Below are 69,279 nucleotides of genomic sequence, written 5' to 3'. Positions count from 1 at the left end.
TACCAACTATTACTAAATTTAAACTGATTAGTTCTTTTTAAAAAATCAGATGTTCCACTGAATTCTAACCCTCCCCCCCACCCCCACCAAGAGCTTCTGTGTATAGTCAGAGGCTGCAAGAACACAAGAGAGCTGAGACAGCTGGGGTGAGATGCAGATCTTTTTAACCCCCAAATCAGTTTTGCCTCAGTGATCTGGCTATTTTAGGCTGGGGTTGGGGGCACTGAATGATGTTGACTGGTGCTTCATCCCCCCTCTGAGTGAGTCCAGCACTAAAATTAACCTGAGAGTGGGGTTATTTCTTGTCAAGACTCACATTCCCAGGATAGGGATAGGAATGGGCCAACTTGGAGTGCCACAATTTCTCATTCCCCTTTCCTATCTTTCTCCCTTTCTTTTGTTATTGAAGACAACTAATAAACATTGTGTTTGTTTTCCTCTTTTTTTTTTTTTTCTTGTCCTACACAGCTTCTTTGGGAAAGATTAATCATCAGTACAAAATTAAACTTTGTAAGAATTAAAAATATAGCTGCAGGAGAAATTATTTTCTTTAATCACATCTTTATTTGTATTGTTTTATGCCACCTATTTATTATCTTTGGGATTTTTTTGTTGTTTTGTTTTGTTTGTTCTCCTCTTCCTCTCCCTCCTTCCTCTTCATTTTTCCTGGAGAAATGTTTTGGTCTAGTTACAGGATTCAATTCTCTGAATCCAGAAACCCTGAAACTTGACTCCATTTTAAAGATGGAATTCTGATCCATTTTCCTTCAAGGTGAACATACAAATTGAGAGAGGAAAAAAAAAAAAAAAAACAAATAAAAGAAAACAACTTTTCTAACAAAATGGAAATATGAAGTGAGAAAATCAGCAATTCCCTTGTCATACAATATGAGTTTTATTTTTAAATGTTTCTTCCCAATATTTGTTCATGGGTAATAGTTTTAGATTTTGTTATCTTATTTGTATATTTTCATTTTTCACTTGCTGTTCAACCAGAAGTAGTCCCCATGTTGCCTGAAAATTTTCATAACTATCATCTTTCACCAACATACAACAGTCTGTCCAGTAGATTTAAGTTAATCATTAATCGTTATTTTTAGATACATGTTACATCAAAAAAAAAAATTTTTTTTTACTTTTGTAAGTAGTGCTGAATAGGTATTTGGGGGCATACAACTTTTTCCTCTCTTAAAATAGCTCATTTGAATAAATCCCCAGAATATATATACTTCTTTTCTAATCTTACATTTATCCATGACTTTCTATTTTAAAAGTTCAGCATATTTTACAAAAGAGAGGACACAAAAAATTGGGAAACAGTTAGGAAGGAAATATATTAAAATAGAACTTTTTTGTATTTTGTTTTCTAGTAAATCCTAATCAGTTTTGAAACAGAATCACAGTTTCTATGAAATATAGAAAAAGAAAAAAATTCACATTTACTGACACAGGGCTACTTAGACTTCACAGTTCTTGGAGGAATTTGTTTTTTGTTTGCTTGGGTTTTATTTATTTTGCTGTTGTTTGCTTGTTTTTTCCTTCTTACTGCCTTGGGATATTTTGTTTCTTCCTGCAACTTGAAGTCTTGGTGTGTTCTTTTAAATGCCTATAAACTTTGAAAAAGTGTAAATTAGTCCCAATTTAAAAGCACATGAAGCATTTTCTCCTGTCAAATAAATAAGGATAATTATGTGTTTAAGATAACTCATAAAATGTAAAGGAATTGTGAGCAGAAAAAGGAAAATTTCTTCCTTCAAATTATTATTGAAAAGTGTTCCATGTTTAAGACCTTAAGAAGAAATGTGTTTATTCCAGAGATAGAAAAGACTCAAGGAGAAAAAAGAACTTTAAGAACAATCATCTGTTTTTCTATGGGTCACACAGCCTGTGTGACAAAACCGCTCAGTGTTTTGTTTTGGCTCGGGTTTGCAATGTAGAAACCTTTAGGTAAGGAAGGGAATCGTTTATTTTGTTAACTTTTTAAAAATGGATGTTTCCAAATTCAGTTTATGAGTAAATTAAACTACACCACACTAGCCCTATTGACACATGTACAAGAAATGGTCAATAACATTCCTCACCCTACATGACTATTGCCTTTTGCATTTTTTTCACTCTAAAGTCATTTGGTTAAAAGATAATGAACAATTTTGTTTAGTCCCTATTTGACACAAAATGCAAAATAAGTCCCAGGTTTATTTGGGGGAGGATTGTATAATTCAAGAAAAGACAAGGAAATGTTGTTTTCCAAAATAAAACAAATGGTAAAAAGCAACTAAAGAAAGAGAATCCATACCTCAATATTATTTAAAGTGAACATAGTAATAATAAGATAATTTTGGTACTTGACATCCACAAAGTTTCTAAGTATGTAAATAATTTTAATTCAAAATGCATCAGTTACAACATCAAACTGCATGGAGTTAATTCAGTTTTAGCTACATCTATGCTTTTTAAAACTAAAAGATATTTCTGTTTAGGAAGCAAATTATTTTTGTTTGCTTGTTTAAAATTTTATTCCTGATGAGATTAATTACTTTTACTCTTGTTTCTAGTTAGGATTTTTTTTTTTTTTTTCAGGAGCTATCTGAAATATTTCATAGTGCTTACAGGGGGATGCTGCTATAATTTTTTTTATATTAAAGTTTAAAAATCATATGCACATACTATTTCACTAGTATCTGATCACCAAAATGCTCATTAAAAACATTTCATCTGTCTTTGTAAAACAAACCAGTTCTACAAAGAGAAGGGACCCAGACTAATGGAATATTATTTTGGTTGTTTGACTAAGATATAATTCTAAAAATGATTTCTGATTTTCATGGGTTAATAATCGAGAAAGAGTTTCGGTCCACTTACCTCTCCCAAAAACACTCTCACATTTTTTTCAAGAATTATTATTTACACAACTTAACTTCCATTCTTAAACATAACCTGAAAGCATTTGGTAAGCATTTATATGCAAAATTATTGAATCCATTTTTATTATTTTCTTTTCATTCCTAAAATATGTTTACAAAGTATGTAGGAAACAAATACTAGAGTTATTTCTAAATTGCTTTGAAATGAGGTTCATGATGTCCTTTCCTATCTTCCTCTTCCTCCCTGCCCCTCCCACCGCCCCTCCCCTTTCTCCCCCCCTTTTGTTCCTCCATTTTTCTTCCTACTCCCGACACTGTCAATTCCTTTCCTCCTCCCCCTTTACCTTTACCCTCTTTTTAATTTTTCTTTTTTCTTTGTTACTTCTCTTCCCCTTTTTATTATTCTCTGGGTCCTCTGACCCTCAACTCATTTCTTTCCTCTTTTTAATCAATATACCTATACCAACTTTCTATACTTTTCTTCACTCCTTTCCTTTTCCTTTTTCCTGTCCCTCTATCACTAACTTGCTATCATTCAAACTGTTACTTCTGGTGAAGTGGAAGGCTACAGAGATGTGAGAGTTATTTTATACACCAAAATGAAAAGCTTGTTGCATTTATTAAGGTGAATGTCTATGTGATTCAGACCACAGAGCTCTCTGTTCTCCCAGCATTTATTGTCCTAACATTCACTAGAAACTTTTACTTCTTTGTATCATTTTTCCGCATCTTATGTTGCTTATAACCGATTTTGTTATTAGCATTTTGTGTATCGAATCCTTGAGGGCAAAGCCTATATATCACCCAAGGAGTCCAACACAGTGCTGACAGGTGTCCAAAAATACATAGTAAGTATCTTTTGATACTATCTAGAAAGACATGGTCAGTGTAATCAAATAAAATGCTGTGTTCAGCCCGTAGTGCTTTTTCTTTTTCTCCTTTCTCTCTCCCTCCCTCCCTCCCTCTCTCTCTCTCTCTCTCTCTCTCTCTCATTTTCCTTTCCCCTTTTTATTTTTGTAAATACTATACTCCACAATCATCAGGTTAAATACAGGTAAATTCAGTCATTCAAAAGGCTGATTGGTCTACATCAAGAAGAGCAACCAAGGGGTATCTTTTGGCTTGTAGCTCTCTAGTCTCATACCCGTGACTGTCCTGTGCCTGATGTCCATTCACAACCATCCTCTTTCCCTTCTGTCTGGTTATGTAGCCTTGGAGTTCTTCTCCCCTAAGGCTTCAGGCAGTCAATATCAACCATCAAAGTTAGTTGGCACAAACCTTTACTATCCTTATCTCTCTTGATGCCATCCAATCAGGATGACAATCTCAAGGGATAGTCCACATGCACTTCCTGCCAACAGCTCGCTTAGGGTCTTATTTCTGGGAATATAGCTAGCACCCCATTAACCATGTAAAGATTTATTATTTTGTATGTCATCCAAAGCAAGTGTCACCCCCAGACAACCTTCCATCTCACTGATTCCCAGGATGACTGGTATAGCTGTTCCCCATAATAGATGCTTATTGAATACCTACCTATCAATACAGCTATGAACACTAAGGAGAAGGCAAACCAATTTTTATAACAGGCTAAATTAAAGTCAAATTTAAGCAGGTCATGAAAATAGCAAAGTGCTTTTTTTTTTGCTTTTGATTTATAATACTCATTACTAGCAAGAATATAGTGAAATAAAACACTCCATACGCTCCATACGGCTGTGTGGGAGAACAAACTTACGACAACAAAAACCTTTAAAAGTTCATATTGTTTGACTTAGAAGTTGCACTTTTGAGCAATTTTCCTAACAAAAATCCAATATATAAAACATTTTATTGAGCCTTAAAAAAAGAAGGAAATTCTGATACCAGCTGCAACGTAGATGAAACTTGAAAACATTACGCTAAGTAAAATAAGCTAGACACAAAGGATAAATATGTAGGAGATACCTTAGAATAGTCAGATTCATAGAGGTAGAAAGTAAAATAGTGGTTACCAGGGACTGGGAAGAAAGGGTGAGGTGGGAAGTTTATGGAGCTTCAACTTGAGGAGAAAGTTCTGGAGATGGATACTGGGATGGTTGCACAACAATGTAAATGTACTTAATGCCAATGAATCTTAACACACTTAAAAATGGTTAAAATTGGGATGCCTGGGTGGCTCTGCATTTGGGCAGCTGCCTTCAGCTCAGGTTGAGATCCCAGGATAGGGGATCAAGTCCTGCATTGGACTCCTATAAGGAGCATGCTCCTCCCTCTGCCTGTGTCTCTGCCTCTCTTTCTCTGTGTGTGTCTCTCATGAAAAAATAAATAAATATTTTTTTAAATGGTTAAAATTTAAAAATTTTTATGTATACTTTTGTACAGATTTATTCATTTATTTGAGAGAGAGAAAGAGAAAAGCAGGAAGGGCAGAGGGAGAGGGAGAAAGAGAATCCCAAGCAGACTCCCCTCTGTGCACAGAGCCCCTGTTCAGTCTTTTATTGTAGATATTTTGGAAGGCCAAAAAATTTTTTTGTTTTTAAAAATCATAGTAAAGGGGTGCCTGGATGGCTCAGTAGGTTAAGCAGCTGCCTTCAGCTCAAGTCATAATTTCAGGGTCCTGGGATCCAGCTCCACTTCTGGCTCCCTGCTTAGCAGGGAGTCTACTTCTCTCTCTCCTTCTGCCCCTTCCCCTCCCCCTCCTGCATTCGTGTACACTCTTACTCACTATATCTCAAATAAATAAATATTTAAAACAAAAACAAAAAAGGAAAAACTTAGGAGAAGTTAAAAAAAAAGTACATCACAAAATTTAGTATTGGTACTCATAAAATCTGTGCAGTTGGAACCATCTTAAACACAATGACCAAAGCTATATGTACATTAAGGACTAGAAATTACCTTACAGAAACTCTTGCACATGGATACCTAGAAATGTGTACAAGAATATTCATAGCAGCATTGCTTACATTACTTTTTTTTTTAAGATTTTATCGATTTATTCATGAGAGACAGAGAAAGAGGCAGAGACACAGGCAGAGGGAGAAGCAGGCTCCATGCAGAATGCCCAATGTGGGACTCAATCCCGGGTCTCCAGGATCAGGCCCTGGGCTGAAGGCAGAGCTAAACCACTGAGCCACCCGGCCTGCCCTATTGCTTACATTACAATAACAAACCTTAGAAACCCTATAAATGCCCACCTCCAAGAAGAGTGGATTAAGCAAAGCTGGGTATAGTCATACAATGAAATTTGGTGGCAATCACAATGAAGGAACTTCTGCTCTGTGTATCAAGGTGAGTGAATTTCACAATTCTGACCAACCAACAAACAAAAACAAAAACCTAGAGACTAAAGAATATGTGCATTATGGTTCCATTTATAAAAGTTCAAGAATATGCAAAACTAACATTGTGTTGTTTAGGGATGCATCCAGAAGAGGTTGAAGTTTAAAGAGAAGGAAGAGCCCTGCAGCTGCTTGGCAGCTTGTTAACCACAATGGAGCCCTCTCCCAAGCTGTGGACCAAATGGAAACAATAAAGCTTTTCCCAGAAAAAAAAGAAAAAAGAAAGAATGAATGAAAGAATGAGAGAGGAAGAAAGAAAAAAGAAAAGAAAGAAAAGAAAAAAAGAAAAGAAGAAAAGAAAATAAAAGAAAAGAAAAAAGAAAAGATTCCAAAATGTATGGGACCCCTGGGTGGCTCAGCGCAGTTGAACGCACCTGTCTTCTGCCCAGGGCATGATCCCAGAGTCCTGGGATCGAGTCCCACGTCGGGCTCCCTGCATGGAGCCTGCTTCTCCATCTGCCTGTGTCTCTGCCTCTCTCTCTCTCTCTGTGTGTCTCTCATGAATAAATAAATAAATTATTTTTTAAAATTTCCAGATCATGGTTAATTCTGGGAAGTAGCATAAGGATGATTGTGAGGGGTTCACAGGGCACTTCAAAGATATTGGAGATGAAAAAAAAAAAAAAAAAAAAAAAAAAAAAAAAAAAAAAAAAAACAAAGATATTGGAGATGGATGTTCTAGTTCTCAGTCTGAGTGGTGGCCACACAAGTGTTGGTTTTCTTATTCTTTTAAACTATACATGAACAGTTTACATTCTCTTTGTTAAATATAAATAGTTCATAACAAAAATTAATGGAAATAATAAAAAGTCTGAAAAACACTGTTAATACTAACTCTTTGGTTTTGAGATTAGTGGATTTCTGTCTATTCCTGTCTTTGTTTCTCCCTCCCTCTCTCTCTTTCTCTTTTCCTGTTTCTCTCTCTCTCTTGACTTGGCTATATTTTTCAAGATTTCTAGATTATTATGTTTTTATAACAAACTTAAGAAAAATGTCGAATGGATATTCAAATGAATCACCCCAGAATACCTTTACAAACTAAATAGGGAAGAGTTTTAGGCCATCTTCTGTTCCAAGATTTTGTTGCAGCCAGAAATCTCCTTCCATTAGGAACCAGTGTTGAGGGTTAACTGCAACTCGCCCTTGATCAATCACGGATGTGGCTTGACTTTAGCTAAAGGTCTGATTAATTATACATGTATTCATAATAAACTGAGATGGTATGTACTGAAACTCAGGACCAGCATGGTAAACAGGAAGCAGGTCCCAGATGCCCACCTGCCCCTCCTGTCCTGGATCTTGCAGATATATTGCTCCTTTCAACTCCCATGCATGAGCATCTTTGTTTTCGGGTGCATTCACTGGAAACCTCTAAGAGTGAAGCCCATTTCTGCCTCATCAGTCCGGGAGGTTCTTGTGAGATCACGCCTTTCAACACACTGGAAACCTAAGGGAACGATCCATGTTGTTTCCCTTCTCTAAGCGAGGTGTTTCCATTATGTTCACCAACTAAGATCTCCTTTATTATTTTTCCATGAGCCCAATGTTTTGAAAACTGTTGCCCATCAAAAAATTCCATTGACCAAGTTGTAAATTCTTCTCATTTTGAGTGGCAAAGCAGAGCTTCTACACAAGAGGGAAGACTTTGTATTATTCCCACCAAAAGTAAAAGGACTTGGAATTGGAATTTGTCCATTCAGTCTTGCCTGGAGCAAATGTCTGATTTGCATTAGATATCCTAACTGACTGGAACTAGTTTACGGACACCACTGTAACCAGTACACCTTCTTTCCCTCCTACTGAGATCCTGGATCTGGGGAGCCTAAGGTTTGAGAAACATTCCTTAGGACCAGCTTTCCTAGTTCCGGCACTTTGCCTGGGAGGAGAGCTGAAGAGAAAAGAAAAGAGAGAGGATATTGTAAAATGTGGTAAACATCCGAGCTGGGTGGCTTCGTGGTTTCTATTTTATAGGTCAACTAAGCCATAGACAGGCAACAAAACCAGAATTCCAATCTGACTGTCCTGGACCTCAGGTCCTTGCTCTTGCCCTTATATCAGCATTTAAAAATCCTAGTGTATGCAGGGACGTCTGGGTGGCTCAGCAGTTGAGCATCTGTCTTTGGCTCAGGGTGTAATCCCGGGGTTGCAGGATTGAGTCCCACATCTGGCTCCCTGCATGGAGCCTGCTTCTCCCTCTGCCTGTGTTTCTGCCTCTCTCTTTCTGTGTCCTTCATGAATAAATAAATAAAATCTTTTTTTTTTAATCTTAAAAAAAATAAAATAAAAACCATAGTGTATGCAGCACCTGGCTGAATGGGTCCATGGAGCATGCAACTCCTGATCTTGGGGTTGTAAGCTGGAACCCCATGTAAGGTGTAACCCCATGTTAGGTTTATTTAAAAATAAAATATTTTAGGGGCACCTGGGTGGCGTGGTCAATTGCGCATCAGACTTGGTTTCGGTTCAGGTCATGAACTCAGGGTCTGGGATTGAGCCCTGCCTCAGATTCCACATTCATCAGGGAGTGTGTTTCTCCCTCTCCCTATGTGCCTCCCCCTGCTCCTGCATTCTCTCTCTCTCCCTCTCTTTCTCAAATAAAGAATTAAACAAATAATAAAATAAAACATTTCAGGGGCACCTGGCTGACTCAGTCAGTGGAGAATGGTGACTCTTGATCTCAGAGTTGTAATTTCAAGCCCCACGTTAGGTGTAGAGACTACTTAAAAGTAAAAATATTTTAAAAAATAATAAAATAAAATATTTTAAATTTTTTATTAAAAAATTAAGTAAATAAAAATCCTAGTGCAGCCCACACATATATTACAATTTTTTTTTTTAAGATTCATTTATTTTTATTTTAGAGAGAGTGTGGGGAAAGACAGAGGTAAAGGGAGAGAATCCTCAGGAAGACTCCTTGCTGAGTACAGAGCCTACACAGGGCTCTATCCCAGGACTCTGAGATCATGACCTGAGCCGAAATCAAGAGTAAGACACTCAACCAACTTAGCCATCCAGGCACCCCATTACAATTTATCTTATGCAGAGGTGTAAAGACAACTCAACAGAGAAAGGATAATCTTTTCAACAAATAGTATTGCAACAATTAGGTATATATGCAAATATAAATAGATTTCCTTCCACATCCCATCCCAGAAACAAAAATTAACTCAATATACTTAGATGTAATCATTTAGGTCATATATCTAACTGTAAAACCAAAAGCTATAAGGTTTCTAGGAAAAAACCTTTGTGACCTTGAGTTAGGCAAAGATATCTTAGATATGCTACCAAAAGCAAAATTCAGAAAGCCAAACTGATAAATTGGGTTTTATCAAAATTTCCAAAAGGAAAAAAAAAACCCTCTTGCCTCTAGAAGATAATTGTTTAGAGAAAGAAAAGATGAGCCACAGACTGGGAGAAAAATATTTGTGAATCATGCATCTCATAAAGGACTTGTATCCAAAATATATAAAGAACTTTCAAAACTCAATATCAAGAACACAAACAACCTCCTCCCCACAAAATGGGCAAAAAATTTGAACAGACACTTCATATGTCAAATGTTATAAGAACTTCAGAAAACGGTTTCGCAGTGCTCACTTTGGCCACGCATCTATTAAAATTGGAATGATACAGAAAAGATTAGCATGGCCCCTGCATTATGATGACACACAAATTCATGAAGTGTTCCATATTTTTTTTGTGTGTGTGTTCCATATTTTTTTTTGTGTGTTCCATATTTTCGATGCAGTTGACATTTGATAAAGTGGACTCTTGTGAACATTATCAGCGGCCATTCACTGTTGCACTGTATGAAGTCTCTGAGGTATAATTAAAAGTTTTTATTGAGCCCCTGGAAAAGAAAGAGAAAACAAAAAAGAAAATAATTTGACAGTTTCTTGAAAAGTTAAACATAAGGAATCCCTGGGTGCCTCAGTGGTTTAGCTCCTACCTTCAGCTCAGGGCATGATCCTGGAGACCCAGGATCCAGTCCCACGTCAGGCTCTCTGCAGGGAGCCTGCTTCTCCCTCTGCCTGTGTCTGCCTCTCTCTCTGTCTCTCATGAATAAATAAATAAAAGATTAAAAAAAGCAAAAGAAAAAAAAGTTAAACATAATCTCAATTGTAGGTATTTCTGCAAGAAAAAGGAAAGCATATGTCCATAAAACATCTTGTCCGCAAATGTTCACAGCAGCTTTATTTGTTATAGCCAAAAATTTGAAACAACCTAAATGTCTGCCAACAGGTAAATGGATAAACAAATTATAATATATCCATATGATGGAAGCATATTACTCAGCATAAAAAGAATAGACTATTGATCATGCTACAAATGAATCTTAAAATCAGTATGCTGAATGAAAGAAGCCAGACAAAAAAAAAATACATATGATTCCATTTGCATACAATTTTAGAAACTACAAACTAATCTCTAGTGACAGAAAGCAGGTCAGTGGTTAGAAGATGTGAGCCCGAGAGAGGGCTCCATGAAATTTGGGGAGATAGGGCAGCCCCAGTAGGTGGCTCAGAGATTTAGCGCCGCCTTCAGCCCAGGGTGTGATCCTGGAGACCTGAGATCAAGTCCCACATTGGGCTCTCTGCATGGAGTCTGCTTCTCCTTCTGCCTCTCTCTCTCTCTCTCTCTCTAATAAATAAATAAAATCTTTAAAAAAAGAATTGGGGGAGATTGTAAATATGCTCACTACTTTATTTTTTTCACTATTTTATTTTTTTAATTTTTTTTAAGTAGGTGCAGAACTTGAACTCGACCCTGAGATCAAGACCTGAGTGGAGATCAAGAATCGGTTGCTCAGGATGACTGTCTACCATTTGCTTCGATGTGGATGGAACTGGAGGGTATTAGGCTGAGTGAAATACGTCAATCAGAGAAAGACAATCATCATATGGTTTCACTCATATGTGGAATATAAGAAATAGTGAAAGGAACCATAAAAGAAAGAAGGGAAACTGAGTGAGGAAAAATTAAAGAGAAAGTCAAACCATGAGAGACTCCTAACTCTGAGAAACAAAGGGTTGCAGAAGGAGAGGAGGGTGGGGGGATGGGGTAACTGGGTGACAGGCATTAAGGAGGGCACGTGACGAAATGAGCACTGGGTGTTACACTACACGTTGGCAAATTGAATTTAAATAAAATATTTAATTTTTTTTTCTAAATTTAAAAAAGAATCAGTCGTTCAACCAACTGAGCCACACAGGTGCCCCAATTTTTTTAAGTAAACTCTATGCTGAACATGGGGCTCAAACTCACTAGAAGATCAAGAGCTGCATGCTCTACTGACTGAGCCAGTCAGGTGCCCCAACGTTCACTACTTTGACTTGTAGTGATGGTTTCATGGGAGAAGACATATGTTAAGACATCAAACTGTACACTTCAAATATGTGCAGTTAATTATGTGTCAGTTATACACTGATAATGCTGCTTTAAAAAATTCCAATACCGTGGAGGGAGTGGTGAATTGAAAAAATGACCATTTTCCATCATCATCATGAAGATGGATTCAAGCAAGAATCAATGGTTGAGGGACGCCTGGGTGGTCAGTCAGTTAAGTGTCTGCCTTCAGCTCAGGTCATGATCTCTGGGTCCTGAGATGGAACCGCACATGGGGCTCCCTGAGTAGCTGAGAGTCTGCTTCTCCCTCTCCTTCTATCCCTTCCCCCAGTCCCCTGCTCAGTCAGGCTTCCTCACTCTCCTATCTCTCAAATAAATAAATAAAGTCTTAAAAAATAATAGTTGTTAAATAAATCCAAGGGTGGGGGAAATCTGATGAAGACGGGGGTATCTACATGGTCTTAAAGTGTCTCTTGGGCAGCCTGGGTGGCTCAGAGGTTGAGCGTCTGCTTTTGGCACAGGTCATGATCCTGGAGTCCTGAGATGGAGTCCCACATCGGGCTCCCTGCAGGGAGCCTGCTTCTCCCTCTGCCTCTGTCTCTGCCTCTGTCTCTGTGTCTCTCATGAATAAATAAATAAAATCTTAAAAAAAAAATAAATAAAATAAGGGACGCCTGGGTGGCTCAGTGGTTGAGCATCTGCCTTTGGCTTAGGTCGTGATCCTGGGGTCCTGGGATCAAGTCCTATATTGGGCTCCCTGCAGGGAGGCTGCTTCTCCCTCTGCCTATGTCTCTGCCTCTCTCTCTCTCTGTCTCTCATGAATAAAGAAATAAATATACCTTAAAAAAAGAGTTGAAAAAATAAAAATTCTCTGTAGATTGCTTATTAATTATAATGAGAAAAGTAGTAACTATACAGTGGGAAAAATGCAACAAAACTTTAGGTGATCAAAAAAAAAAAAAACTTTAGGTGATCAAAATTATCATTAATCATGGGCAGGCAGGGACACCTGGGTGGCTCAGCGGTTGGGCGTTTGCTTTTGGCTCAGGGCATGGTCCCATGGTCTGGGGATCAAGTCCCGTATTGGGCTTCGTGCCAGGAGCCTGCTTCTCCCACTGTCTCTGTCTCTGCCTCTCTCTGTGTGTCTCTCATGAATAAATAAATAAAATATTTTTAAAAAACCATGGGCAGGTAGACTTCTCGTTCCTCTAAGTGCGATACTTGGTAAGGACACACTTTAATTTTTTTAAAGATTTTATTTATTTATTCATGAGAGACAGAGAGAGAGAGAGAGAGAGAGAGAGAGAGAGAGAGAGAGAGGCAGAGACACAAGCAGAGGGAGAAGCAGGCTCCACGCAGGGAGCCTGACGTGGGACTCGATCCAGGGTCTCCAGGATCACACCCTGGGCTGAAGGCAGCACTAAACTGCTGAGCCACCAGGGCTGCCCCACACTTTAATTTTTACAGTCTTCTGGCCACCGTGTATAATTTGAATTTAATATGGAAGAAAAAGTAGACAAAGCCAAATTAAGAAACATTCAATAGCATAACTGCCTGTACCCTTAAAAATGTTAGCATAGGGCACCTGGGTGGCTCCGTCTATTAAATGTCTGCCTTCAGCTCAGGTCATGATCTCGGGGTCCTAGGATTGAGCCCCAGGTCAGGCTCCCTGCTCAGCGGGGAGTCTGCTTCTCCCTTTCCCTCCCTCTGCCTCTTCCCCTGACTTGTGCACTCTCTCTCTCAAATAAATAAATAAAATATTTTTAAATGTCAGTATTGGGGCACCTGGGAGGCTCAGTGGTTGAGCATCTGCCTTGGCTCAGGGCATGATCCCAGGATTCTGGGATGGAGTCTTGCATCGGGCTCCCCATGGAGAGCCTGCTTCTCCCTCTGCCTATGTCTCTACCTTTCTCTATATTTCTCATCCATAAATAAAGTTAAAATGTTTTCTTTTTTTTTAAAGATTTTATTTATTTATTCATGGGACACAGAGAGAAAGAGAGGCAGAGACACAGGCAGAGGGAGAAACAGGCTCCAAGCAGGAAGCCTAATGTGGAACTTGATCTTGGGTCTCCAGGGTCACACCCTGGGCCAAAGGCAGTGCTAAACCACTGAGCCACCCAGGGATCCCTAAAAATTTTTCTTTTAAATGTCAGTATCATGAAAGACAAAGGCTGAGAGAAAAACTGTTAAAGGAAAATAAGACACATGACAAATGCAATATGTGATCCTGGACTGAATCTGATAAACAGGGGGGGAATAGGGACACCTGGGTGCCTCAGCAGTTGAGTGTCTGCCTTCAGCTCAGGGCATGATCCCCGGCGTCCTGGGATCAGGCTCCCTGCACGGAGCCTGCTTCTCCCTCTGCCTATGTCTCTGCCTCTCTCTCTCTCTGTGTCTCTCATGAATAAATAAATAAAATCTAAAAAAAAAAAAAAGGGTTGATTGACTTGAGAGAGAACATAAATAGGGAGGAGGGCCGGAGGGAGTGGGAGAAGTAGACCACCTTCTAAACTGGGAGCCCAATATGGGGCTCGATCCCAGGACCCTGAAATCATGACCTGAACTGAATGCAAAGGCTTAACTGACTGAGCCACCCAGGCACCCTCCCTATGTTTTAAATTACTTTAAAATGAAAGCTTTAAAAAAAGCCTCAGGCTAATGACATCAGAGTCTCTGGGAATGGCTCTGAGGCACTAGGATTTTATTTTATTTTTAAGTAGGCACCACACCCAACATGAGGCTCAAACTCACAACCCTGAGATCCAGAGTCACATGCTCTACTCACTGAACCACCCAGGTGCCCCAAGCCATGGGGATTTTAAAAAGCTTTCCAGGCCAGGGTGCCAGATTTGGCAAATAACAGTACAAGATGTGCAGTTAAATTTGAATTTCAGATAAACAACAAGTAACATTTTTTATTTTTTTTTAATTTTTATTTATTTATGACAGTCACACACACACAGAGAGAGAGAGAGAGAGAGAGAGGCAGAGACACAGGCAGAGGGAGAAGCAGGCTCCATGCACCAGGAGCCTGACGTGGGATTCGATCCCGGGTCTCCAGGATCACGCCCTGGGCCAAAGGCAGGAGCCAAACCGCTGCTCCACCCAGGGATCCCAGCATTTTTTATAAAAAGACTTATTTATTCATGTATTTGTTTGAGAGAGAGAGAGAGAGAGAGAGAGAATGAGTCGGGGGAGGGGCAGAGGGAGCAGGAGAAGCAGAGTTCCTGCTGAGCACTGAGCCTGATATCAAAACTCAGTCCCAGGACCCAAAGATCATGACTTGAGCTGAAGTCAGACACTTAACCAAATAAGCCACCCAGGCACCCCTAAAAGCACTTTTTAGTATAAGTATATCCCATGCAGTATTTTCTGCCTAAGTAGCAAGTACCCTCTGGGAATACAATTCATTTTGTTATCTGTACTCTGCTGGTCTTGGTGGAATATCAAAGTTCTTGCTTTATCTGTCTTCAGCATACAAAATCATCTCAGTTCTCACTCTTGCAGAGAGAAGCAGACTGAGATAAATATAAGTAGATATTAAATGGCCAGAGTTCATGGTGATGAGCAGAAATGTTTCATAAGTCTAGCACCTTCTAGGATGCCTGGGTGGCTCAGCAGCTGAGCATCTGCCTTTGGCTCAGGGTGTGATCCTGGAGTCCTGGGATTGAGTCCCATGTTGGGCTCCCTGCATGGAGCCTGCTTCTCTATGTCTCTACCTCTCTGTGTGTGTCTCTCATGAATAAATAAATAAAATCTTTTAAAAAATTTTAAAGATTTTTTTAAATCTAAAAAAATAAATCGAATACCTTCTGTAATAATAATAATGGACAGTATTTTTTTAGGGCAGATTATGGATTTGGTAGCCAACCTCTAAGGTGGCCCTTAATGAGCCCCCCACCTCCCTCCGTTCACAGCCTTGTGCAGTTCCTCCCATATGGTGCCAGTGTTGGTCTATGTGGCCAACAGCATAAAGCTGAAGGGATGGTATGTCATTTCTAAATTTCACTTAGACTTTCAATTTAGGTGGATGACTTTGCTCTGAGGGAAGAAGGGTGGAGAGGTCTGAAGTCTTCAGCCTACAAGGCGATCTACAGCCCCAGGTTTCTGAGATTGCAACTCGGCTATCAGCTCACTTCAACTTCATGAAGACCTGAGCTAGAAGCACCAGCTGAACCACCGCCAGGTTCCCGATTCTCAGAAACTGTGAGTTAGGGAATGTTCTGTTGCTTTATACTGGTAAAGTTTGGAGCAATTAGTTACCCAGCAAAGGATCACTAATGTGTCAAGATATGATGTAACACAATGTATCTGCTCAGTATGCTTGTTTCCCCAAACAATTTTTTTTCTTAAAGATTTTATTTGAGAGAGAGAGAGAGCAAGAGTTGGGGTAGGGGAGAGAGGGAAAAGAAGCAGACTCTCTACTGGGTAGGGAGCCCAGGGGCCCAGGGACCCTGGGATCATGATCTGAGCTGAAGGCAGACACTTAACCAACTGAGCCACCCAGGCACCCCAACCTGGCTTTGATATTTCATCTTACTGAATGCTCACCATAGAGTGAAGTAGAGGAGACCATGCCAGAGAACACCACACTGGCAAGTTAACAAAACAATGTCACACTTACCTATGAGGTAGGGGGGACTAATTCTGGTTTGTTTGTTTGTTTGTTTGTTTTTTTCCTGGGGTGAAGGTGGTTATTTATTTATTTATTTTTTTCCTTTTAAGTAGTCTCCCTGCCTAACATGGGGCTTGAACTCACCACCCTGAGACCAAGCATCACCAGACATCGCCAGATTCGGTTTTCTTATCTCCGATTCAGAGATGTGCAAACTAAAAGCTCAGAGTGGATAAGGGCTTTGTCCAAATCCAAAGCTTACCTGGGAGTGGTGGGCAGGTGGAGCTGGGGCTGGAATCCTCCTCCTACACCCTCTCCACCCCACAGGCTACTCCCTAATCTATCTATCTATCTATCTATCATCTATTTTTATTAAGATTTTATTTATTTATTCATAGAAACACACACACAGAGAGAGAGAGAGAGAGAGAGAGAGGCAGAGAGAGAAACAGGCTCCATGCAGAGAGCCCGACGTGGGACTCCATCCAGGGTCTCCAGGATCACACCCTGGGCTGCAGGCAGTGCTAAACCTCTGCGCCACCCGGGCTGCCCTATCTATTTTTAAAGATTTTATTTATTTATTCATAGAGACACACAGAGAGACAGAGAGAAAGAGGCAGAAACACAGGCAGAGGAAGAAGCAGGCTCCATGCAGGGAGTCTGATGTGGGACTCGATCCAGGGACTCCGGGATCACGCCCTGAGCCAAAGGCAGAGGCTAAACTCAGAGCCACCCAGGCGTCCCCTCCCTAATCTATTTTAAAAAGGGTGTGGCTGTGGAGGTTGCAGAAGGACGTCCCCATACCTATCACAGGAATGGGCTAGGCTTCACTGGGGACCTGGAAGCTGTCTGCATGCAGAGAAAAGGGGAAGCTTTCTCTTCTCACCCCTCACCTCCTTCTCCTGGGAGGTGCTCCCACCTGGGACAGAGAAGGAGTTAGGAATGCTGCTTTCCCTGGGAGGCCTGGCCCTTTGGCCTTTCACCCTAAATATACCACCAGTTCTTTCCCTCTCTGGAAGTGAGAGCCTTGTGGTCACCTCTCCCAGTTCTAACACTGTCCCACAGTTCTTCTCCCATGGATTAGGTCGCAATTACTAAGGGCTGAGCTCTTTTCTTGACAAAAGCCGACCAAAAACAGCCTGTGAAAACAGCAAGAGGGATTGGAGTTAGACCTGAGAGGGGACTTCCAAACTGATTCCTTATAACAGATGGCCAAGAGAGGTTTTAGGTAGTATCTTCCGTGTTGTGAGTGGAGAGTTTTATTTTATTTTAAAATGTTAGTTGACATATCATATTCCTTGGGGGTATATAGCATGGTGATTTGACAATTCTATACTTACAAAATGCTCACCACCATAAATGCAGCGACCATCTGTCACCGTACAAAGTTACTGCAATCTTATTGACTAAGTCTTTCTCTGAAGATCCCCCTGAAAAGTATCTATCTTGGCCTGGGTGGTACAGGGGCTGACTTGGGCAAAAATGTTTGGGACCACCACTGGGTTTGTGATGTGACTGGGGAGGAAAGCTGGAAGTGGCCCTTCTAGGAATCAGGACAGACCTGATGACTCAGCAGAGTTTGTCCCTTTGTATCCTCCGCAGGAGGAGAAGCATAAACCTGCCACCTGGCGTAGGAGAGCTCGGAGAGGGGATGTCTGCCTTCTGAGTCAGCCGGGGAGCTTGAAGGCCAAGCGAACTTCTGGAGCAGAGTCGTTGGCAGGGAGGCTGCAGCCAGCCCTCTGAGTCACCCTGGCCTGGCGGTGGAGCTGGGTCTGGAATGTCTGCGGTGGCCCTCCGGCTGTGGCGGGAACAGTGAGTCACCACCGGGAGCTGGAAGAGCCAGCAAGCCCCCAAGGCTCCTCTGCCATTCCAGTTCTCCTCCTGGTGTCTGGATCCAGAGGTTGGGAGGGTCTGGGAAGCAGGACCCTGGGTTCTCTCACAATATCACCATCGTCCCTTCCTGTGCTGATTCCCTGGCTTCCAGGAGTCCTAGGCACCTCTCGCACCCCCACTCTCTCCACCTGTCTGCCCCTCGCCCCCAGCCTTGGTATCTGGGCTTCCTCTTGCTTTCCCGGCCCCTGTGACCCCTCACATCCTGGAACAGCTCCCCAGTGGACTGAGGGTCAGAGCCCCCCACTCCCAGACCCCACCCCTGCACCGTGCTGCAGGCGGCATACTAGGGCCACTTCTCCCCATGTGTGGTGGCCGGGCTGGTAGAGTTGCCAGTGGATTTAGCTATCTTTACTTATGTTAATTTTTATTTTATTATTTTTAAATATTTTTATTTATTTATTTATTCATGAGAGACACAGCAAGAGAGAGAGACACACACAGGCAGAGGGAGAAGCAGGCTCCACGCAGAAAGCCTGATGTGGGACTCGATCCTGGGACTCCAGGATCACGCCCTGGGCTGAAGGCAGGCGCTCAAACACTGAGCCACCCAGGGATCCCAAATGTTCCTTTCTTTTTCTTTTCTTTTCTTTTTTTTTTTTTTTTTTTAAGATTTTATCTATCTATTCATGAGAGACACATCAGAGAGAGAGGCGGAGACACAGGCAGAGGGAGAAGCAGGCTCCATGCAGGAAGCCCAATGTGGGACTTGATCTCAGGTCCCAGGATCGGACGGACCCTGGGCTGAAGGTGGCGCTAAACTGCTGAGCCACCCCGGCTGCCCCCAAAGGTTCCTTTTAAAAAAAAAAAAAAAAAAAAAAATTTTAAGTAGCCTCCACACCCAAGTGAATCTTGAACTCACAACCCCAAGATCCAGAGTCACATACTCTCCTAACTGAGCTACCCAGGGAGCCCTCATTGAACTCTCTTGATCAAATCCAGCAGCCCCTTCCGAAGAAAGCCCCTTCCCAGAAACTTCAGAAGGCCATCTTTTGGGGGCACTTGGGTATCTCAGTTGGTTAAATATCTGTCTACAGCTTGGGTTGTGGTCCCAAGGTCCCAAGACTGAGCCCCATGTTGGGTTCCCTGCTCAGTGGAGAGTCTGCTTCTCTCTCTGCTCTTCCATCCACTTATGCATGGTCTTCCTGTCTCTCAAATAAATAAAAAAATCTTTTTAAAAAGTAAAAAAAATAGGGCAGCCCGGGTGGCTCAGCAGTTTAGAGCCACCTTTGGCCCGGGGCGTGATCCTGGGGATCCGGGATGGAGTCCCACATCGGGCTCCCTGCATGGAGCCTGTTTCTCCCTCTGCCTGTATCTCTGTGTCTCTCATGAGTAAATAAATAAAATCTAAAAAAAATAAATAAATAGGGGCACCTGGGTGGCTCAGTGGTTGAGCATCTGCCTTCGGCCCAGGGCATGATCCTGGGGACCCAGAATCAAGTCCCACATCGGGCTCCCAGCATGGTGCCTGCTTCTCCCTTTGCCTGTGTCTCTGCCTCTCTCTCTCTCATGAAAAATAAAATTTAAAACAAATTTTTTTTCAAAAATTTTTGAAAAAGAAGGCTACCTTTTCCCCAGCCTCCCAACATGCTCTAGGGGGTGAGGGCTGTGAGCTCCTCTGGGCATCTGGCATCTTCTCTGATCTCCTCCCCTGACCCTCCCCACATTCCTTCCTCCACCAGGGCTCAGGCTACATTCTCCTTAGTCTGTCCACTGCACAGCATGAGAGCCAAAGATCAAAGGGAAACAGGTTGGGGGGTGGGCTGCAGAGAGGTTCCCTCCAAGAGGGGGTGGGGTGAGAATTTGAAGCACAAGTGGCCTTCAGAGCAGCCCACCCCCAAAACAAATCCCCAGAGCACCAGGCAGACACTCAGAGCTGCAGTGCAGGGACCCATCCCAGAATCCTCTTTGACTCTGTTTTGGCATCAGACTTACGAGGTCCCAGGGAATGATGTCCACCCTCCTTGGATACCTTGTGCCTCCAGGTGGAGGTGCCCAGGTTTTGACATACAGACTCTTCTGAGCCCATTAACTGTTGCTCAACAGGAAGCAGGAGCACAAGCAACCCCACATCCCATTTGGAGGCCAAATCTGAATCGATGTCTAATCACTGCCCATTGATAGCTGGGAGATGGAATTTGGAGAGCTTGCCCGGAGAGAAGTTTTTCTAGATAGTGAAAAATGGGTGGGCAAGGTTTCTAGGAAGCAGAGTTGAATTGTCCTCCACCCCGCCCCAGTCCAGTTAACTCTCATCCCACACAAGCACTTAATTTCATGCTGGAGCTGCTTCCTGGCCACAGTTTACCTGGAAAGGAAAGTGGCCTTTATTAGACCCTGGAGCTAATAAGCAGAGCATAAGCTGGGTTGTTGATGGTTCAAAGTGCTATGGTGAGTGGAGTAGGAATAGCCTGGGATGGTGAGTGGAGTAGGAATAGCCTGGGAAGGAGGACCTGGGGGGTCTGCCAAAAATGCAGTGTCTGCCCTGCCCCTTCTAGACTGAGCCATGAGGGCAGAGGCATATACTCAGTCCTTGGAGAAAGGCAGAGGCAGCACCTCGAGGGGTCTCCAGTCTGAGGGGCAGGCATGGCCCTTAGCCTCAGGAACCTTCTGTAGGATGGGGAAGAGATGGCTCCTGGTTCACACTCCTGGTACAGACTCCCCAGTCTGATCAGGGAAACGAAGCCCCTGCGCCGGAGAGCCCTCCAGTCGAACAGGCACAGCATGACCTCAGGGCCCCCCAGTCTGATAGCAGAGACAGGTCCCACTGGGTCTCATAAACCTTTACAGATAGAATTGTAGCTGCCCACTTTCCTTCAAGTTCCCAAGGGGTAAGTGGACCACTTTCCCCACTCCATTCTTCTTTTCTTTTTAAGATTTTATTTATTTATTTATTCATGAAAGACAGAGAGAGAAGCAGGCCCCTTGCAGAAAGCCTGATGTGGGACTTGATCCCTGACGGGGATCAGGCCCTGAGCCAAAGGCAGACACCCAACTGCTGAGCCACCCTGGGGTCCCTCCCCAACTCTATCCTGCCCTAACACAGGAGGGCAGCTTGACTGCAAGTCCTCAGTTCCCAGCTCCCCCAGGAAACTTCCATCCTTCGCGGTCCCTCAACCCTCTTACTCTCCAACCTTTTCCCTGGCCAGCTGGGATACCCCCCTAGATTTCACAATAGGGACATGGCCTCACTGACAAAGCTGTGTGCCACTATCCAGAGCTGGGGTTCAAACAACTGTGCCCCACTCTCTCGGACCCCAGGGTAGCCTGTTGCCTATGGGAGGGGTCCTTCCCCAGCTAGTGCCACCCGACCCAAGTCTGCCCTCACCCAGGGCCCCCTTTCCAACTGGGGACACCTGGAAAGGAAGTGAGGCTAGAAGAATACAGGGCCCTGTGCCCAGAAGGGAGGAGGGGGGAGAAGAAAGAGGACACTTAAGGCGTCCTACCCCCGTAGGGAACTGGAGATACCCAAATGTTAATCATCGATTAGCACAGTTCAAGTGGAAAGGGCAACTTTATTACGCGTAAAATGGACTTAATGTGGCGGGAGCTGTGGACTTAATTTCTTGAGATAAGACGCTTTTAGGCTAATCAGCAGGTGTGTGATGCCTGGATATAAAGGAGTTACAGCAGACTTTCTTGAGACAGGCTCCAAAGGACCAGAAGGTAGGAGGAAGAAACCCCTGCCCTGTCCTTCTGGAAGAGCTGGAAAGGAAGCCAGGTGAGAGAGCGGCTGGGACAGGGGATGGGTGGAGAGGATACTGGAGAGGCAGTGGGTCTTGGCACCCAGAGATGCTTGGCATCCTTGCATCTCACATTCTAAGAAATAAGAAGGCGGCTCTCAGGATTCCTGTAACACCTAGTGACAAAGGCAGGAGGATGAATGAGGCCTGGTCCCATTTCATCCAGGGGGTCTTCTGTAGGGGTGAAGAGCAGTAAGTAAGGAACCTTCCTCCCAGCTCTGAAGACCAAAGTTAGACCTAGAGCTATTTGGGCCACCAGACCTCATCTTCCTGCAGCAGGACCCCAAGAAGAGCTTCCCTGCACAGAGATAGTGAACCCCAGGGAGGAGAGGATGGAATGGTCCTACCTGTGCCTTTCACTTGGGGTGAGAGAGCTGTGATGGTTTAGGTGACAGCCAATCCCACAGCTGGAAGCAGGGCTGGTATGGACTTTGGGGGGCTGTATGGGGAGTCTCGCCAGGCCACATGCCTTTGACGTCCAGCCACTGGAGCCAGGAAGGAGGCTGTCAGGGGTCTTAGCTGCTCTCTTCTGCCTGGACCTCTACCCCCTGCCCTCCCCAACTCAGACTTCACAACAAAAAGCAGGTCCTCCTCCTGGCCAGGCTCCGTGACCCTTCTAGTATCTGACTCCAACACCCAGCCCCCCCGGCAGCCCCCCAAGTGTTGTTCTAGCCTCTCAGAAAAGCCCTGACCCCCGGAGCTCAGTGCCCCCCGCCGGCAGAAGCCACAGAGGCTCTGAGGCATCAGCAGTACCTGGGCGGCCTGAAGGCTGTGCCTGGACACAGTGCTTCCCTCATCCTCATCCCTTTTCTCTCCTGGCTCAGGAAATCACCCTTGGAAGATGGTGGCCATGAAGATCTTCAGTCTCCTGCTGGCGACCCTGCTCCTGGTGGTGGTGATGGGAGAGAAGGCAGCCGGTCACTCTAGGTAGGGGTGCAGGGGAGGGGTTGGGCACAGGGAAGGAGGCTGGGGAGGATGAGCTGCTTCTGGCGTTCAGGGGGGAGGTGGGAAGGGGAGGAACCCCAAGCCAAGAGGAAAGAAGCGGGAGGGAGAACCCCGCCGGCAGTCTGTGTGTGGAGTAAGGACAGAATCCAGAGGGTTTATTTTGAGCTACTGTTGCCACAGGACAAACTGTGGTTAGATCTCTGGAAGGACTTCTCCGGGGTTAAGTGTCTGAAGTGTACAACAGGGTCTCCCTTCCTGATGAAAGCCTTAGCCATTCATCATTCACGTGTGCAGAATGCCTCAGGGAACACACAGGCTCCCAAGGAAAGCAAAGAGCCACCCAGGCCAGTGGCAGACTCTCAGGGACACTTGGGTGGGGGGCGGTGGGGAGCAGAATGTCATGAGCAAATGGGGGAGGGGGCTCTGTTTGTTCTCTGGAGGACCAAGAGATACTTGTCTGGGTAAACAGCTGGGCCTTGTCAGATGCAAGGACTAGTCCTATGCCCTCTAAATCCAGTCATGTAGATGTGAGGCATGGCTGTCAGGTACAAGTCAACATCACATAGAATTTGCAAACTTGGGATCCCTGGGTGGCGCAGCGGTTTGGCGCCTGCCTTTGGCCCAGGGCCCGATCCTGGAGACCCGGGATCGAATCCCACATCGGGCTCCCGGAGCATGGAGCCTGCTTCTCCCTCTGCCTGTGTCTCTGCCTCTCTCTCTCTCTCTCTCTCTGTGACTATCATAAATAAAAAAAAATAAAAAATAAAAAAAAAAAAAAAAGAATTTGCAAACTTAGGGGCGCCTGGATGGCTCAGTCGGTTAAGCATCTGCCTTAGGCTCAGGTCATGATCCCAGGGTCCTGGGATCCAGTCCCACATCATCGGCTCCGTGTTCTGCAGGGAGCCTGCTTCTCTCTCCTGCTCCTCCCCTGCTTGTGCTCACTCCCCTTCTCTTAAAATCTTTATTTTTTTTAATTTTTTTTAAATTTTTTAAAGATTTTATTTATTTATTCATGAGACACACACACACACACACACACACACAGAGAGGCAGAGAACAGAGGGAGAAGCAGGCTCCATGCAGGGAGCCTGATGTGGGACTTGATCCCAGGACTCCAGGATCACACCCTGGGCCAAGGGCAGGTACTAAACCACTGAGCCACCCAGGGATTCCCCTCTTTATTTTTTTTTAAAAGATTTTATTTATTCATAAGAGACACAGAGGCAGAGACACAGGCAGAGGGAGAAGTATGGAACCTGCTTCTTTTATATATATATATATATATATATATATTGCAAACTTAGATCTGGGCCCAGACCCCCACCTTCATGGAGTGCTAGATTAATCTCTCTGTACCTTGGTTTCCTCATTCACAAAAAGGGCATAGAAATAGTGTTGACCTCATAGGGGTGTTTCGAAGATCAAATGAGTCTATGCAGTAAAGGGCTGAGAGAGGACCTGGCATACAGTGAGTGCCCTTATGGAAGAGCTCCTATTGTTCATACTGACTGGGAATAAAGACTTGAATCGGGGTGAGCCAAGGCAGGAGGAGTAAAGGAGGAAAGTGAGATCCTTTGGGATGAAGGGAACCCATCCTTTGGGATGAAGGGAACCCCTGATCCCTGTTTGTCCAGAACCCAGAGTCACACAAACTGAGGATGCAGAAAGTGGGCTCTTGAGCTGAGGATAAAGCCCGAGGGGCTTGATGCATAGACAAGGGGCTGCCTCCATAAAACTGACTCCCAAGGGGCACCTGGGTGGCTCGGCAGTTGAGCATCTGTCTTTGGCTCAGGTTGTGATCCTGGGGCTCTGGGATCAGAGTCTGGTATCAGGTTGCCCACAGGGAGTCTGCTTCTCCCTCTGTCTATGTCTCTGCCTCTCTCTGTGTGTCTCTCATGAATAAATAAAAATCTTAAAAAAAAAAAACAAACCCATAAGACAGGCAGCCCGAGTGGCTCAGTGGTTTAGTGCCACCTTCGGCCCAGGGCGTGGTCCTGGAGACCTGGGATCGAGTCCCACATCCGGCTCCCTGCATGGAGCCTGCTTCTCCCTCTGCTTATGTCTCTGCCTCTCTCTCTCTGTGTGTGTGTGTCTCTCATGAATAAATAAGTAAAATCTTTAAAAACAAAACAAAACCCATAAAACAAAAAATCCCACAAAAATCTGACTCCCAAGAAATGGGGGTGGTGGGAGGTGGCTGTTTTCAAACACCTGCCTCTGGTCAATAACAATCACCTGCCCCCGCATTGTGGTTCCCTTCGTGTAGAGCCTGGTTTCTCCCTCTCTCTCCTCCCTGCTCCTCAGATTCCACACTAAGGTCAGTGGCTCCCGACCTCGAGGCCCCAGGTACGCCGAGGGGACTTTCATCAGTGACTACAGTATCGCCATGGACAAGATCCGCCAACAAGACTTTGTGAACTGGCTGCTGGCCCAGAAGGGGAAGAAGAATGAGTGAGTTAATGCCCACACTCCCTCCTCTGCACCGGCTGGCCATACCTTCCTTCGTTTAGACTAGACGCCAAGCGGGCCTGTGATTCTGGGTGGTAACTTTGGCTTAGGTACTGATGGGGAGCTGGGCAACACCATGGTCCTGACTGGGGCTCGGGCACTGGCCCAGTCTGGGGTGGGACTAAGCTTTCCAATCCTTTTCTTCTTCCAACCCTTTCTTTCTAATCCTTCCTCTAAGGAGAGGGATCATTGAAGATGTAGGGGCTCCCAGAGGATCTCCACGGGGCTGGGGTTGTAGGCAGAGAGAGCTGAGCTGCTGACAGTGACCATTTGGTGGTGGCCACTTTGGACTTTGCCCTTCTTCCTCTCTTTTGCCAAGTCTCTTACCTTGTCCTTGCTGTTCGTCAGCATGGTAGATGCTGGAAAGCTGTTCTTTGGCAGCTGGGGACAAGCGGGGGGTGGGGGTGGTTGAACAGAGAAAGAGGTACACTATGCAACTTGGGTAAAGGCCCCAAAAGACTGGAGCACTTCTGAGTCTCCCCAGCCCTACCCACTCCCTCCTGTTTACCTGACCAGTTGGAAACACAACATCACCCAGAGGGAAGCCGGGGCCCTAGAGCTGGCCCATCAATCTAACAGGAAGGAGGAGTCGAGAGAGCAGCAGGGGTGAGTCAGCCCATTGGGGAAGGGGTGGGGGCAGGGCCTCATCCTTCCCTCCCCTAGACCCCAGAGCAGGGCCAGGCCCCAGACAAGCATCCCCTTCCACTCTTCATGGAACTCCTGGAAGCCTGGCTGGAGCTTAAGGGAGAACCCTAGGAGGAATAGGGGCTGGGGTTCTAGGAGGGAGTTGGGGTCAGAGTCCCTAAGATCGATGACTCAGTGTGTGGAATCAGAGTCACGGAGAGGGGTGGTGAAAGAGACTTCGGGGACTGGCTTCCCCACTTCTCCCCGACGGACTTCAGGAAGGCTGTTTGAGGAGCAGGGACCCTCTCAAGACCAGTCCCTTGACATCAGTTACCCCCCACCCTCACCCCCATCCCCTGAGGAAGCTGAGAAATCTGTGGATCATTCTAAAAAGTGAATTGTTCCCGAAGTCGTCTCTCGGGTTTGGGGATGCACTTGGGGATACTTGCAGAGCTGGGTGGGGTGGGATATCTTCCACCTGAATTGTTGGGCTTTGCCTGTACTGAGGAGCCGCTACTCCCCAGGCCCATAGATCAGGGTGGAGCTTTGAAAGCTGAGATAAGGAGAGGCAGCTGTGTTGACTCCCTCCCCCCACCCCAGCTGCCCCTTGGAGTCCCAGGCCCTGTATTTACTCACTCCGGGTGGGGCCCCAGCTCAAACAGCCTGCCTGAGGCTTTCTCCTTGGCAGCTCCCTACCCAAGAACCCGGGTGATGAAGATTTGCTGAAGGATTTACTGATTCGAGAGCTGCTGGCCTGGATGGTGGATCAGATGGAAGTCTGCAGGCTCAGGTGGGGCTGTTCAGTGGCTTTGGGCATCTTGAGTCGTGGTCATATGCTTGAGCTTTGAGGCCCGACATGGGTTCAGATCGGCACTCCAGCACATGCTAGCAAACTCATAAGTCTCTCTGAACCTCAGCGTTTTCATGAAAACAAGGCTTATTCAGACCACTTCATGGGATTGTTGTCAGGTTAAAATATGATAATACGAGGAAAGTGCCGAGAGTAATATGGGAGGAGGAAGAGTTCAGTAATGTTGGCAGCTGTCATTACTTCTTGCACTTTGGTTTCTACTCTGTCCAGGTGAGAGGCTGCGCTCACCTGCCCTGCCCACCTGAGCTAAGCTGACCATTTTATTCTCAGCTCTCTCTCTGTACCCTTATCCCATGGCCCCTTCCCAGTGGTGGAACCCCCGGAGCTGGAGGCATGTTGTCCCTCTCTGTAGCCATTGTTGGTCTCAGTGGTCCTAGAATCCATCTCACCAGCTAGGAAGTCCTGTAATCTATCATGTCCCAGAAGAAAGGGATGGCTAATACCATGAAGAGGTCCATCTACCTAAAGGGTGAGATAGAACACTGGTTCAAGATGCAGACACCGAGGCTTGGAAACGAAAATATTTCAGACTTGGATGCTGGCGAGCTAGGGAGGGATCAAGGGAATAGATCTGGGGTGGCTTCCTGTAGAGGGCAGGAAGGGAAAGAGGAACGTGACCAGAACAATGGAAGGGAGAGTATGAGAAATTCTCCATAGGAAAGTGGGTGCTTTTTGGAATTATTTTGATTACTTATAATTAAAAAGGTAATTGGGGCAGCCCCGGTGGCCCAGCAGTTTAGCGCCGCCTTCAGCCCAGGGTGTGATCCTGGAGACCCGGGGTCGAGTCCCAGGTCGGGCTCCCTGTGTGGAGCCTGCTTCTCCTTCTGCCTGTGTCTCTGCCTCTCTCTCTCTCTCTCTCTGTGTGTGTGTGTGTCTCTCATGAATAAATAAATAAAATCTTAAAAAAAAAAGGTAATTGGCAGGTATGAGCAGCTGAACCATGGCTGGGCACCAGGATGAACTTACTTTGCTGACTCTGAGTGGATTATGACCTTCCTCCCCAACCACTTCCCCTCCTCTCTCTACTCTCCCAGATTTCAGTGACTCAGACCAAACCCAGCTCTCGCCTGGACTCTGCCCTTCACTTACTCAGGACTCAGCTCTGCTCCAGGGTACCCAAGAGAAGCCAAACCAATAAAGTTTAAGCTGAAACAAATCCTTGTGTCCATTGTCAAAACTTACCCAAGTGTCTACTTGAGCACTGCCGATGTCTGTGCATACGTGCCTGCCACCCAATAAGGAGATACAGCTCCGGGATCCCTGGGTGGCGCAGCGGTTTGGCGCCTGCCTTTGGCCCAGGGCGTGATCCTGGAGACTCGGGATCGAGTCCCACGTCGGGCTCCCGGTGCATGGAGCCTGCTTCTCCCTCTGCCTGTGTCTCTGACTCTCTCTCTCTCTCTGTGTGACTATCATAAATAAATAAAAATTTAAAAAAATTAAAAAAAAAAAAAAAAAGGAGATACAGCTCCGACCCGCATCTATAATTCGTCTATTAATTCTACAAACACTTATGGGAAAGGTAACACAGGAAGGGACTGTGCTAATCACTGAGAATATGGCAATCAAGGAAATGGGCTCAGTCCCTGTTCCTGAGGAACTTATAGTCCTGTGATGGAAACAGACTTGCTCTTAAACACACACACATTAATAATCATGTAACATTCTGGGGCCCCTGGGCGGCTCTGTGAGTTATGCCTCAGACTCTGGATTTCAGCTCAGGTCAAGATCTCAGGGTGGTGAGATCTATCCCTGCCTCTGGCTCTGCACTGGGTGTGGAACTTGCTGAAGATTCTTCCTCTCCCTCTGCCTCCCACCCTCACCCCTCTCCATCTTAAAAAAAATCACATAACATGCTAAGCTATGTGAAGAAAGACTAGAGTGCTATGAGAACAGAGCAGCCTTATCTAGTGGGGAGTCTAGAGGGCCTCTTTGAGAAAGGGACATCCAAGTTGAGTGAGATGGCAAGGATAAGATGGCCAAAGGACAAGGGGAGCCTTAATAAATACTGCCTCAGTGTTATTCTTACAAAGTGAAACCAGCAATGGGGAGATGAGCACAAACAAGGGCTGGATAGGTGTGCAGAGGTAGGGTCTTTTTTTAAAAAAAGATTTATTCATTCATGAGAGAGAGAGAGAGGCAGAGACGCAGGCAGAGGGAGAAGCAGACTCCCTGCAGGAAGCCCAATGCGGAACTTGATCCCAGATCCTGGGATCACTGAGCCGAAGGCAGCCACCCAACTGCTGAGCCACCCAGGCATCCCAAGAGGCAGGATCTTAAAGGTCATGTTAAAAATTTTGAATTTTGGGCACGTAGGTGGTTCAGTCAGTTAAGCATCTGCCTTTGGGGGACCCCTGGGTGGCTCAGTGCCTGCCTTTGGCCCAGAGCGTGATCCTGGAGTCCTGGGATCGAGTCTCACATCAGGCTTCCTGCATGGAGCCCACTTCTCTGCCTCTGTCTCTTTCTCCCTCTCTGTGTCTCTCATGAATGAATAAAATAAAATCTTTCTTTTTTCTTAAAAAAAAAAAAAAAAAAAAAGCATCTGCCTTTGGCTCAGGTGGTAATCCCGGGGGCCTGAGATTGAGTCCCACATACATGGGCTCCTTGCTCAGCAGGGAGCCTGTTTCTCCCTCAGCCTCTCCCCCTTGCTTGTGATCTGTCTCTTTCATGCTTTCTCTCTCAAATTAAAAAACAAAAAAGCTTTTGGATTTTATCCTCAGAGCAGGGGCAGGTTTGAAGAGCTATTTGCATTCCCAAACCATCACTAGTGAGGATTTTATATAAGAACAGGGTGACAGGGAAAAAGGAAGACCAGTTAAGGGTGATGGGGAGTGGGCGTGAAGGGTAAGGGGCCAACTCAGTTTGTCCAAAAGTCAATCGCTTTATCTTCCAGTGTTCAAAGTGCCCCTCCCCCATCCCACCTCCAGTCCGCTGCCTTCTCCCAGTGCTTGGTATCCACGGAAGGCAGGGCTGTTTCTCTTCCCTCTTCACTTGAGCTATCTTGCCTGGAATGTCCTCTCTCCCCTTGATCTAGTCATATTTCAGTAGACAAGAGTCAAACACACCTAGATTCAGACTCAAAAACACTAGGTCTGTGACTTAGCAAGTTAGTTCCTCTCTCAGCCTGTTTGCATTCTGGGAAAAGATTCCAAAGTACCCAGCTCATAGGGTTGAAGTAAGTCTTAATTAAGATAATGCCTGGCACAAAGTAAATGGTCAATAAAAGTTTAACTTTTGCTATCATGTACCCACCTAAAGCTCAGTTTAAAAACACAAGGGTATTAGTTTTAAATCAGGGAGTGGCAAGCCAGATTGGCTGAAGGGCTGGGCCCTAGTGACATAATTGAGCAAAGTGGGGAGGGTGTAAGACAATGGGAAGGATGGGGACTGTGAAAATGGAAGAGACATGCTTTCTGCTGACCAAACAAAACGCTTTTGAGAACTGAATTTGCCTGAGGGCTGCCAGCCTGCGATCTCTTCCAGCTCTGACATTGTAGGTTTCCTCTCCTCTAAACTCAAGGAGTTTAGAGAGTGTGCCACACAGTTTAGAACACGCCTTTGCTCAGAAGATAAAGTTTGGTGATTTTCTATGGTAGAACTGGTTGTCTTGGGGAGAAGTTGGATTTTCCTTTCTAGAGTTTTGGGTGTCTCTGGGGGTCAGTGGATCAGAAAGGGTGACTTAATAAATTTGCAGTGTTGTCTTATGGGCCAGGCATTGTGCTTAGCTCTTGATAAACATCATTTAAAGTCTCATCACAACTCTTTAAGATAATAACATACTAGCAGTTAACCATGCACGACACTGCCTCCATGAGGTAGAGAATTAAAGTCCCGTGCTTTTAGCCACCCCGAGGCTAAGGCCAGTGAGTCACTTAAAGCAAGTGACGGCCTGTGTGATGGTCTGCATTCAGAATATACTGAAGCTGAGTGCTTCTGAAAGTCATTGCTAAATTGTCGGGAATTTTGTGAGGTTGTAAAATCACTGTTAGCTTGAAATTGGCTAGGGCCAGAGTACACCATGGAAATCGACAAATGCTATAAATCAGAGCTCTTCCTTCCCAGCCTGGAGAGGTGGTTGTTAAACATTTACCAGCACATTACTGGTCAACATACTTTCCCTAAAATTCTGAAAGAGAATACATGTGTCTGAACAAGGGAATGAGCATGTCCACTGGAGTGTGGTAATTAGGTGTGTCTCGGGCCAGTGTTTGCACCTAGGAGAGTGTGTGTGCATTTGAGGGTATGGATAGTTAAATTTGAAGCATGAGTGTGAGAGATCAGTGCATGTATCTTGACGGGTCATACAGTGTGAGTCAAAGAGAAGTGAGGCAGGTGTGTGTGTGTCTATGTCAGTGAGTCAGGAAGGGACCAAATTTTTGTGTTAGGGAGTGGTGTAGTAAGAATATGAGGTAAACATGTGTATAGAAGGGGCTAGTTGTTTTTTTGCAGAAAGCTGTGGGTGGGTATATTGAAGGTCAGTGTTTTAGGAGAGGGTGTCTGAAAAGGCTAGTATGTACTGGAGAAGCAAATCTGTATCTGGAAAGTTTTTTTTTTAAGATTTTATTTATTTATTCATAAGACACACACACACATACAGAGGGAGAGACACAGGCAAAGGGAGAAGCAGGCTCCATGCAGGGAGCCCAACATGGGACTCGATCCCGGGTCTCCAGGATCACACCCTGGGCTGAAGGCAGCACTAAACTGCTGAGCCACCTGGGCTGTCCGGGATGTTTGTTCTTAAGGGGATTTTTTTTTAAGATTTTATTTATTTATTCATAAGAGTCACAGAAAGAGAGAAGCAGAGACACAGGCAGAGGGAGAAGCAGGCTCCATGCAGGGAGCGTAACGTGGGGCTCGATCCCATGTCTCCAGGATCAGGCCCTGGGCTGAAGGTGGCGCTAAACTGCTGAGCCACCCGGGGCTGGCCTCTAGGGGTACTTAAACTGTCTCAACTCAGTGTCTAAGGGTGTGTTTGGGGGTAGTCTGAAGTAAGACTACAAAAAGCTGAATGATGGTTTTAGCCTTGGTCCTTGCATCCACTAACATTAGATTCTGCTTCAAATAAGAAACATGAAGTAATGGTGGTTTTGGTAAGATAAAACATTATTTCCCTTTTTTTCTAAAGATTTTATTTATTTATTCATGAGAGACACACAGAGAGAGGCAGAGACACAGGCAGAGGGAGAAGCAGGCTCCCTCAGGGAGCCCAATGCAGGACTGGATCCTGGGACCCCAGGATCACGACCTGAGCCAAAGGCAGCCACTCAACCACTGAGCCACCACACAGGTGCCCCTACTTCCCTTTCTTGTAAGTATCCAGAGGCAGGTAGCTCAAGGGTGGTGTGACAGCTCTGCTCCATGAAAAATCCTCAGGTCCGGGGGACCCAGGTTATGGCTCTATAATCCCTCAAGTTCCAAAATGGTGGCTTAAGTATCCTGTCACCAATCTCTGCTCACATCATCTTCTAATCCTTTTACTTGAAATCTCTGGTAACATTATTCACATTCGTGATTTCACCTTGCTGATGATTCTGGATCTGTAGCTCTCTGTGCCCAGCTCTTTCTGTAGACCTTTATACAAATACATCCAAACGACTATTGGTCATCTCTCTCGTGATGTCACAGAGACTTCAATTTCCAACATGTTCAAAATCACTCTTAATTATTTCCTCAGGGGCGCCTGGGTGGCTCAGCGGTTGAGTATCTGCCTCAAGTTGTGATCCTGGGGTCCTGGGTTCTCGTCCTACATTGGGTTCTCCGCAGGGAGCTGCTTCTCCTTCTGCCTATGTCTCTGCCTCTCTGTGTCTCTCATGAATAAATAAAATATTAAAAAAATTTTATTTTCCCAGCTTCATCCTCTGGTGTCACACCCCGTTCCTCCACCCCCCGTTCTCTGAAGGGTACCACCTGTTGCCCGAGACAGAAAACAGAGCATTTTTTCCTACCAAGTCTGTCCCTATCTTATCAGTTTTAACATTCACTTTCCAAATATCTCCCCAATCTGTCCCATTCTCTCTCATGGCCACTTAGATTCAGTTTGCATTGTTTCTAGGCTGGATTGTTATTATTATTTATTAAGATTTTATTTATTCATGAGACACACACACACACAGAGGCAGAGACACAGGCAGAGGGAGAAGCAGGCTCCAAGCAGGGAGCCTGACGTGGGACTCGATCCTGGGACTCCAGGATCACATCCTGGGCTGAAGGCCACGCTAAACCGCTGAGCCACCCGGGCTGACCAGATTGTTATGATTGACTTAAGTCTAGGTTGTCATTCACTTTTTTTTTTTTTTCCCCAAGCACAAGCAAGGGGAGCAGCAGAGAAGCAGAATCCCCACCAGATAGGAACCCCATGCAGGGCTCTATCCCAGGGCATCAGGATCATGACCTGAGCCAAAGGCAGACACCCAACCAACTGAGCCACCCAGGCGCTCTGGTCACTAATTTTTCCAAAACAAGAATTTGATCTTCTTCCCTGACTTAAGAACCCCTCACTAGCTCCTTTGTTAGGTTCAACGCTATAGAAAGCACCCGTGGAGCTTTCTGAACACAGGACTGATGCCACCCCAAATCTGGTAAGAGTCACAGCTGAGGTCTACTTATATGTCAGGCATTGCACTAAAGGCTTTGTTACAGGTTTCCTCTCTTCATCCTCACAACAACCTCACGAGTAGGTATTACTCTATACCAACTGTGGACACTAGAACACTAGAGATTCAGGACTTTGCCTGAAGTTACTGGACCGTGCACGCAGTGGATCTGAGCTACGGAGCCAGGCTATCTGAATTCCAGGGTGCAGGAACCTGTACGGTCTGCCCTAGCCAGAATCTCCGCGTGTGACTCCAACAGGTAGGTTCCACAAGAGCAGGTGCGTTGTTTCACGCTCCGTTTGGAAGCTTCGGGGCCGTGTCAGCGCCTGGTCGGTAGCAAGCGGCCGCGAGCGCCGGCTGGGAGCCAGAGCTGAGCGGCGGCGGGGCGGGGGGGGGCAGCCGCGCTAACACGCGAGGATGCGGGCGCCCACGTGGACGGGGAGCTCGCCGCAGACACAGAGCGGGCTTCGCGGGGCTTCGCGGGGCTTCGCGGGGCTTCTCCCGACCCGCCACCGGAGGAAGGCGGGGACCGCGCTGCCCCGCGGCAGGAAGTCGGCGCGCAGCTTCCGGCGCGCGGAGATGACGCGCGGCCCGCGCGCTTCCGCGTTGGGAGCCGGCGGCGGATCCCGGGACGCGGAGACCCGGGGTCCGGCAGCGGGGCGGCCCCCGGCCCAGGGCGGGGATGCATCGCCGCGGGGTGGGAGCTGGCGCCATCGCCAAGAAGAAGCTTGCCGAGGTGAGGGGCAGAAGGCCGACCCGAGAGACACGCAAAGTCTCGGAGCCGAGCTCTGTACCCTCAGATCGCCCCCCATCAGAATCTGACACAGGCTCCGCGGGTCCCGGGGAACTGAGCGTCTTCGGCTTCCGGTGGATTGCAGTGTCAGCATCCCCAGATCCCCCAGCGCTCTACTCCCGCGTTCCCCGATGGGACTACAGACGGGCCGTCTCTTTTAGATCCTCATCCCTCTCCCTAACAAAAACCATTTAAGAGAGACCCTCTTTTCATCCTTCATCCGAGGCAGTGCGAGTGGGAGCCCCCCAGCGCCCACTCTCACCTCACGCTGGTCTCTTTGTCTGACAGGCCAAGTATAAGGAGCGAGGAACTGTCTTGGCTGAGGACCAGCTGGCCCAGGTGAGTCGGTTGGAGGGCTCCAGGCAGGAAGGGAGACCCGACGAGGCTGGAGAGAACACCTTTCACGTAAACTAGATTGTTTGGATTGAACTAAGAAGAGGTATTTGGCACATCTCGATCTCTGGGCTGCTCAGATCTTTTACGGAACTTGCTAGTAACAGTGATAGCTCGCATCTTTGAGTCATTACATGCGTCCATCGCCCCAGGCACGCGTCCATTGTCTTTACATACACTGTCATGTTCATTCATCCTGATGGTCCTATCCGGAGGGAACTGTCGTCTTCCCGGTTTAGAATTGAGGACGTTCAAGGTGGTTTATCCAAGTTACATGAGTAGTAGGTGGTAGAGCTGTTTGATTTAGGTATTTGGGGGCTTTCACTTGAAGTGCCTAAGAATAACGTGAAAATACTGCTTACTCTGTGCCACCCGTCACTGTCACATCTAGGTGCTACCAGAAGGATGTGTCAGGGATGGGGTGCGGTGCCTGCAGTTTGCTTTTCTGTCCGTGTCCTGAGTTTACTCAGTTATTGTGAGTGGTAAAGAAGAGGAGGAAAGAGTTAAGCAAGGGAATCGATCCTTTACTAAGGAAAGATAGTAGACACAGTCTGTGCTATTCAAAAGCTCCCACTGGGGCGACTGGGTGGCTCAGCTGGTTAAGTGTCCAAGTCTTGGTTTCAGCTTAGGTTGTAATCTCCTCGCTCAGCAGGAGTCTGCTGGAGATTCTCTCCTGCCCGTGGCCCTCCCACTTGTGCACTCCCACTTTCTCTTTCTCCTTCTCTAAGAGTTAGTATTACTATTAAGTAAATATTTATTTACTTAAAAAAAAAAAAAAGAAACAAAAGCTCCCCCTCATGGGGGGGGAGATGACATACAGAAATCAACTGGAAATGATATAATTCATAATATGTAGCAAATGAGGAGACGCTGGGCCAGGAGTGGTTACCCATGGTGGGTAGAACACAGGTTTTGTTAATTCGGGAAAGAGGAAGAATACTACAAATAAGTCCGAAAAGCCCCAAACCATTTGTATTTAGCTTTGGAAAAAATCTGGTAGAGCCACCTCTCCCTTTGGGATTTTTTATTTGGAGTTGATTCCCAAGAAGGTCCATGACTGAAAGTCAACACAGTCAACTCAAGACCCCTAATTCATGCCAGCCAGCCTTTTTTCTCCTAGGTAGCCTTTCTCTTAGTAGCTGAAGATTTCTTTCTGAATGCTGCATTCCCTCATTTTTAAGTCAAAATGGAATCCTTTTTTTTTTTTTTAAAGATTTTATTTATTTATTCATGAGAGACACAGAGAGTCAGAGACACATGCAAAGGGAGAAGCAGGCTCCCTGCAGGGAACCTGATGTGGGACTCGATCCCAGGACTCCAGGATCGCACCCTGAGCCAAAGGCAGACGCTTAACCACTGAGCCACTCAGGTGTCCCAAGTCAAAATGGATTCTGTGGCGCACATTCCTTCTACTAAGTTTCTCTGGGAAAAAGAAAAAAAAAAAGTACCACATTAGATGTGCATTCTGGTTGTTAGATGCATCCTGACTTTCGAACAGGAACATGTAGGGGAAAAATGTGTTTTATTTTTTTATTTTTACTTACTTTTTTCCCTTACATGTTCCTGTTCGAAAGTCAGGATGCATATTATATATATATTTAAGATTTATTGGGATCCCTGGGTGGCGCAGCGGTTTGGCGCCTGCCTTTGGCCCAGGGCGCGATCCTGGAGACCCCGGATCGAATCCCACGTCGGGCTCCCGGTGCATGGAGCCTGCTTCTCTCTCTGCCTGTGTCTCTCTGCCTCTCTCTCTCTCTCTCTGTGTGGCTATCATAAAAAAAAAAAAAAAAAAAAATTATTGGGATCCCTGGGTGGCGCAGTGGTTTGGCGCCTGCCTTTGGCCCAGGGCGCGATCCTGGAGACCCGGGATCGAATCCCACATCGGGCTCCCGGTGCATGGAGCCTGCTTCTCCCTCTGCCTGTGTCTTTGCCTCTCTCTCTCTCTCTCTCTCTGTGACTATCATAAATTAAAAAAAAAAAAAAAAAGATTTATTTATTTGAGAGAGAGAGAAGGAGCAGGGGGAGGGGCAGAGAGAGAAGCAGACTCCCCATTGAGCAGGGAGCCCGATTTGGGGCTTCATCCCTGAATTCTGGGATCATGAAGTGAGCTGAAGGCAGACTCCTAACCAACTGAGCCACTGAGGTGCCTCTTTTATTTTTATTTTTAAAAGATTTTATTTTTTAAAGTTTTATTTATTTTAGAGAGTGAGACAAAGTGTGGGTGGGAAGGGGCAGAGGGAGGGGGAGAGACAAGGTGAGTGCAGAGCCTGAGGTGGGGCTTGATCTCAGGACATTGAGATCACTATCTGAGCTGAAACCAAGAGTGGGTGCTTTTTTTTTTTTTTTTTAATTTTTTTAATTTTTATTTATTTATGATAGTCACAGAGAGAGAGAGAGAGAGAGAGGCAGAGACACAGGCAGAGGGAGAAGCAGGCTCCATGCACCAGGAGCCCAACATGGGATTCGATCCCGGGTCTCCAGGATCGCCCCTGGGCCAAAGGCAGGCGCCAAACCGCTGCGCCACCCAGGGATCCCAAGAGTGGGTGCTTAACTGCATGCCACCCAAGCTTCCCAAAGATTTTATTTTTAGTTTTTTAAAGATTTGTTTATTTATTTGAGAGAGAATGTGTGTGTGTGTCTGTGTAAGCCAGGGGAGGGACAGAGGGAGAGGGCAAGCCGACTCCCCACTGAGCGCAGAGCCGGTTGCGGGGCTTGATGTCACAACCTTGAGATCATGACCTGAGCTGAAACCAAGAATAGGACACTTAACCTGTTGAGCCAGCCAGGTGCCCCCAAAGATTTTATTTTATTTATTTATTTATTTAAAGATTTTATTTTTATTCACGAGAGACATACAGAGAGAGGCAGAGGGAGAAGCAGACTCCCTGCAAGAAGCCCAATGCGGGACTCGATCCTGGATCTGGGGATCACGCCCTGAGCCGAAGGCAGACTCCCAACCACTGAGCCACCCAGGCATCCCTAAAGATTTTATTTTTAAGTAATCTTTACTCCCAACATGGGGCTCAAACTCAAGACTCCGAGATCAAGAGTTGCATGCTCTACCACCAACTGAACCAGCCAGGTGCCCCCAAAAATGTGTGTTTTAGAATTGAGGAAACATGGCATCCCAACCCAGCCAACAACGGAACCACGAAGGAAAGTTAGGGATAAAAAGAGAGGGAACAGTAGGGGTGCCTGGGTGCCTTGGTTGGGTGTCCGACTCTTGGTTTTGGCTCAGGCCATGAGCTCATCAGGCTCCCAGTTGGGCTCTGCACTCAGTGGAGAGTTTGCTTGAAGATCTCTCCCTTTGGCTCTCCCCCACGTTGTAGGAGCACGCAGGAGTGTTCTCACTCTCTCTCTCTCTCAAACTGATAAATAAATATTTAAAAAAACAAAACGGAACGAGAAATAGCCTAATGGTAGGCCTGGAGGAGATAGGTTGTTTCAGCCTTTTCCCTGCCAGTGGATTGGGATCTTATTTTTGCCATCTGATGATCCCTTGGTGGGGCTGCCCCGTAACCTCCTCCTGGTCCATCTTACAGATGTCGAAGCAGTTGGACATGTTCAAGACCAACCTGGAGGAATTTGCCAGCAAGCACAAGCAGGAGATCCGGAAGAATCCGGAGTTCCGAGTGCAGTTCCAGGACATGTGTGCCACCATTGGGGTGGATCCTCTGGCCTGTAAGGAGTTGTCCGCGGGGCTGTTGTGTTTTTCTAGGGTGCCTGAGGGACAGCAACTCATCTAGGTGTGACGACTGAGGTAGGGCATCTTCCAGAAGGCCCTCTGAGAAGGGCCTGCAGTGAGTGCCTAGCAGTTTGACAGGGACACTGGGGATGCCAGTGTGTAGGCTAGTGGCCAGCATACGTGACCCTCTCTTTAATTTTCTTTTTAAATTTTTTTATTTATTTATGATAGTCACAGAGAGAGAGAGTGAGAGGCAGAGACACAGGCAGAGGGAGAAGCAGGCTCCATGCACCGGGAGCCCGATGTGGGATTCGATCCCAGGTCTCCAGGATCGCGCCCTGGGCCAAAGGCAGGCGCCAAACCACTGCGCCACCCAGGGATCCCACGTGACCCTTTCTTGAGTGACCTACAGTAGAGTTTCTTCATAGCTATTTTTTTCCTTTATTAAAGATTTTATTTATTTATTCATGAGAGACACAGAGAGGGAGAGAGAGGCAGAGAGAGAAGCAGGCTCCATGCAAGGAGCCCGATGCAGGACTCGATCTCGGGTCTTCAGGATCATGCCCTGGGCCGAAGGCAGCGCTAAACCGCTGAGCCACCCGGGCTGCCCTATTTTTTCCCTTTATTAAAAAGATATTTAATTTTTTTTTTTTTTAGATTTTATTTATTAGAGAGAGCATGAATGGAGGGGAGGGGCAGGGGCAGAAGCAGACCCCCCCCAAGAGCCCGATGTGGGGCCCGACCCCAGGACCCTGGGATCATGACTGGAGCAGAAGGCAGATGCCCAACCAAGTGAGCCACCCAGACACCCCAAGATATTTTTAATGAAAGCAGCATGTAATCATGGGGTCAGTCAACAAAGGAGAAAAAGAGAAAGTACAAGACATTTGACTCTCTCCCATAGTTGCAGAAATAACTATTAACAGTGTAAGATAATCTTTCTGGACACCCTCATCATATTTATAAACTTTTTTTTTTAACATGTCCGATTATGCTATAATAACTACATTCTAACCTGTATTGTTTTTTACTTGATAAACTGTTCTCTTTAATGGATTTTTGAATGCCAGGTCTGCATATTCTTCCTCTCAGCCTTGTTAGACCGTATGTCCCATTATATTTCACTGTATAATTCAGGAAAGGAAAATTCATTTTTATAGTATTTTGAGCCAGAATGAGCCAAATAGAAATGCCTTTTACATTACCCTTGGGCAGCCCGGGTGGCTCAGGAGTTTAGCGCCGCCTTCAGCCCAGGGTGTGATCCTGGAGACCCAGGATCGAGTCCCACATTGGGCTCCCTGCATGAAGCCTGCTTCTCCCTCTGCCTGTGTCTCTGCCTCTCTCTCTCTCTCTCTCTCTCTCTCATGAATTAAAAAAAAAAAAAAAAAAAAAAAAAAAACCAAAAAAAAAAAAATTAGATTACCCACCCTTTATAGCCATCCAAGCCTGCTTCCTAGGAGGAATTTCCAAGAGTTCAACCATCTTGAGGATCCTGAGTAGTAAATGGTGCACAAGGGCTTGGTTAGGCAGGGAAGACTTCCCATAGGATAGATGTTTTAATCTAGCTTTGAAAGATAAGAAACCATAAAAACTAATATATAACTTAGCTTTTGTTTTTCTGTCTTTCAGCTGGAAAAGGATTTTGGTCTGAGATGCTAGGCGTGGGAGATTTCTATTACGAGCTGGGTGTCCAGATTATCGAAGTGTGCCTGGCTCTGAAGCACCGGAATGGAGGTGAGGCTGGCTAAGTCCTGCAGATGAGGCTTTGAACTTCTCAAAGGGAGAAACCCTTGAAAGGTGATCTTGTCCATCCTGTGATCTGCAGGCTGATAAGATCTGGAGAAGCTGTTAGGTCTACAGAAGCACCTTAGCGGCTTCATGTGGTTCAATCTCTGGCAGGTCTCCATAGCCAGGTGTGAATGGAGTTACTTGAATGATTGTCTCTATTCTCTAGAGATCTTCACTCAGGACGGTCTTAGCTCCTGGTTATTACAGAAAATAATAGAGAAGAAATAGACCTTTTCCCCTGATACACTATGCATCTGGGTTATGATTTTATCATTAGGTCTGTCCTGCAGCTCCAAGGTGGAGTGATGCCACATTTCTATGCCCCCCCAAAACGTGACCTAAAAATCGTCATCCAGCGGTGTCATCTTAATAAGCACTATGTTGAAGTTAAGAATGAAAAAAAAAAAAACAGTTACAAATCATTGGCTGTAAACAGATACAGCCTCAATGTTAAGGGAGTGTTTATAGTTTTCCAGAGATGATGCTGCCTCTGTTTTTATAATTTTGTTTTGTTTGGCTTAGCCATAAAGGTAATCCTCCATCTGCCTTCCTCCCCGCTCCTGTAGGTCTGATAACTCTGGAGGAGCTACATCAACAGGTGTTAAAAGGAAGGGGCAAATTCGCACAGGACGTCAGCCAGTAGGTCTTGCCTCCCAATCCCTGGAGTATAGAAAGGTCTTTAAAAATCAGATGGACGTCTTCTCCTTACTGCTCACGTGTCTAGGCTACTTTAGGAATGATTTTTATTCTTTATCATCAGAAAACATATTTTTTAGAAAACTGAAAATACAGAGAGATAAAGAACAAAAAACCACCCATTATTTCTCAACTAAGAGATTACAGCTGTTAACATTTTGGTGTATTTTCTTCTGAGCATTTTTTTTTCATGTGTATTACTATTTTGTAACATACTTGGGGCTTAATCTTGAGATTATCTTAGGTTGGAGACTAGCACACGTGCTGAGGAAGGCTGGGGAACAGTTGGGCTCAGAAGGTGGGGTGTTAGTTGATCTGGTTCACCAGCTTCTCTGTGTGACCTCAATTTGAGAAAAGGTGGAAAAAAAAAAAAAGAGAAAAGGCTGTCAGTATGTGAGCTGGGTATATGGTCTACACATTTTGTGGACTTTCTTTTTCCCTAATTTGAGTTGTTAACCGGACCTGACTGGGCCTGACTTTCCAAATGGCAGTAATCAGCTGGGTTGCCCTCTGTAAAATGGAGAAACCTTTTCTTTCTTTTTTTTTTTTTTTTGAGAAACCTTTTCTGTTTTGCCACTGTTCATGCAGCTCCCTTTGTCTCCTGCGTTCAGCTCATTCATTCACATTTCCTGATGGGCTCCCATGGGCATATTTTTGACCTCTGTTCGGGGTTAGCGTGGTTTGCTGAGCGGAGAGCCCCATACCTGTACTTTCTCCCTTGCTTGTCCAAGCACTGCCTGGTGCCCCCTGGCCCCACCTTCTTACGGACGGCACTGACTGTTACGCAGCCTTTTAGTCTTCTGTCAGGGTGTCCTGGCTGGGGCAGAGCCGAGACTGCAGGGTGGCTAGGTGTGGTCTGCCAGAGGTCCTGAAGCCGCTTTTCCTCACTTCAGAGATGACCTGATCAGAGCCATCAAGAAGCTGAAGGCGCTTGGTACTGGCTTTGGCATCATCCCCGTGGGTGGCACCTACCTCATTCAGTCTGTTCCAGCTGAGCTCAACATGGATCACACAGTGGTGCTGCAGCTGGCGGAGGTACTGGTGTGCCTTTCTGGCCGGGGGTGGGGCGACAGTCAGGATTGTCGTGAGGAGGGACTTCGGAAGCAGCTCTGACCTCCTCCCCGTCGAACAGGTCTTCTGCTGAGCCTGTCTAGGTGACGCACTACTCAGAGCTGTGCTTGTTTAGAAGACATTTATTGAGCAGCTACAGTGCAGAGCACCGGGCCAGGCTGTGGGGGTAGAACGAGGGGCACCAGAAATCCTGCTCTCAGGGAGCTTACAGTCTAGTGGAGGAGACAGAGATGCAGACAGTGAGCTGTATTTTCTTGGGTAGACAGATTAATTGAGGTCTTACTACTACTTTATGAATGGATTCTTCAAAACAGTGTTTAATCTGGTTTGGCATTCCCATTCCGTAAGTATACCCCACCCCACCCCCACCCCGAGTCTGTTCCTGGATTTAGGGAAGACATGTTAAGTTTTCCTAATTCTCTATAATGTAGAACAAAACTAAGCAAGGAGCTTCTCTTCTTGGGGAATGGGTAAGGTGAGGCAGGGAACTGTCGCCATTTCTTCTGGTCAGTTAATTATCTTGAACTTTTACCATACGTGAAGTTTTCTGAGAAAGTCTAATATTTTAATACCAGGGACCCTACTTTTTAAAACTGAACCCCACTGAGGTCAAAATAGGTTTGGGGGTCATTTATCCACTCCTACAGGACCTCCATTTTCATAAATCACTCTTCCCCCAACCTGTCACCCTGAAAGTTGCTTCTCTTGCTCCCTTTGCTGAGACTCCTAAACATTTTGTCTGTGCTCTCTTAGGCTTCACCCATGGGCAGTTCTCCCCCCCCCCCCCCCCCCCCGATCTGGGTAAATCAGGTATTGTTGGGCAGATGCTGGGTTCTTAGGAAAATCTGTCAGCTGACTCCCTGTTCCTCTTTCCTTCAGAAAAACGGCTACGTGACTGTCAGTGACATCAAAGCCAGTCTTAAATGGGAGACCGAGCGAGCCCGGCAAGTGCTGGTATGTGAATTTTGGAGTGGCCCAGAAGAGATGGGCCCCAGATGGGTGGATAGATAGCACATCAGCAGAAACTGCAGCCTTGCTGTGCTGGCCCCTTGCCTTGAAAGCTGCGGTCACCACTCAGAAGCAACCCCCGCATCCCTCTGAAGGTGGCACTCAGGGGCAGACTTCTCACTCTGCTGTAGGCCAGTCACCAATACCTGCTGTCTCCTCCGACCTGTAGAGCCCGGTCAGAGGGTTCATATGGTTCATATTGGAAGTAACACTGTTAATACAGAGTGAAGGAACTGTTACCTACTTAATTACATATCCATAAGTATATACTATTATACTGTATTATATAGTTAGCGTTTTATATATACAGGTTTCTTGGAACTAATGAAAGGCTGGTGTGAAGAAGGAGTAGCAGGCAAGTGTAACCCTGGCTTTTAATACCTTCTTTTTTATCCAGGCAATTAAACTACAGACTTCTTCTAGAAAGCGGGGTAACACAAACATCTGTTTAATGCTATTGGGCACAACCAGCCCATCTTGAGCCTAATTCCAGCTGTAGGAATTTTGAGTCCATTCTAAAGTAATACAGTCCTTCCATTAACTTCTCCATGAAGGTTTACCCGCAAGTTAACTGAAGTTAACCAAACAGAACCGTAATTAGAACAGTGGTCTCCTATTTTGCTTCAGGCAAAAGGGATCAAGGATTTGCTTAGGGCCATAGGGTGGACCTTTCCGTAGCTCTCCATTCTTTCTACAACGTCCCACTCTACTTGTCTTTACCCTCTTTCCCAGCAGCACAGATTGATTGGTGGCATTTTTCACATCACAGGCAAAGGTCAGGGTCAAACAGAACCAGGGATTCCAGGATAGTTGTGTAAATAAATATGTGAAGGCACTCACGTAGATTCAGTGTGAAAACCCCACTGAAGCCAGAATAGCAGTTTGGGGGTCATTTATCCACCCTACAGGAACTCCATTTTCATAAATGACTCTTCCCTCCAGGAACACCTGCTGAAGGAAGGGCTGGCCTGGCTGGACCTGCAGGCCCCAGGGGAGGCCCACTACTGGCTGCCAGCTCTCTTCACTGACCTCTACTCCCAGGAGATTACGGCTGAGGAGGCCAGAGAAGCCCTCCCTTGACTCTGGGAGTGTGGAATGGGCCCCAGCAGCAGGCAGGGGGAGGAGGAGCTGCTGCTGAATAAAACCTGAATAACTTTGTTATTTTTTTTTTTAAAGAAAGTTCCAAGTTTTTTCTTCCCTCAATACTCTTCACCCATAATTTTATTTTAAAGTGCCTTCACGTTGCATCTTTACTGGAGAAAACTTCATTTATCCAGTAAGGATAACCTGAGTAACAGAGTACAGCAAGCACGTATGAAATGACCTGCGTGGGTCATCTGCAAGTTCATGGTAGAGCTGCGTCTAGAATGAAGGCAGTCTGTTTCCTGGCTAGACAGTTTCGTCTCTGTAGCCCTGGGACTTAAGTTATAGCCCATTAATTCAAACCTTGTCCTTATAAAAAGGTTTATCTCAGACAAGCAGACCCTAAAGGACCAGTAAGAGCCACTCGCTCAGTCCTTCTGGCTTGCTCTAGACCTTCTGGGTTCTGATGGACCTGGCTGAGTGTGAAGGAAACAGGTGTTAGAAACAACGGAACCTAGGACCATCAACCAACAGCGGCCACAAGACATCGAGTTTCATCTTTGCTTTCCCTCCTGTGCTGATCACCAGGTTCCTCTAGCCTTAGTGGTGGGAAGGGCATCATTTACTGAACAGCTACCCTGTGCCATTTTATGAACACCTAATCCCCTCACAGCCACTCTCAGAGGCTCAGTAAGGTCTCCTTACATCTCAGGCGAGGAACTGACATAATCATTCCCCAGGGCCACCAGCTTACAAAGCAAAGCTAAGAGCCAGAGCCCATGTTCACTGGTGCCAGGGCCCTTACGTGCCTGTATCGTGGCTTCACATGGCCTAGGCTGGCAGGACACTCTACACATGGTCAGCCAAGAGGACAAGCCTCTGTGCCAGGCAGCAAAAATTCTTGAGCAACTAGGGAAGGGAGTGATGGATGAGCTAGCTGTATGAAGCTGTCTCCATCCTCTGAGTCCTGAATTCCTAAGGGCTGCTTTAGTGCCAGAAATCTGAAAACCCAGTTCACTGTGGATTACCCAGAACCTAAGACACCCTTTCCTTACCCAGAGCAACAATCTACATCTGCTGGTCTTCCTAGGACACGCTCACTTCCCAGTCTCTGCAGAAGGATCCCTTTGGAAGCAACTGAGGCCAAGATGGCACTCCTGTCCTTGACTGCCAGAGGTGGTCTCAAAAGAGGCTCTTCTACTTCTGGTTGGTGGGGAACTCGTCACCAGCAGCCCTGCTTCCACCCACGTCATGTAACTAGTTTTCAGCTTCTAGACAAAGCATTGAGCACTTTCTCTGACAAGTTTGACTTGGGTGAGAGGTGTGGTTGTTGAGAGGATCCCATTCTCCCTTTACACAAACCCTCCCACACCCATAGGCGCTTCCTCCTTCTGCCAAAACAAACTTTATTGCACCAAAAAGAAAAAAAAAAAAAAACTTCATTTATGTACAGTCAGATATAAAGACATCTCTTGACTCCTGTGCATATATTTCCTCAACTCAAGATTAGGGCATAAAAGTCAGGCTGGTGTGCCAGACATGCTCTGCCCACGGCAGGGCCAAGGAGAGGATTGTCACTTGAAAGTGGGAACACTTAAATGGATGACAGACGACCACTGGACCAACAGACCAAGGGCATTCTTCTAAGCCCTGTACGAGCTCTGGGAGTGGAAGAGGGAAATTGGAAGCAGGGTCCCTTTCTGAAATCTCCCTATTAAGAGACCCAGTTTTAAGTATCCGAGATAAACTTCCGCTCCCCAAGCCCACTTCCTGTCCAGTTTCTTTGCTTCCTGCCCTCCCAAGTAGAACATTTTCCTCTGCGTTCAACCCGTCCCAAGCTCCCCCAGGGAAGTCCCCCGGCCCCTGGGCAGAGGGCTCCCCAGCAGCAGGCAGGGCAGGTATGGTTATCCTCTCCCTTACACGTGGCTGGATACTGACCGAGGCCCTGCGTCACATGGATCACCAACACCCCACTGGGAGCCATAACAGTAAGAATCTGGAAAGTATGGGGGAGAACACACCAAAAAGGGGAAGGCTGGATTTCCTTGGTGCCCAGTACAATGGGGCGCCTAAAGCACATTTTTCTGAGCCAGCCCACTAAAGGACCACTGCAGCTAGATACAGAGAAGCAACACAGCCAGGCGAATGCCCATGGGAGCCGGTGACAGAGCAGCAGGGGGGGTGGGGGAAGGAAGGGAGGCAGGAAGAGCCCAGAGTCCCAGCCCCAGTCCCTCTGCCCTTGGCGACCCTTGCTCCCCACGCGTTCCTGGGCACTGAAGTGAAGGGGGGGGGGGGGCACTGGAGGCTGGGGTAAAAATACACAAGGACAGCCAAACAGAACACAACAGGGCTAGCGTTGGTCTCCCCACTGCACCCCGCCCCCAGGGGAACCCCCTCATCGTGGCTAGGATTTACGAAAATCTGAGACTATTCTACATAGTGGCTCTCATTCCCCACACACAGCGGCTGGCTGTGTTGGGAACTTTTCAAATCAGTGATTGCGGGAACAAAATCAGCTTCTCGTGCTGCCTGTGCAGGCTTTACCAAGACCTCGGTTCAGTCCTGGTCACATTTACCTTCTGTCTTAAATCTGGAAATGGGCGAGGGAATGGGGGGTGGGGGGCAGAGGAGAAAGGTGCTCAGGTGCTAGGTAAAGCTTACTGATCAGCAGCCTAGACTCCACCACTGTTCCTTCTCTTTGGTCTGTCTAGAACAGTGACTATAAATTAGGAAAAACAAAATTATGCTGGCCCATGGGAAGTAAGGGCAGAGGAGGCAGGGAGAAAAAAGGGCATCGGGAAGCCCTGCTTCAAGACTGCAGACAGACAACCACCCAGACTGCTTAAGTGTCACAGACAGCCCCCCACCCAGAGCTCCCTTCCAGATATCCCCATAAAGCATTCGGGCACACTCCCTCCTGGACTTCCGGCTTCTATCCCCCACCTGTCCCTAAGGAGCTGGCCCTGTGCAGAGGTGTGTCGGTTGTTTTGTTTTTGCCAGAGGCCCTCGCCCTGGAGGTGCTCCTGCATAGGTACCGTGGCCCCTGCTACGGGATGAACAGCCCTGGGGGCTGGAGAGCCGGGGAGGTCAGAGCGGAAGAGCCTCCCCACTCCTGCGCCCTGGGATCCGAGCTGGCTTGGTTCTTGCCATCTTGCGGGATGACGTCACGTTTGGAGGGAGATACACAGTGCCTCTCCGTCCCTGGGGTGGGGGGGAGGGACTTGGCTGGGACTCTTGAGTGGGGGGAGGGGAGAGGGGAGCAGGGTCTAAACCCTCAGGCTCCCATGCAGGTCTGTCTCTGTCCCAGACGAACTGCTATCAGAGTCCATTTCGGCGTTCTCATTATGGAGCCTCTCCAGCACTTTCTGACGAATCAGTCCCAGACGCATCAAGAGGGACTGGTAGTCAAAGTGGCCACGCTTCTCTCCGAAAGGGTCCTGTGGGGGAAAGGAGACAAGCGGGATGGAAGATTCTCATCTGGGCAGCTCATCCTAGACAGTGCAGCTTTGGGCCCGTGCTGGACTCGCTCAACTTCCCAGGCACGAGACTAGAAGAGGCTATGGCATTACAGTCCCTGACCGCAGATCGCATACCCTCTGACGAGGAATATTATGGCACGTTTACCACCCCAGATAGATCTGGCTTGGGCCAACATTAAAATGTGCTGGTGTTCCCTGAAAGTGAGCCAATGTGGAGAAGGGGGTCACGGGGAAGACGACATAGGTAAGAAACAGAAATTCAAGACCAGAACTATAATCATTAAGTATGTCTGTGTTTTCAATTAACTTCCTAAAAGACATACAAGGGAAATATTATTCTGCTTTCCCTCTATCCAAAAGGGTAATTTGTCTTTCCAACATCATGGGCGGGTCTAGTACTCAGGAGTTCTGACTTTCAGAACTAGATAAGCACCCATACACTCTTTCAGAGAGATCAGTCACTACCATCCTGTCAGGTTTCTAGGCATCGCTCCAGGGCCACCCAGCCTTGATCCTAGTCCTTGTTATTCTAGATCAAAGATTTCCAGACATTTTGTAGTAAAGGGTTAACTGTTCTGAAAGTCTCAAAAACAACTAGGGTTGGAGTAGAGGAGATAAACAAAAGAACTTAAAATGCTGTAGAGAATATGGCAACAAAAGTAGCACGTGGCAGGGTTTAGACAAGTGGAGACATCTTTCCTTGAGAGTCACAAAAAGGTACACCATTTTTCCCTCTCACATTCTGCTTCTTCCACATTTAACTATTTCCACACTTCTGCCCACATATCACCCTCATGATTAGGGACCAGTGTACACAAGTCATAGTCATTGTGATTACAGCCCACACTTTTCACTTCCAAAAGTTACACTCCCCAAAGGCTGAACTCCAAACTTACTTTTTCAAATCTTCCTTTCTTCATCCTTGGCTCCATTTCTACCCACGTCCCTCCTCCCCAGATGCTGCTCGCTCTTCCCTTTCCTTCTCTGATCATGAGTTATTTTTCCTCCACAGAGTGAATATTGGGAAATGCTTTTGAATAGCAGGAATGAGAATTCCTGATGGGGAACGAACCATGGCAGGCATCACATATGATATACTCTGCAAAAGGGGTCAGGAGCAAGTTAACCCTGAAAGGGCCTTGCTCTTTGAGGTTTTGTTTTGTTTTTATTTTTTATTTATTTATTTTTTTAAATTTTATTTATTTATGATAGTTGGAGAGAGAGAGAGAGGCAGAGACACAGGCAGAGGGAGAAGCAGGCTCCATGCAGGGAACCCGACGTGGGATTCGATCCCGGGTTTCCAAGATCGTGCCCTGGGCCAAAGGCAGGCGCCAAACCGCTGCACCACCCAGGGATCCCTTGTCTTGTTTTTAAAGATTTTATTTATTCATGAGAGGCAGAGAGAGAGAGAGAGAGAGAGGTAGAGACACAGGCAGAGGGAGAAGCAGGCTCCATGCAGGGAGCCTGATGTGGGACTCGATCCCGGATCCCAGGATCATGCCCTGAGCCAAAGGCAGATGCTCAACTGCTGAGCCACCCAGGCATCCCATGTTTTGTTTTTTTAAAGTCATCTCTACATGCAACGTGGGGCTCAAACTTCCAACCCCAAGATCAACAGTCACATGCCCTTCTGACAGAGCCAGCCAGGCGCCCTTGCCCTTTGAGTTTTCATGTGGCAGATGGGTGGGGAAGTCCTTGAAGGAAGGACAGGGAAACTACTATTTCTAAGCAGCAGCTGAGGACAGAACACATTTACTGCTACTGCAGTAAATGCTGCTGGGGGAGCCTGGGTGGGCAAAGCATCTCAGCAAGAAATGGAGAGAACCTCAAGAGGCCTCAGTCACTCATCCAAGTCCATACAATTCTAAGCAAGACCATGAGTAAATGAGCCAAAAAAACATAAGAACTAGTCCTTAGGGACAGGAGGAGTCTCACTCTCTTAACAACCACATTTTTTTATATTTGAGCCCATTTACAATTTGGTTTAATAAGAATCTCCTCTTATTTTTTTAAATAGGTTCCAGGCCCAAGGTGGGACTCAGACTCACAACCCTGAGATCAAGAGTCAAATGCTCTAGTGACTGAGCCAGCCAGGCTCCCCCCAAGAATCCCTTTATTATTATTATTATTTTTTAGAATCTCCTCTTTAAAACAAGCATCAATCCTGTATTCCTATTGGAAGTGGATACACATTTCTCCGGTTGAGGCAGAGAGTAAACAACCACTTACTGTCATTTGTAACAGCAATCTTTCAACATATAACACCACATACCCAGTGTTTTCCTGGGCCTTGTTCTCCGAGTACCCTTCTGAGCTAGGGACAGAACTCCAGTAGAGAACTCACCATTATAATCACTAAGATTCAGAGAGGGCTGAATGTTCTTGGTTTGAAAAGACTACTAAGAAGGGCAGGCCTTCTGAGCTACAAAGGATGGTTCAGACTCTACTTATGAACATCTAGTTTATGCCAAGACAGAAGCAACTCCACAAGAATGAGACACATTTGTCTCCTCTCTGGGCTATAGAGACTCAGATGAACCAAGATCCCTTTGGCTCTGAATTCTCTTAAGAGATGCAGAGGCTATCCTTGTGGGGGATTTTACATGGTCTGCTGCAGAGCCTTTGGCCTTAGTGGCAGGGGCTGCATTACCTGCATAGTCTGGCCTTGAAGGTGTAGGCGATCTTTGCAGGCCACCTCATAGAAGTCGTAATACTCCAGAAAGGACTTCTCCATCACGCCTCTGGAGAACAAGCAGAGAAGCTGAAGTTAGAGACACAGTGTGCACGGGATCATCCCTTTACCATCTAACTTACTGCCAAATCAAATAGAGCTCCCAAGCCCGGATGTGATATCCTACAAAGACCTTTCTTTCTTTTCTTTAAAGATTTATTTATTTTAGAGAGAGAGGGAGCAAAACAAGGAGGGGCAGAAGGAGAATCTCAAGTAGACTCTATGCTCAGTGTGAAACTCAACATGGGGCTTGATCTCATGACCTGAGCTAAAACCAAGAGTTGGACACTTAACCGACTGGGTCACCCAGGTACACCCCTCACAAAGATCTTTCAATGGAAAATGGAAAAAGGAATAGATGATGACCGAAGGTGATTTCTCGTATTCCTTAGGTATTATTAAAGGAGGATAACCGGGATGCCTGGGTGGCTCAGCGGTTGAACACCTGCCTTCTGCCCAAGGCGTGATCCTGGAGTCCCGGGATCGAGTCCCAGATCAGGCTCCTTGAGTGAAGCCTGCTTCTCCCTCTGTGTCTCTGTCTCATGAAATAAATAAACAAACACACAAACAAACAAACAAGGATAACCATTAATACTGACCATTTAAATCCCAACTTCACAACTTGTGACTCTATCTCATTTGTTTTTCATAGGCCATCACTAATCCCAAACCTTACTCAAAATTCTTCCAAAAGGTTGTTTTGATAACTGTGACTTTGTTCATCTACTTTGAACAGTTACAAATAAACTCAAACACTGAGAAATAGATTTGTTGTGAAGGGCTCTACACCTCATTTGGCTGTAGAACAGTAAGGATCTTCAACAGGTCCAGGCGCTCATCAAATTGGAGTCTCCCTAAGGGTGTGGACTATGTCTTTTCCATTAGGCTTGGCACTCTCCTAGAATCAAACAGCTCTCTGAATTTCCAAGTGACCCTCAGCCACCACTCTTTATTTATTATTATTTTTAAAGATTTTATTTATTTATTCATAGACACAGAGAGGGGCAGAGACACAGACAGAGGGAGAAGCAGGCTCCACACAGGGAGCCCGATGTGGGACTCGATCCCGGGTCTCCAGGATCACACCCCAGGCTGTAGGCGGCGACAAACCGCTGCGCCACCGGGGCTGCCCGCCACCACTCTTTAAAAAAGCATGAACCACACAGCTTTCGTTTTCTGATCTCTGGTGCCCAACAGTGGATTTTGACTCAAAGGTTCTCAATGGTATGAACCAGCTAAATCTTCAACAGTAATACCCAGTGCCAAGTGGGTGCTCTTGGCACACACATACCGTAAGGGCTCAGGGCAGGGACACTTTCCTTCCATCATGTCACAGACCGCCACTCTGATGGTCTCATGCCGGATACATTCATTGTAATTTTTGCTGTCTCCTGGATGTCTCTCCTGTAATGTAAAGGACATTGGGTGTCCAAAACAAAATTTAGGCAAAGAAAAAGTAAATAGGAGGAGGCTTCAGGATTAATATGGTGTATGTGACCCAAGCAAACAAGGGTACCTTTCCAACTATATGGCAGATCCATGAAGATCCAACTCAAGTTTTTTTGTTTTTTTTTGTTTTTCCCAACTCAGTTTTTATTTTTGAGATCATCAACCTCCCCCCATGCATGCCAATACCCATCCTCTGTTAGAGGTCACTTAACCTGTAAGCAGCCAACTAGACACATCAAATTTTCCTAAGGCTGAAATGAGAGGCCTCCGAAGTAAAGATTCTATGGGAAAGAACCCAATGTTAAGAATGGTGGTGGGACAAAAACATAAACATGTCAATAGGAGTCTCAGTAAAAAACCCTATAAATATCTGGATGCTTCCCAGCCAACTCCCTTTTATTCTGCAGGGTTCCATCATTACTCAAATCAACTACTATGACTCTATTGGAAGTAAAACTTGAAGTTTCCAAAAGAAGACTCCAACGCTGAGAAAGCCATTATGAATGTGTGGGTATAAATGGAAGGGGGTACAGTCTTCCAATCTCTTAACTCCTCCTTTACTCTTCAATGCTCCTCCTCATCACCAACCCAGCAACCAGAACCTTGGGCCCTGACTGAAATACATCATGAGCAGGAAAGAGATAACATACCCTCAGTTTACCACCATGGTTTCCAAAATGCACCACAGCGAGATCACAGGGGTGCTGGGGATTTAAACTTTTTGAGGAAAACCACAGTATTCACCACCTGTCAAACACTGTGAGAACCACTAACTTGAGCTCAGTGGGTCAGTTCTGACATTAGACTGCATGATATTCCTTTCAATGACACATTATCTTTGTGAAGCTGGACTGTCAATCACTACTCTGGTAAATAGCAAGCAGCATACATAAACAGTAGGGAAGAGTAATGAGGGTGGTGGATCCAATTGGATTCCAAGATCTTCAAAGTTGTGTGGTATCCAACAAGTGTACCCTTCCTGTCATTAAACCATTTTAGTTATTTAAGAAAGAAGTTGTCTGGACCTAACTGCTTTTTTTTTTTAATAAATTAATTTTTTATTGGTGTTCAATTTACCAACATACAGAATAACACCCAGTGCTCATCCTGTCAAGTGTCCCCCTCAGTGCCCGTCACCCACTCACCCCCACTCCCCGCCCTCCTCCCCTTGGACCTAACTGCTTAATAAACAGAACAGCCAGGCACTTCCGTCTGCCTGGGGAGCTGTGAAAAAGCCACCTAGACACCAGGGGCTGTGAACCAATAATGTTTGGGAGTACTAAGAATCAATGTCCCATCTCTTAAATTCCCAAAGGAAAGACCCTAAAATCAGCTCTTTGGTTAGCAAATGAGTTCCTTTTCCATTTCTACCTAATCCTAAAATCAAATACACTATTTGTTTGGAAAGGTGGTTTTGGGAATAACTTTTGTTGTTCATACTTAAAGGGTATTCCCTGCTGTTCCGGTCGATAAATGAACCAGGAATGGCATCATTATTTCAAATAGTGCGAAAATTAAACTGTTTTAACCACCTAGACAGAATTATCATCTTTGGGGATGATCACTGGAATTCTTTCCCAAGTAATCTTGGCAGGCATTTTGAAAGGATGGAAGAACTCTGGGCTCCTAGGCCAATATTGGGTTCTACCATGATCTATGTATCTTTGTGAAAGTGAACTAACCTCTCCATGTCACCATCACCTCATCTGAAAATGGGGATAACATTTACCCCAACAGTAATCTCCACACCCAGCATGGGGTTTCAACTCCCAACCCTGAGATCAAGAGATGCAGGCTCTTCCAGCTGAGCCTGCCAGCTGCCCCTACCTCAAATTAGTGTAAAGCTTAAATGGAATATTATATATTCCACACACACATACACACACACATATAGTTATCATATATAAAAATTTGACAGCGGCTGGCATATAGCACACCCCTGGAAAATGCAACTCTCCTCTCCCTTCTCTTTGGCAGCGTTGACTAAAATATTCTTCCCCTAGCTGATGACTAGCTCCTTTGGCTCTTCAGAACTTTGTAAACACCTAGCTGAGCAGTAGTCACTACAGGGAGTACCTTAAAGGGATACTGGAGGATGGACATATACAAAACCCACCAGTTGCAACAGCCCCCAAAGCAGGCTTAGAATTAGTGTCCAGATGACTCTACTGATTCCCACCTTGTAGATAACACAAGTCAAATGGAAATAACTGGACATTGTTATTGTAACTTACAAGGAAAAAAAATCATTTTTAAGGAACACACACCAACTCCTTTTTTCTCCTATGGTGACATTAAACAAACAAGCAAGCAAACAAATGGGACCTTTAAGCAGACCTCTCAGATCTCTTCAAACCCCATCTTCTACTCCCCAGCTGGCCCCTCTGGCCTTACCTGCTCAAAGCCAGGTTCATTGTGATAGGGGTTCTCAGTCATTAGGGATTGGATGGAGATGAGCACAGAAGAGATGCTCTGGGCTGGGCTCCAGGCGGGGCCAGTCCACGTACTGCAAAACAGCAGAGGGAGGGAAGAGGGTGAGGCCGAGAGTGATGGTGGAGGCCACCACAGAAAGACTAGTGCACCAGCACCCTGGGCCCTGGCAGCACCCGCTCAGTAAGTCAGTGAGTCAACGTTTCTCTTTCACTATTAATGCTCTGGAATTTCCCAGCCTGTCTCTCACCCTCATTGACCAGAAATCAGTCAACTGCCTAATCCTCTTATCAAGTGGGACAAAAGGAAAGAGGGTAAAGCAAGCAAGAAAACTTTGAAGGGATTTTCATTGGGCCTAGGAAAGAAACAGTAGCCAGGGAAGGTTCTATTCATCAAAATGGAATAAATAAGGTAAGAAAACACCAAAGGCAATCTAAGTGTTAAGCTCTGTGGATCTTGGAGCTGGCTTATTTAGGGGTGGTGAAGGGGTGAGGGGAGAGAAGCTCAGCACAGAGGCACGGAGGGGGTGGTGCATAGGGGGGTGGCCTGAAGGCACCTGGTCAGGGGCAGTGGGTGGGGTTTGATGACCAGGGTCCTGCTCTGTAGCCAGCCCCTGAAGAATGTCAGGCTCTCTGAAGACCATGGAACTCTGCCAGAGGACAGGGAGGGGAGTTAGGGGCACTTCTAGACTGCGAAGGGTCTGAAATAACATATGGAAACCATCCTGAATAAAAGAGAAGCACCAAAATTGCTCCTCTCTTCCATATACCTGATCGAGTACTAGGCAGAGGGAGGGCAGCTTGGACATTCATGACATTTCTTTTTAGCTCAATTAACTGAAGAGGAGGCACCTGATCTGGAAGTGGAACACAACCTAAGCTATGACTGGCTTGCTCAAGTTAACTGGCCCATTCCCTCTTCCTATTAACTCGAGGAAAGCCCAGTTAAGTAGTGTGGCACAGCAAGCTCATCATCACCATCACCACCTTCACCACCAAGGCTTGCTCTTCAGAACCTCTCAGCCTGCTCCCCTCAGCTCTGCTCCTCCAGGAACGCCAGGTCCTGTGCTAAGACTCCACATACTCCGGGAGTCAAGCCAACAATGTAAATTTTCATTACATTTCTTTTGTCAGGCAGCCCCAATCTTTTTTTCTAAGTAGGAAGGAAAGGACTGAGGCTGATGGAAGAGTCAACTAGGAACACATGGGAATTTTCTATCCTGTGAGTTCTTGTGGTTAATGTTCAATTTCAGGGTAGCTTATTTTCCACCCAAAACACTTCTGCTACTCCTACCCCGCCGTCTTACTTTCCCTGGTTCTACTGTGAGCTGATGTTTGCTCAAAATCGTTTTATACTGGCCCAATGGAGAACCTAGTACAAAAACGCTATCACAAACAAATGTCATGTAGAAACAACAAGTGAATATCCTCACCACTGTGGGCTATGTCTACCACTATCCTACCAGATAAAAACCCTAACAACATAAAGGACCGCTTTAAGGACAACCTCCTTTGAAGGACTTCCTCACTGCCACCACCACAGAACATGTCCCTGGGTCTGAGAGATTAAAAATATAAATAAATAAAATAACTCCTGTCTCCAGTTTGGGTCAGCTGCCTTTCCCCACACACACCTGGAAATATGCTGGACAGGAAAGAAAAAGGTATCACCAGTTCTGGCAACTCTCCCAACTTCAACCTGCACTTGTCCTCTGCCCCAGGGAAACTCAGACCACACAAACACCGCCAATCCAGAAGACACTGTTTCCATTCTGAATTTTTAGCCCCCAAAGGCAGTTAAAAGGGAGCGAGTGAGAACCGCATGAAGCAAAATCTCAGTAGCACCCAGAAACAAAATGTACTTGAAACTTGGATTTCTTATCTGATATGATTTCCAACCTTAGACGTTTTTCATTCAGTTGTTAAAATATCATGATCATCTTCATCACCACCGCCGCCTCCAAAGCCACTCATTGAGAGACTCAGAAACAAGACACCCACAATCTTAAATGGCACAGATCTGCAGCCTTTCTCAACCTGTTCAGGAGAGAATGAAGCCCTGATGCCCTAAGGGAGTGGTTCTCAAGCTGAAGTATGCGCCAGAAATCACCGGGAGAGCTTGTAAAACACAGATTGCTAAGCCCTCCCCTAGAGTTTCTGATACAGTACGTCTAGGGTGGACCCTCAGAATCTGTAGGGCTACAAGCTCTCCAAGTGCTGTTGCTGGTCAGGGAGAACCACTTCACTAAGGCATCCATTGTAGGTCATACATGAACTTCTCTCTTTTGCACTTAGAATGATACTAATCACGTACCATCCTGGGGAAAATTGAGGAAACAGTCACTCCAATCATTTTCTGGGTTCTGTGGTTCAGATGAGGAACCCCGGTTGATAAAGGCTGGCCTAGAGTAATTATTTGCTAACAACCAACTTGGCCACTTAGAAGTCTCCTCTTACCCTAGAATACTCAAGCAGACTTTCCCATTGCGGTAGAAGTTGGGGTTAAACCTCACTGTGTTATTGCCCGTTGTCATCAGTTTGACCCGAGGTGGGTGGATGGGATAGTCGGGCGGACACCGAAACACGAACAGGAAGAAACCCCCTTCATAAGGAGTGTCAAATGGGCCTGTGATCAATGCATGAATCTGCAAAATAAAACCCCATCTCAAAATTGTGAGGTGATGTCCCATCCCAACCCCTCCTGGCTTCCACTTGCTACCCACACCAGCAGCAGGACCTTCATCTAGTATATCATTCCATATCCTCACCATGCGGAATGAACAGCCTGTACTCACTCATACTAATAAATATGTTTGGAATTTTAAGAAATCCCATTACGGTGGAGTGGCATCTTACTCAGTGGTTAACGTCTAAAGTTAGAGCCCAAGATGAAAACTGAATGTAGTCAAAAATCACCCTGAATGTCCCTTAAAACTCCCTGTGACAGCATAGGTTTTTTTTTTTTTTTTTTAAGACTTCCCTGATCAGTGTTACATGTAACAAATATACATGGAACACCACTGCACCAACTAAAATATGCAACTGTAAAATATTATCCTAGCCCGTTTAGTTTTAAGAATCTAATATATACTTTTACTGAGCATGTCTGTTTGGATTTGCCTAGGTTAATCATGTGTCTGAGGCAACCCCACCCTCCATTTAGGAGGCACAAAGGGGAGTAAGATGAACGGAAAAGAGCAAAGGGATTGGCGGCCACAGTGCCAGTTTACAGTGCAGAGCTGAGGGTTGTGATGGAGGCCTAGGGTCTCTGTTGCCTCCACAAAGAAGCAAGCCTACTGTGGGAGGATGTAGCTCAGGCAGCAGTCAGCTGTGTCAAAGATACCAAAAAAAAAAACAAAAAACAAAAAACGGGGAAAACTCAGGGTCCATTTGGAGCCCTTAGACCATCACCAGAAATCTTCCCAACACTGTTGGTTAACTTAAAAAGAAAAAAAATCGGCAGCACTTAGAACACTCAACTTTTGTCCTCCAACCAGGATCACTGAACAAGCTTTCCCCTCCTGAAAGGAAGAGAACTTGAACTGACCCCGTTATATTTCTTCTCCTACAAAGGCTGCTAGCCACTTAAGTCTGCTCAGAATTTAAGCAGCAAGACGAAAAAGGACCAGCAATCCAATGCTTCAGTCCCTACTCTGCCCTTGGTGGCACCCAGGAATATCTTTCAGCCCTCAGGCATTTGGAATAGCAAGCTCAAATGGCATCAACAGGACATCAATTCTGGGACCCTAGGGACTAGCATATTAACACTGATACTTGACTGGACAAGATGTCCCAGGAAAAATATTTCTAACCACAAAAAAAAAAAAAAAAAAAAGAAAAAAATCAATTTAAGGGAAACTTATTCAAAACAAAATACACATATCTACACTACAAAGTCAGAACTTTTACCGTAAGAAATCTGAAACCATGGAAGAGTTTTCATTTAAACAATATTAGATTTAGGAAATCTTGATTTCTTCCCAACATTAGTTTAAGTGAAAAATTCACTTCTGAGGGTAGAGCGCTCAATGACAGAGAGGCCTAGGCATCTATGCCAGGGGAATTTCAGCCTTCTCTGTGTTTGTGTATGGAGGACAAGACAAGAATGGTCTTTGGAGTAGAAAGGACATTCAAAAGCAACCAGTTGGGCAGCCCCGGTGGCGCAGCGGTTTGGCGCCGCCTGCAGTCCGGGGCGTGATCCTGGAGACCTGGGATCGAGTCCCTCATCAGGCTCCCTGCATGGAGCCCACTTCTCCCTTTGCCTGTGTCTCTGCCTGTCTCTCTCTCTCTGAATGAATAAATAAATAAATAAATCTTTAAAACAAAACAAACAAACAAAAAAAGCAACCAGTTAGGGATGCCTGGGTGGCTCAGTGGTTGAGCCTCTGCCTTTGGCTCGGGACATGATCCTGGGGTTCTGGGATTGAGTCCCACATCGGGCTCCCTGTACGGAGCCTGCTTCTCCCTCCGCCTATGTCTCTGCCTCTCTCTCTCTGTGTCTCTCATGAATAAATAAATAAAATCTTAAAACAAAACAAAAAAACCCCACAAAAACAACCAGTTAGGGGATCCCTGAGTGGCTCAGTGGTTTAGCGCCTGCCTTTGGCCCAGGGCGTGATCCTGGGGACCTGGGATCGGGTCCCACGTCGGGCTCCCTGCATGGAGCCTGCTTCTCCCTCTGCCTGTGTTTCTGCCTCTCTCTCTCACTCTCTGTGTCTCTCATGAATAAGTAAAAAAAAAAAAAAAAAGTTAAGAAAAAAAACCCCAAAACAACCAGTTAGGACAAGAAGTCTGAACAAGGTCCTTTGAGTATAAACTCTATTCACTCAGGTTTGCCTCATGCCCAACCTTCTCTGCATCAGACTTAGAGCACCATACTTGAGTCCAGAGTGACAGGGTAGGGGAAGAATTGAGTAGAAAAATGAATAAGATGACTATATAACCTAACATCCCAAGTGGAGCATTTTTGAGAGTGAATGAGTGGCCCTAATAATAGTTAATCTGGGACAAGAGGCATAAACAGGGATTTTCCAAGCCAACCAGACCTACTGGCACCTGAATAAAAGACACCTGTTCAAGGCTCTGCTCCACCTCACTGTGTGACCTTGGGCAAGCCACTTACTCTCTTGGGATCTTAATTTATTCATTTACGTAATCAGAAATGTGAGCTGAATAATCTTTCTGGACCCAATTTCCCAATAGTCCCCAACCCCCTCCAAGTTACATACCTTAGTCATGTCAACAGTATCTGGTACAACGAACATTCCTGGAGGAGGCTCCTTATAAATGGACATGATATCCCTGTATAACATCAAGAGGAGGTAGGGAAGGGAGTGAGGGAGAGAGAGGAAAAAAGGGGAATCCCTTGAGCAGGACAGTTGTTACACCTCAATGAGGCCAGGGCTTGAGAAAGTGGTGCTTGGTACCACAAACGTCTGCACTGTCTTGTTGGCTGAGAAATCTCAGCTGAGTACTTGTCAGGCAAGCAGAGAGCAAATTACTATCAAAAGGGCATTGTTTCCTCAGGAGGAGGGGGGAAAAATCAGAGATCCCAGTGGCATCAGATGTCACCCTGGAAAAGCCACATCCCATTTACTCTCTTCCTCCCACAGGGCAATTCATTCACTCCCCACCTCCGAGATTCCCAGGTACTACAACTGAATGCTAAATGAAGACTGTTCAGTAACTGGGAAGACATAATCAACTCCACTAAAAAAATGAATCCCATAAACCATACAGTGAGCCATTATTGGTCAGAGGAATACACAAAGCAAGTGAGCTAGCAAAAAGCAATAATGGTCTTCTTGCCCAAAACACCGACAGTGTAGAGATCGCTTCAGACTGGAGAAGGTACCCTCCGCAATTGCTGAGAGTCCCACATCTGAAAAATGACATGTAGTGGCTACCACAGAATCCATCAGTTGTGAGTTAGGGTCTAAAGGACATTCTAGGTGGGAAAAGACTCGGCAGGGCACATAGGGACATAAACTGCAAACAAGTGGGAGAGCAGAAGAAAGAAGTATTGGCAGAACTCAAAGGTAGAAATAAGGATTGGCAGACTGAAGTGGATGGAGAACAGGAGTAGAAGGGAGTGCTGAGGTTCTGAAGTTAGAGGTGGTGACCCTGATGGAGCTGGCATCTGTGTCAGGCACTGGGCCAGGTACTTTACACACAATGTGCTGCTTAATTTTTATTACAACCTTGAAAGGTAGGTAGAGACATCTGAAGGGACTTGCAGCGTGTGTGTGTGTGTGTGTGTGGGTGAGATCACCTAGTTGAGGATGGCTGCAATGAGGGGGGGCAGGAATGAGGAGAGGCAGAGACTGGTCATCAGGAAACAGGTTTCAGGCTGAATAGCGGCTCAAAAGCATTACTCTTTTCCTATGCAGTTAAGTACTACGCTAAGCATTTTTGCAGAAACATTATCTATTAAATGATAGGATCTAAGATCAGTCACCCAAGAAATAAGCACAGAAAGGACTTGGGTCTTTGTTCCTGTATTTGAATTAGGTATATTTGCTACAGAAAACTAAACCAGATGAGCGAGAGGAAAAAAATACAAGAAAGTCTTGAGTGGGATAATACAAGCCAGAGTGAGGCTGGGTGGGGGAAAAAGCCTGCATTGCTGGAACAGGTGTGAGAGTGGATAGCTTTGGGGTTCTGGAGAAGTGGTTCAAGGGGAGATTGCGGGTATGTAAGGGAAGCGATCCAGATTTGGGGAGACGGCTTGCGGAGATGGGGAATCAAAAGAAACGTTGGCCTCGACTCTGAAGCCACGGAAGGCAAGCTCTCTCTCTACGTGTGTTACAAACGGGGCTCGGGAGGAGACGACGCGGGGAGGGGGGGCCAATGGGTGGGGCCTCCGGGCAGCATCTAGCAAGGCTGGAGTGGGGAAGGGGGGAAGAGAGGCGGCGCGGAAGGCGGGAGGGGGTGTTGCTGAAGCGCGAAAGGGTCGGGTTTCGGGCGGGAGGTGTGGGGGAGGGTGTCCGGCACGGAGACGGGAGGGCTCCCGGGAGGTAGCCGAGGGGCGGGGTCGGACCTGGGCAAGCGAGGAGGGGTTTGGTGCGTGTGGAGCTGCGGGCGGGGGGGAGAGGGGACTTGGATCGCGACGCTTTGGGCTGGCAAGACGTGGGCCTTGGAGCTGGGCCGCCGCGAGGGAGGCGCGAGGCAGCGGGCGAGGTGGGGGGTGTAGTGGGAAAAGGGGGGGCGGGGAAGGTCGAGCCCCGGAGCTCGGGGCTGGGGGAGGAAAAACCCCGGCTCACCGCTTGATCCGAAGTAGACACTGCGGCGCGGTTCGTTCGCCGTCCCAGTCGGAGCTGAGTGTGGGGTCCCAGTGGCTAAGCAGCGCGGCCCCGTGGGCAGCGGCCGAGGGCGGGAGCCCGGGCAGCGGAGCCAGGCCGCTCCCCGGCCCCCCGGCCCCGCCCGCCGCCGCCGCCGCCGCCCACACATCCGGCAGGAAAGGCGGCCCGAACCCGCTGCCGCTAACGCCAACAACACCGGCGACGCCGCTCGCCCCGGGGCCCGCCGCCCCGGCGCCCGCCGTCGCCGTCGCCGCCTCCTCAGTTGGACTCTCCGCCATCGCTGCTTCGCTTCCGGGACTGCTCGGCAGCACGTCCGCCGACCAGAGCGGCCGCTGCTCCCTCCCGCTCCCGCACCACCGAGAGCCGGGCCAGAGTGTCCCCACCCTCCGCTTCCACAGCCCGGGCGGCGCTGGCTCCGCCCACCCCCGCCCGACCAGCGAGAGGCGTTCTGCAAGAGCGTCCACCCACGGTCCTCCAGGGCGAGAGGGGGTGGGAACTGGGCCTGCGCGGGCCCCCGCGATGCGAGGGTGGTGGGGGGGTGGGGAGCCTGTGAAGCGTGCCGGGACGCCCCGGGGCGGCCGAGAGCTCAGCGCCCGGCAGCGTTTTATTTTCCAGTGTGGCAAGGAGAGGAAGGAAGGGCCATAGAGACCCCCCCCCCCAGTCGCGTCGGTGGGTCCGGATTGGGGGATCGAGCTTCCTTAGGGGAGGCTCTTAATAGAGGGGGCAACTTGCTCAGGGCTCTTTCCTCTCTGGAAACCTCCGTAATTTATCCTCGCTCCCCGCAGCGTCACCCACCGAGGGCAGACTGCCATTGCCCCCTGCCTGCAGCAGGACCAGGGGAAGGAATCCCAACCTGCGAGTGGAAAACCACCTCATTTCAGAGTTGATTTACATTTATGGAGGGGCTACTAGATGCCAGGCTCTGTTGCTAGGCGTTGCCATAGGGATAATGAAACAGACCTCGAGAAGCTTGGTAAAAGGAAGAAAATCAGGCCTCCTGACTCCAAGCTCAGCCTTTTTTTCTTCCCACAAGCCCTTGAATATACAGGAATCAAGGGGCTGTGAGTTTAAATCCTGGGAGGATTCCTTAAGGGCTTTCCAGGGATTTCTATGGACTAAGAAAAACTGCCTTCTAAAAAAGACTTTTCCTTTTTCTCCCTAGCAGAAACACAGGCTCATAATCATGTCCGGAAACTCTTGGCCAGATGTGTTTCAGAATTGAGAGGAACACCCCAGTAAGGTCTGGGGCAGCACCCAGTAACCAAACATTGATGCTTCGACAGCAGATTGTATGAATATTCATCCTCATTTGGATACATTTATGAATAGTCCTACCGAGCCAAGCAAATAGCCTCACTCGGTATTACACTTTTTGCCATCAAAATTGTTTTTTAGGAGAAAAGTCCAGCTTTCACTGCTTCCTGATTTTTCCAATAAGGGTAATCACCAACACTTGCTGAGGCTAAAAATTTGTTTCTTCAGCTGACATTTATTGAGTGCTTAGCATGTGCCAAGCACTTTGTATACTTTGTCTTATGTATTCCTTCCAACAACCCTAGGAAGTAAGTACTATTATTAGTGTATTCTGACAGATGGAAAAACAGGCTTACAGAGGTTCCATCACTTATCCTGGGTCACACTGAGAGCAAGCAACAGATTCGGGGATGTGAGCCAAATCTAACTCCAGAGAAAACGTTCTAACTACTATGTGATAGTATCACAGCTTGGAGCTCTCCCACATTTACTGGATTTATTAAATGTGGTCCTTTGTTCCCTATTGCTTCCAACCCCTATCCCACAACACACACACACACAACACACATGCACTTCGGGGGCTCTTGAGCAGGTATTGTCTGAATCCAGCAGAGGGCTTGGTGCAGCTTAGGTACTTAACTTGAAGCAAAATGACTCAACGCAATGTTTTATACAGATTTCATGTTTTGTTGGTAAAGTGTTCTCTTTGTTTTTTCTTTTTTTAGGGTTTTATTTATTCATGAGAGAGAGGCAGACATAGGCAGAGGGGGAGCAGGCTCCCTGAGAGGAGCCCAATGTGGGACTCCATTCCAGGACTCAGGGATCACTACCTGAGCCAAAGGCAGCTGCTTAACCACTGAGCCACCCAGCTGCCCCTGTTGGTTTAGCATTTTACCATTCTATGATAGTAAGGGTACAGAATATCTGTGAAGGGATATACAAAAAACTGGTAACAGTGGTTTCCTCTGGATAGTTCAATCGCTGACAAGGTGGGCCAAAGGGTGTGTGTATGTACACGTGCCTTTTTAAAAAAATTTTTAAAAATAATTTATTTATTCACAGAGACGCAGAGACAAAGGCAGAGGGAGAAGCAGGCTCCACGCAGAGAGCCTGACGTGGGACTCGATCCACGGTCTCCAGGATCACACCCCGTGGCTGCAGGCGGCGCTAAACCGCTCCGCCACCGGGGCTGCCCTGTACACGTACTTTTTAAATATTGTACTACGCATCTATTGTCTATTAATACTAGGTTTTATTCATTTTTTTAAATTTTTATTTATTTATGATAGTCACAGAGAGAGAGAGAGAGAGAGAGGCGCAGAGACACAGACAGAGGGAGAAGCAGGCTCCATGCAGGGAGCCCGATGTGGGATTCGATCCCGGGTCTCCAGGATCGCGCCCTGGGCCAAAGGCAGGCGCCAAACCGCTGCGCCACCCAGGGATCCCATTCATTTTTAAAGAATACTGGAACTTTGTTTAGATATTATTTATTTAGTAAGATGGTCAAAAGTAAGCTCACTGATAACCTCACACAAAGAAAACATGACTCCATGGCTCCTCTATGGCTCCAGACTGCAGAGGCCCAAAGATGGCCCATGAGGGGAGAAGATTCCTCAGTGTGTTCCTCTCCTTACTACTGGATTATTGTTTTCAATGGACAGAAAACAGTTACCTTGGATCCAGGAGAAAGAGGTTCCAGCTTTTGATCAGTACCACTCTGCAAATATCCTCTTTGAGCTTATTTCTCTATCCATAGAACGGTGATAATTCTTATCTCTGGGGTTTCTCTGAGGATTAAGAGAAACCTTAATCCTCCTGTGACAACAACACAAGTGTTTCGTAGAGTGGCAAGCACTGTCCAAATAATTGACATCCCATTTGCCCATATCTCCTCCAGGCCTTTGCTCATACTTTCTCTAACTAGACTAGTCTTTCTCTCTACTATACAGGCAGGAGTCCTAGTTATTGGAACTCTGAGGCTCTGTTCCTCATCAGTAATATTGGTAAAATGATAGTAGTTTTAAAGAAGAGATAATGTGGGGAACCTGGGTGGCTCAATTTGTTAAGCAGCCAGCTCAGGTCTGATCTTGGGGTCCTCGGACTGAGCCCTGTGTAGAGCTTGGCACTCAGCAGGGAGTCTGCTTGAGCATTCTCTCCCTCCCTCTGCTCCTTCCCTTGCCCATGTACACTGTCTCTCTTTAGGGTAAATAAATGAATCTTTAAAAAAAAAAAAAGAGAGGGATCCCTGGATGGCGCATCGGTTTGGCGCCTGCCTTTGGCCCAGGGCGCGATCCTGGAGACCCGGGATCGAATCCCACATCGGGCTCCCGGTGCAGGGAGCCTGCTTCTCCCTCTTCCTGTGTCTCTGCCTCTCTCTCTCTCTCTCTCTCTCTGTGTCTCTCTCTGTGACTATCATAAATAAAGAAAGAAATTTATTAAAAAAAAAAAAAAGAGAGAGATAATGTAATAATGAATGTGCACAATACCTGGCCAAAGTAAATTCTCAATAATTATTAACTCTTACTCATCTTCAAGGCAGGCTGAAATACTACTTTCTCTGCCAAACCTTAGCACCTCCAGGCGTATTATTATTATTATTATTATTATTACTACTATTAATTAGTCATTTAAAATTATTCCATCCTCTGGAGTAATTCATACCTTCATTGTAGCACATACTACTTTTTATTTTACTGGTTTGGTTACTTACCTGTCTAGCTACTACATGTGACATACTCTAGGGCAGAAAACATGGAGCACCTATCTTGCATCTCGAGGAACTGACCATTCTTTGAGTGCTGCAGACAGGGTGAACAGAACAGAAATGAGGCCATGGTAACCAGCTGCCCTTCCCCTGGCTATGGATCTCTAGAATTTCAGCTCCTCCTCCTCCTCCTCAGATATGCCTTAAAAAAAAAAAAAAAAAGACTTTATTTATTTACTTGAAAGAGAGAGAACATGAGCAGGGAGGGAGGGGCAGAGAGAGAAGCGGGCTCCCTGCTGAGCTGGGCTGGATCTCAGGACCCAGAGATCACAACCTGAGATGCCTAACTGACTGAGCCACCCAAACACATATGTTTATTTTTCTTTCCAAAGGGCTCAGCCAAGCCTGTGCGAAGAATTTGCAAGTCAAGGCCCGAAGGGCTGTAGAGCATAGCAGCTGCTTAAAGGACCAGCTCACCACCTCCCAAAGGAACTCCAGGAAGCCTCTGAGCCAAGGAAGAGGAAGGGCCAGGGAGAGGCTAGCAGCAGAATGTTAGAAGCTGGCATTACTTAGCCCAGTGTTTACTGACTTTTTCAAGGCAACACCTGGCTGCTTTTCTGGCAGCTTGGCTAGAGGGCAAGAGTATGCCTTCTGGAGCCTCTCCCATATCCTCTGGGGATGGATGACAGAACTAAGCCATCTTCCTACAGGAATTTGGATCCAAGCCTCTCTCTCCCACACAGCACTGGACTGCCTGCTTTGAGCCATCTCTGGGTGCAACAAAGTTTGGTAGCACCTTGCTCACAGCAACAAGGCAAGTATCCTCCCCCAAGGACAGAGGCCAGCAAGTGCCTTAAAGTGCAGGTGACTACTATGCCTCAACTCTCTCTAAAAAGAGAAATTATGGGGTGCCTGGGTGGCTCAGTCGGTGAAACTTTTGTCTTCGGCTCAGGCCATGATCCCAGGGTCTCGGGATCAAGCTCACATGGGGCTCCCTGCCCAGGGGGGAGTTTGCTTCTCCCTCTCCCTTTGCTTGCTGCTCCCCCTACTTGTGCTCTCTCTGCCAAATAAATAAAGAAATTCTAAAAACAAATAAATAAAGAGATCATGAAGATCTTTCTCCCCTTCCCCAAAGTTCTGTGTCCCTTAGAAGCTGTCCTTCCCCTACAGGGTCCAACCTTTTGTTCTGGGCTCAATGCCAGGAAGAGATGATGAGTTCCCATCCAGGTCATAAATTCTGAACTAAAAGGAAAAATCAGAACTCGAACTGAGGGTTCGAGACTTCTGATTAAAGTAATAATACCTATATTAGATATATTTTTAAAAAAGAAAAAAAAAGATTTAATTTTTTAAAGTTATCTCTACGCCCAATGTGGAGCTGAACTCACAATCCGGAGATCAAGTTGCATGCTCTTCCAATTGAGCCAGCCAGGTACCCCCTTAAAGAATTTAGCAATACGTGTTATTACATCTCTCTGAATACATTCCTTTTTTTTTTTTTTAAGATTTTATTTATTCATGAGAGAAACAGGCAGAGGGAGAAGCAGGCTCCATGCAGGGAGCTCGACATGGGACTCAATCCCGGGTCTCCAGGATCAGACCCTGGGCTGAAGGCAGCACTAAACCGCTGAGCCACCCGGGCTGCCCTATTATCATCTCACTTTGTTGTCCCAACCACCAGGAATTGTTCTTTTTTTTTTTTTTTAAGATTTTATTTATTTATTCATAGAGACACACACACACACACACACACACACAGAGAGAGAGAGAGAGAGGCAGAGACACAGGCAAAGGGAGAAGCAGGCTCCATGCAGGGAACCGGATGTGGGACTTGATCCCGGGTCCCCAGGGTCACACCCCAGGCTGCAGGTGGCACCAAACTGCTGTGCCACCGGGGCTGCCCCAGGAATTGTTCTCATCCCCATTTTAGAGATGAGGAATTCAAGTCTCAGGAGAGAGAATTACCCAGTTAGGAAGTGGCAGGGATAGTGCTTGCATTCCCCTCTGACTATGCTCTTTGCTACCACACTGAACTCTTAAAGAGCCTTACTAATTGTTTTTGGTCACTACCTCTGAGAATGTATGAAAACAATGGATACTCTCGAAAAAATACACCTCTGTATCTACTCACAAGTATTTTGCACTAGGCAAAATGGTTCCATCCACCCATGGATCACAGAACCTAAAGAATCTCCATGGTCATGGACTAACTAGCCCTGTTTGGTGTGGGGAAGCATTCTCTCTCAACTCTCTAGGGTTCCACCGGCCCAACTATATTCCCAACCTTGCTGATTTGGATTTAGAAGTTCAGCAATTCGAAGGCTATTTGGAGCTCATGATCATGGAAATTCTTGCCAGCCCCTTAGCAAAAACTAGATTCCTGGAACTTCACAGAAAGTAAAGGGAATCACCTTCCCTGGGGACTGCTCCTTGACTTAGCATTAGAGGATAGTGGCCTGGCAAGGATGCCAGCCTGACATCCTGAAGGGTTACTACATCGTTTTTGTAACATTACCGGTTAATCCACTGCTGCCTTGCAGATACCTCAGCTTCCAGTTCAACCTGAGTTCCATTCTTTCTCTTTGCCCCTAAGATTCCTGGGCTCTGCTTTGGGTTCTATCACTGGTTGATTCACCGTGCACAACCTTGAGAGTTACTTAAGGTAAAGAGGCTAACAACAAAAAAACCCCCAACAGATTATGGTAGACCAGTAGTTCTAAACTGGAAGTGATTTTTTTTTTTGTGCCTCCAGCCAGGAGACATCTGTCAGTATCGGGACTCAGCAATTGGTTGTCATACTTATGGGTAAAAGGAGGTGGCTACCAGCATCTAGTGTGTAGAGGGGCCAGGGATGCTGTCAACACCATACAATGCACAGGACAACCTACCACAATGGATAGCTGGCCCCAAATGTGCCAAGGTTGAAAACTCCTGTGTTGAGACCATGACTGTTGAATGTCAGATGGACTTGGGGCTGGAATCGTTGGCCTGCTGTGTGATAATCGGGCATGTCAGTGAACTTGTGTGAAACATAGGTGAGTCAGCAGAGTGATAAGAACACAGATTCTAAAGTTTGAATTCTAGCTTTACTGATCAGCTGTGTGACCTTCAAAGGTTGCCTTACCTCTCTGAGCCTCTTTTGCCTGGACTATAAAATGACCTATCTCATCATAGAGAGGTCAGAAACTATCCACAGAAAGTGCTTAGCACTGTGCCTGACCCACAAGTGCTCAAATGTTAGCTGAGGTTATAACCACAGTAGTGTCCTTGCTGTTCCTCATCTACAGCACATGGTTTCTGGACCCACATATTCAGTGTGTGATATAGTTCAAGGTCTCCACTCTTAATGCCCCAAACTCCTTAAGGGCAGGATCTTGGATTTCTCTGCCTTCACCAAGACTACTAGGAGGATGCTTAGTTCCTAAATACTTGCAGATTGCCCTTATTTTATTTTTTAAAAAGATTTTATTTATTTATTCATGAGAGACACAGAGAGGCAGAGACACAGGCAGAGGGAGAAGCAGGCTCCATGCAGGGAGACTGATGCAGGACTCGATCCGGAGACTCTCCCTGAGCCAAAGGGAGATGCTCAACCACTGAGCCACTAGGCATCCCTGCCCTTATGTTACAGATAAATTCAACCCATTCTTATTAACTCACTTTTTTTTTTTTCATGTTTTAACCCTCTTTGCTAGCTGTCTTTTACCTGGATGGGAATATTCTTGGTTTCGCTATTTCACAAAAGTCTTGAAGTTAGTTGAGGTAAAGTTTTCACAAAATGGATCCCACTTTTACTGCTTTTGAAACCATCCAGTTTGAGACAGATTGTGTTAACCAGCACTTCCATGTTCATTTTGTCACGGTTTCCTCGTGCAAGGGCTCTGAGGAGCAGTGACTGGATATATCAGCCTAGCACTCTCTTCCCTGGGTTATTAGTCCCACGTTAGCCAAGCTGGGGAAGCCTGCCGGGCACAGATTGAGATCACAAGGAAGATGTTGCATGAGGCTCTCTAAGCAATTTATTAGTTGGTTCAACCAAAAAACCCTCATTCTTTATCCCTAGCAAGGCTAAGATTGTAAATTCTCCAAG

The 69,279-nt window shown here is 46.3% G+C and overlaps 3 protein-coding genes and 1 non-coding gene across 5 annotated transcripts; 3 read left to right on the top strand and 1 right to left on the bottom strand.

Annotated features, from left to right (window-relative positions):
- Positions 1-9,779: 9,779 nt before the first annotated feature.
- On the top strand, positions 9,780-9,886 carry LOC119873544. The gene has a single exon (XR_005365042.1). It is a non-coding gene; the product is annotated as a U6 spliceosomal RNA (small nuclear RNA).
- Positions 9,887-22,620: 12,734 nt separating this feature from the next.
- Positions 22,621-26,709, top strand: GIP (gastric inhibitory polypeptide). Its single transcript, XM_038546029.1, has 4 exons — positions 22,621-22,711; positions 25,034-25,180; positions 25,754-25,843; positions 26,550-26,709. Exons 1-4 carry the CDS (start codon positions 22,626-22,628, stop codon positions 26,707-26,709), a joined length of 483 nt encoding a protein of 160 aa, XP_038401957.1. The 5' UTR covers positions 22,621-22,625.
- A 7,194-nt stretch (positions 26,710-33,903) lies between these two features.
- SNF8 (SNF8 subunit of ESCRT-II) lies at positions 33,904-43,934 on the top strand. 2 transcript variants are annotated; one of them, XM_038547604.1, is made up of 9 exons: positions 33,904-34,061; positions 34,407-34,457; positions 38,054-38,192; positions 39,826-39,930; positions 40,551-40,623; positions 41,574-41,715; positions 42,631-42,705; positions 43,070-43,114; positions 43,702-43,801. In XM_038547604.1, exons 1-8 carry the CDS (start codon positions 34,008-34,010, stop codon positions 43,082-43,084), a joined length of 654 nt encoding a protein of 217 aa, XP_038403532.1. In that variant the 5' UTR covers positions 33,904-34,007; the 3' UTR covers positions 43,085-43,114; positions 43,702-43,801. The 2 variants fall into 2 exon arrangements, with proteins under 2 accessions (XP_038403532.1, XP_038403531.1); XM_038547603.1 differs by lacking the exon at positions 43,070-43,114 and having other exon boundaries at positions 43,702-43,934.
- On the bottom strand, positions 43,921-61,509 carry UBE2Z (ubiquitin conjugating enzyme E2 Z). The gene is made up of 7 exons (XM_038547602.1): positions 61,193-61,509; positions 59,159-59,231; positions 56,388-56,575; positions 53,896-54,007; positions 51,344-51,456; positions 49,972-50,062; positions 43,921-47,279 (listed from the first exon to the last, which is right to left on the bottom strand). Exons 1-7 carry the CDS (start codon positions 61,507-61,509, stop codon positions 47,109-47,111), a joined length of 1,065 nt encoding a protein of 354 aa, XP_038403530.1. The 3' UTR covers positions 43,921-47,108.
- Between the last annotated feature and the right edge of the window lie 7,770 nt (positions 61,510-69,279).

This window comes from Canis lupus, chromosome 9 (assembly GCF_011100685.1).
Source record: "Canis lupus familiaris isolate Mischka breed German Shepherd chromosome 9, alternate assembly UU_Cfam_GSD_1.0, whole genome shotgun sequence".
In the NCBI taxonomy this organism is placed as follows: Eukaryota; Metazoa; Chordata; class Mammalia; order Carnivora; family Canidae; genus Canis; species Canis lupus.
Note: the sequence above shows the minus strand (reverse complement) of the source record. Positions and strands in the feature narration are given on the sequence as shown.

Coding starts and splice junctions, on each gene's coding strand:
- GIP (XM_038546029.1), top strand. CDS start 22,626: ATGGTGGCCATGAAGATCTTCAGTCTCCTGCTGGCGACCCTGCTCCTG. Junction 22,712..25,033: donor AAGGCAGCCGGTCACTCTAG/GTAGGGGTGCAG, acceptor CCTGCTCCTCAG/ATTCCACACTAAGGTCAGTG. Junction 25,181..25,753: donor CAGAAGGGGAAGAAGAATGA/GTGAGTTAATGC, acceptor TTACCTGACCAG/TTGGAAACACAACATCACCC.
- SNF8 (XM_038547603.1), top strand. CDS start 34,008: ATGCATCGCCGCGGGGTGGGAGCTGGCGCCATCGCCAAGAAGAAGCTT. Junction 34,062..34,406: donor CCAAGAAGAAGCTTGCCGAG/GTGAGGGGCAGA, acceptor TTTGTCTGACAG/GCCAAGTATAAGGAGCGAGG. Junction 34,458..38,053: donor CTGAGGACCAGCTGGCCCAG/GTGAGTCGGTTG, acceptor TCCATCTTACAG/ATGTCGAAGCAGTTGGACAT.
- UBE2Z (XM_038547602.1), bottom strand. CDS start 61,509: ATGGCGGAGAGTCCAACTGAGGAGGCGGCGACGGCGACGGCGGGCGCC. Junction 54,008..56,387: donor GTCTGCTTGAGTATTCTAGG/GTAAGAGGAGAC, acceptor GCTGTTTTGCAG/TACGTGGACTGGCCCCGCCT. Junction 47,280..49,971: donor TTCAAGGCCAGACTATGCAG/GTAATGCAGCCC, acceptor TTTCCCCCACAG/GACCCTTTCGGAGAGAAGCG.